The 62,844-nt window shown below is 45.5% G+C and overlaps 4 protein-coding genes across 4 annotated transcripts in view; 2 read left to right on the forward strand and 2 right to left on the reverse strand.

The window, feature by feature from the left end:
* LOC129340327 (uncharacterized) overlaps positions 1-3,238 on the reverse strand; it is a 5,907-nt gene extending 2,669 nt beyond the window's left edge. The window contains exons 1-3 of the mRNA XM_054995050.1: positions 3,181-3,238; positions 2,282-2,370; positions 1-336 (exon numbers count right to left, since the gene is read on the reverse strand). The exon at positions 1-336 is cut by the window's left edge and continues 645 nt beyond it. The gene's annotated coding sequence lies outside the window, so the exon portion shown is untranslated. The remainder of the gene's footprint in view (positions 337-2,281; positions 2,371-3,180) is intronic.
* Positions 3,239-14,280: 11,042 nt separating this feature from the next.
* LOC129340341 (uncharacterized) lies at positions 14,281-19,670 on the forward strand. Its single transcript, XM_054995069.1, has 5 exons — positions 14,281-14,314; positions 14,898-15,033; positions 16,574-16,815; positions 16,900-17,421; positions 18,396-19,670. Exons 1-5 carry the CDS (start codon positions 14,288-14,290, stop codon positions 18,858-18,860), a joined length of 1,392 nt encoding a protein of 463 aa, XP_054851044.1. The 5' UTR covers positions 14,281-14,287; the 3' UTR covers positions 18,861-19,670.
* RPL18 (ribosomal protein L18) lies at positions 19,669-26,025 on the reverse strand. The gene is made up of 7 exons (XM_054995070.1): positions 25,965-26,025; positions 24,061-24,147; positions 23,596-23,703; positions 22,961-23,059; positions 21,827-21,950; positions 21,665-21,734; positions 19,669-19,804 (listed from the first exon to the last, which is right to left on the reverse strand). Exons 1-7 carry the CDS (start codon positions 25,965-25,967, stop codon positions 19,729-19,731), a joined length of 567 nt encoding a protein of 188 aa, XP_054851045.1. The 5' UTR covers positions 25,968-26,025; the 3' UTR covers positions 19,669-19,728.
* Positions 26,026-28,770: 2,745 nt separating this feature from the next.
* SPHK2 (sphingosine kinase 2) lies at positions 28,771-57,044 on the forward strand. The gene is made up of 6 exons (XM_054995014.1): positions 28,771-28,898; positions 29,984-30,680; positions 47,448-47,597; positions 49,626-49,720; positions 50,710-50,825; positions 52,818-57,044. The coding sequence occupies exons 2-6, from the start codon at positions 30,257-30,259 to the stop codon at positions 53,836-53,838; spliced, it is 1,806 nt and encodes a 601-aa protein (XP_054850989.1). The 5' UTR covers positions 28,771-28,898; positions 29,984-30,256; the 3' UTR covers positions 53,839-57,044.
* The last annotated feature ends 5,800 nt before the right edge of the window (positions 57,045-62,844 follow it).

The raw sequence follows: 62,844 nt of genomic DNA on the forward strand, positions 1-62,844 counted from the left end.
TAACGGTCAAGAAATGGCATGCCGCATGTGCAAGTTTGGACAGCGAGGATTGAATTAATGCCATTTTGAGACGGTGCTTCAATGGTACAACAACGACAATGGTGTTAATATTAAAAGCATTCCAAGCACACATCAACGATGAACGCCAGTGAATTCACAGCCTCCTTCCTGGATGAAATCAGCATGGGATGGGTGATTGGTCACGATGACCGGCAGCATCATCCCAAGGCAGAGCTTGATTTTCTCTTTTGAAACTTGAATGCGGTGCCAAGTTCAGCGGCACAGTCCGTTTCAACCGTATCAAAAGCCATGAATGAAGTGTAAATGGACACAAATCTGACATTAGAAATGGAAATCTGACATTAGAAATGGAAACGTCCAGAAACCAGTGGGAGAACACTTCAATCTACCAGGACATTCCATCAAAGACTTAAAGGTCACTGTAGTTCAACAGAAACCTTTCAAAAACAAAATCCAACGGGAGGCTGCTGAACTGGAATTCATATGCAAATTTGACTCTGTCAAGCTGGGACTGAATAGGGACTATGAATGGTTATCACATTATCACAGGTAACAGATTTCCTTTACAGAGGTGGGGTCTGGGGGAGCTCAGTGGCACCTGGCGTGGGCTTTCGGGAACCACAGATCTCTTTGTCAGATGCATCTGGCAGGGAGAGCTGTGGTTATCGAAGGCCCATACTGCATTGGAATTGGATGGTCTAGCTGTTTGGCTTCTACAAACTAACAGGGCAAACTCCTTTGAAGCCAACTGATACACACACCAAAAGGAGATGTTTACATATACTAGCAAAGGAATGTTTTGATTGCTCCCTCCCCCTCCCCCCCTAATTGCCTCTTCCCTCTCCTGCTCTTCTGTATCAGGCATCTGACGAAGAGAACTTGATTCTCGAAAGCTTATGCTACAATAAAATTGGTTAGTCTTAAAGGTGCTACTGGACTCTTTTTGAGGATGACTACACAGTGTTGAATTTAATAAACATAGCACATTGTTCCTCTGATATCTGAGGTCTGTCGGTTAGATTGAAATGAGAATAATATGATGAGATGTCGACATATCGACACGGCATTTATTTATTTTTTAAAAAGGGGGTTGGAAAAAAGTCAGGGCAGGGAATTTGGAGGCGGATCAAGAGAGAGTGGGAAATGGGCCTGTTATGATCTTCACTTTCTTTAGGGTGGATTTTGCTTTAAATCTCCCCCTTACACCCTCTGGGTAGTTTGCTGCCACCAGGAATATATTATTCCAAAATGTTTTATTTAAATTTTCCCTTTTGTAACGTGTTTGAGCGTCAGGCTCCTTCGTGGTTCTATGTGGCCCTGAGGATAGGAATGGGAGATAACTCTGGGATATAACAAAACACAGTTTATTTTTTTAAGAAGCGTATTGGTTACATAAAAGTCGTTCTTAGTTCTTCTAGTTGCTTCATCCAAACTCATTCACACAGATCTCTTGTAAGGCTTCACGCACAGTTAGCCTCTTCAAATAGAGTGAATATATAGTCTCACAGACACACTCAGTTCAGGCTTCCATTCAGGTTGCCTTTCCCTCACAAATACATGAACACCCTCAGGCTGCACACAGCTCGCCTCTCTTGCCCTAACTGAACTTTTTTCTCTCTCTCTCAGTAACTGAAAACCGCCTTCACTCCGCCCACTCTGTCATCAACCAATCATATCACTCACTCATCTCTCTCTTTCACCCCCACTCTTCACCTATCTCACCAAACATTTAAAGACACATGCACCCATTTCTTGAAATCATTACAGGGCCGTTTATTCATAACAAGATAAACCGGAACGAAAGTGCAATGGGCTGTTGCGACGCGATGCCGAATTAATGACGTCATGGGAGATGACGCGTGTGAACCGATTAAATTATGGTGCTGGGGAAGCGAAAAACTACCGCAAGAACAAGGTAATGTGGAATCGGCCTATTATAGTCTGGAGTCAGACCATTAATCCACCTAGCTTAGAACTGCTGATTGGCAGAGACCCTTTCCAGCACAACGAGCAGAAATTCTTGCAACTGGAGATAATAGGGAAGAATGCCTAGGGTGCGAAGCAGGTCCTCAGCTGTATGGCCACAACCCTTCCTCTGTCACTCTGATTTAGGCAGCACAGGATGGACATACATAGATAAAGCATTGCTCGTCTCAACCATATGCTGCTCCAGGTTTTTTTTCCATTTCACTTTCAACTGTGGAGAAAGACAGCTGCCCTTAGGGAAGAGGGAAACTGTTTTTATGTTAGAAACACTCACCTTTGATGCTAACAAACAACTCACAACGTTGATTTCCATGAGACTGTGGACGTCTTGGGCACTCATATCATCTATTTTTTCGGGATAACCTGTTTGCAAGAAGATCAAGTGGATATAAAAGGGAAGTGGGTTTCCCAGAGGCAAGATCTACAAAGAGCAAGATAAGAGATTCCCCAGCTCTGCAGTTTGCTGATGGATTTCACATTTGTTTTATTTTTTCCAAGTAATACCCATTTGAGTAAAACCATCAGTCAAATATAATATTCAGCTCATATGGACATAAGAGTAGCCCTACTGGATCAGCAATTGGTTAGTCTTAAAGGTGCTACTGGACTCTTTTTGATTTTGCTACCACAGACTAACACGGCTAACTCCTCTGCATCTATGACCCTTTCACACAGCGGCAGATCAGATGCTCCAGAAGGCCGAAGCCTCTCCCTGTTACTGCCCCTAACACTGGTCCTTGGAGGGTTCCTGGCTCTGAATATGGAGGGTTGTTTTCCTCCTCGCTGCTAATTGGCACTAATGGGCCCATCTTCCATTAATCCATCTAATCCTCAAAACAAAACAAAAAACACCCAACAAGTGGACGTCACTACATCCTGGAAAATCAAAGTTCACTAGTTAGTTACTCTTTCAGTGAAGAAGTACTTCCTTTAGAAAGGGTTAGCGTGGGAGACACAATGCCTTAGGGAAATGAACTCCATATAAATACTCAGTATTATCAGGAAACTGTCATTTCTTTAGCTTCTTTGTAAACAGTCACCTACAAAGTTATCGTTCCTCAAACCTGTTGCTGAACAAATCCATTCTAGCTTTTGAACAATCAAGGAATACATCCATGCCCAACATGTACATCCCAATTCTTCCCACACCCCTGTAGTTTGGAATTGACTCACCTAATCCAGCATTGTTCACCAGGAAGTCTGGGCATCTGTAATGTACTATAGTTACCAAAATCAGCCTCTACATTAATAAAGTGAGACCTAAGAGAGGGCAAGGATGACAACAGAATTGAGAGTCTTGTGATTCCAGAGCTGCAAGCAACCCCCATTATATTATTTTATTTTATTTAAAATATTTATAAGCTACTGTTCTATCCAGATAAGGTGCCCCAAGGTAGAGAACAGCAGACATTACAACAGTACTTAAAATGTATATATTAATATTTAACATTAAATTAAAATACAGACAACCAGGAAGGAGGAACCATAAGAATTTACTGAGAGTACGCCAAATGAAACAGAAATGTCTTCACCTGCTGGTAGAAGACAATGGGACATATGAATCTCCTTGGGGAGGGAGTTCCAAAGTTTCGGCACCACAACCAAGTAGGCCCTTTCACTGGTTGCCACCCATCTATCCTCAGCGGGTGGGGCACCCAAAGCAAGCAGTGACAGAAGTGGATGGGCAGGTTCATAGGGGGGAAGGCGGACCTTAAGGAGTTCTGGATTACTCTAGTCAGGTCTGAGTCAGATACAGGCATGTACTTAAGAAGCCCTAAGCATCTAGTTAGCTTTTCTGTATCAGATCATTTAACTCATGTGAAGAAGTAACCTTAATAATGTTTTATGTTTGTTAGTGGGTATAGTGCACAAGTAAATACTATTAGAGAATCTTCACTTCCATTCTAAGGCTTTATTAAAACATCACTATTCAACATTCTTAACATTGGCTAAATCAACAAAAAGTCTTACCACCCAGCATTACTTCATAGATCATTAAAAGAGAGCAATCGCTTAAGTCCATACAAGTTTCTTGTTCCAGCAGGTCACAAGCAAGGAGCCCCTTCTAAAAACTCCCGCTCAATTCAACTTCTCATATTTATAGGTGTGTAGAATAATCTCTTAACAATAGCTAACTGTCCCACTTGAAAGGATGCACACTCTTGGCTTAACTCATTATCTTGTAACTTCAAACCATACAAGGTTATCTATACTTGAAATGTCTTCTTGTTCATTCTTGCTACTTTTTATCTTAACAAAGCCTATGTAAAAAGTAATGATTATAAGTTTGTCACACATATGCATATCTTTTTGGTTCTCAGCCAATACACCCATTCTTGAATCATACCTTTACTTCTGTGAAGTTAGACACTCTAGCCATTCTCAGATGCTCTCTTCACCTAGGCCTCAACACAGTATCTATTGATATGTGGTAGATGGATCTTCTGATCTACACAAGGCCATTCAATTCTGTTACTCCTTTATTTCATGATCCTCTCCAAAGCTATTCTGTTTTGGGTCTCTAGAATCTCATTCTGGCATACCTAGATGTGAGGCTAGGCTTACTCTGTTTCTGTGTACAAAGACATCCTCTAGGATCTTCTAGGTCAAATCCAGCAACTATTTCTGTATATTTCTGGGCATATCCATGACAAAGTTTGCTGGTCCCAAACCATATAGGGCTTTAAAAGTCAATACCAGTGTCTTCAATTGGGCCCTGAAGCAAATTGGGAGCCAGTGTAGATGGATCAAGACAGGAGTGATATGGTCTTTGTCACCCACTCCAGTCAACATTCTGGCCCCCACAGTCTATACCAACTGCTGTTTCCAAACAGTCTTCAAGGGCAGCCCCATGTAACGCACATTGCAGTAATCTAATCTAGATGTTACTAGAAATACCCTGGGTTGCACCTGTTTGAGGCATTGGTGAAAAGCCTGGGAGACAGAGAAGGGTGGGTAGCAAATGAGCCTGTGAGAAGAGAGGAGAGGAGGAACCAAAGAAGATGGTACCAGTATGGGGTGAGGGACAATGCCAGCTCCAGCTTAGAAAGTGGGTGCTTATCCGTTCAGTTATTGATGATCTCTGAACCGTGAGCTGCCTCCAACCTGAGTGGGCCCAAAGTCAAGGAGGTAATGCTTGTGCTCATCTCTCGAGCCCTGCCCATTGTCAGCTTCCAGAAACCTCATACACCAGCCAAGAGAAGGTTTGCTATGGCAGGGAGGAATAGAAGTTTAAAGTGGATGAAGTTGTCGCCTATGTGTTATGTCAGTCTGCGTTCTGGCTCAAATGACTCTGGGAGGAATGGCATCGACCACCAGGCTGGACTGGAGGTGGGCTGGGCGTTCCACCCCATCCTGGCTGACTCGCCTCCACTGCATCCTTCACAGTGGCGACAACCCAGCCAGCCGGTAAGTCAGCAAGCTTCTCTTATCAACTGGAGCCCCATGCAAGCACTTAAGCGGAGGAGAGATACATATCTCTGCAGGTGACTAACATATCCTGAATTTATGAAAGAGGAGCATAAATAAGGCCAAGAAGAGCAGTGTCATGACCTGTTCAAAGAACTGAAAATTTGAATAGGGAGAATGGTTTTAGTAAGGGGTTCAGAGATGAAGGAACATTTCCGGGAGATGCTGAAGAACCCTCAAAGAAGCACCACTATTTACCTAGGTTTAGCCTACCTTAATGCCTTACAGACATCACAGACTTGGAAATATGCTTCGTCTGGGCACCCTGGAGCCCCATGGTGCAGAGTGGTAAACTGTGGTACTGCAGCCCAAACTCTGCTCACGACCCGAGTTCGATCCTGGCAGAAGCTGGGTTCACATAGCCTGCTCAAGGTTGACTCAGCCTTCCATCCTTCTGAGGTTGGTAAAATGAGTACCTCATTTCCTGGGGGTAAAGTGTAGATGACTGGGGAAGGCAATGGCAAACCACCCCGTAACAAGTCTGTCAAAAAACCGTCATGATGCAACGTCCCCCCATGCGTCAGTAATTACTTGGTGCTTGCACAGGGGACTACCTTTACCTTGGCACTCAGAATCCTACAGCTCCCTCCGAATTGCTTGTCCGTTTTCTGCTGCAAGGGGATAGAACAGAACAGTTGCCAATGGAACAAACCTTCAAACCCTTCCTTCCTTTCCAAATATGCCCAAGCTCTAAGTAACCACAAGCACTTTTGCTAAATGCAGCAACTCTTCCTCCCCTCTCTGGATTGTTTCCTACATTTGGAGAAAGGCAGGCTAAAAGTGCTGCAAAATGAAACAAACACATTCTGTTCTAAACGAGGAAAGGCAGGTCGTGTCGCCTGTTGCCTCCTGGACACAGGGGAAGAGAATGAACTGGATGAGCAGATACAGATCATATACAGTCCAAAACAGTCTGATGCTCCTACTTTCCATCCTCTGCTTATTTCTCTTGGTGCATTTGCAACACTCTCTCTCTCTTGCAGAGCTTGAAGCAGAAGGTGGGAGATATCTTATCATTACAACTTGCTTTCATTCCTGACTCTGGTATCCTAAACCTCAGATTTTCTTTATATTTGCTAGCCTGATGTAGCAGAAGAGACTAAGAGGCTGGATACAGGGATCATGTCACTCCTGTGTCAAAAGTTCTACACTAGCTACTCATCTGCTCCTGGCCACAATCCGTTTAAGGTGCTGGTTCTTACCTTCAGGGCCATAAATGGCTTGGAGCCAGGGTCATTGAAGGGCCACTTCCTCTACCTCCCATATTGTCCAGCCCCCTGCTTAAGAACCTCTTCCAAAGCCCTGTTCTCTGTGCCTGGAAAGATGATGTAGGTGGCCACTAGAGGGTTAGTTCAGTGGTGGTATCCTGTTAGCAGTCATACCCCTCCCTCACCTAAAAGGGCAGTTTATGAATATGGAATATCATAAACTCCTTGCCAGAAGTCCTAGACACTGCCTGGTCCCAGGCTGAGAAGGTGCCAGCCAGCCTGGAGACCGAAAAGTTACCAAGTCATGAGTCATAGGGGAAATGACTGACTAGTGGCCCCCACACCCTGGAGATCAGCAGAAATAACAAGGATTCCTGAAGGACACCTCCCTACCTAATCTCATCAACACCTTCCTCCACCTTTCCTCTCCCTCTTTCCTCATAGAGCTATTCAGTGCATATGACAGCCTTCCTGTCCAATACTTACCAGGTCATCACGCAATATTTTTACCCATAGATCATCCCAGATAGTCATATCAAACCCTTCCCAACTTATCTTATCTCCAGACAAGCCATCAAGTAATTGTTTAGAGGAAAAGATGTCAGTTTTGCTCCAGGGTACATTTTGCACTATAACTGGGCTGCCCAAGCCATGTGTTCTGTGTGTGTATGCACCTCGGTATCCATCCATGCCCTCAAGTTCACTTGAGTCTCCTTCTCTCCGTGAAACTCTGGTCATTTTGCTGCTTTTCCACAGACTGTTTCCCTCTCTCCGAGACTGATAAGCATCACCCTACCCCAATTACTCTCTTCCATTTTCCTCCCTGTTTTCTTGGTCAACTCTGGTATGCTGTGTGAGTTTTCTGTGTGCTTGTCTTTTATCATTCTATTAATAAAGAAACCTTTTCTGTAGAACATCTGCCTGTTTATTTGAGAGTTCTCTAAGGGAATAATCCTGGTATACATAGGTAGAGAATCCCAGTTACCCCCTCTCGCTGCATCCTTAATGCTAATTCCCCTAACTAATTAAGCAGATCTCCTATTTGGGTAACCACTCAACCAATGGAATGTCTTTCCCCTTGTGCCTCACCCCGCCAAAATGTTTCTTTTTACCTACACTTTTAATCAAGGAGTTGTTCTTTTAAATTGTTTTTGCAGTCTGCTTCTAGCCTCAGGCCCCTTTTATGAAACCCATTTTAGACTACTAAATGTTTTGTGTTTTTGTAATGCTCTGGCTAGTTTTTTATTTAATACATTTAAACTTAATTTTAATCCTGTTTTATGATTTATTCCTTTGATTTTTCCTTTGTAAGCTGTCTCAAGAAGGTTCTCTTTAAGGGTGGCATATACATTTTTTAAACCAGTAAGGGAATCTTGCCATGGGGGGCAGGGGTGAGGAAAAGCTCTGCAAACTCGTGAACAGAAAACCACATTGGCACCTTGGTAAACTAAAGGGTGAGGGGGAGAAAGGAACATAAGACAAGACTCAGAAGCTTGGCAGACACAGAGAGACGTCCGTTAGTAGATCCATTTTTAAAAAACATATCCTGCTTTCTCCCCCATTTAATCTTCAAAAAACTCATAAACATGTTTTGGGGGGAAAGAGTTAACAACAATAACAACATTTGATTTATATACTGCCCTTCAGGACAACTTAACCCACACTCAGAGCAGTTTACAAAGTGTGTTATTATTATCCTCACGACAAATCACCTTGTAAGGTAGGTGGGGCTGAAAGAGCTCTGAGAAAGCTGTGACTGACCCAAGGTCACCCAGCTAGCTTCAAGTGGAGGAGTGGGGAATCAAACCCAGCTCTCCAGATTAGAGTCCTGCCACTACACCAAACTTTGTTTTCAGTCTCAGGAGTGGCAACCTTTCACAGGCACATCTTCTCACCAAGAACAGACCATCAGACTATCTCCAATGAAGAGAAGTCCTCCCCAAAGTCCTGCTGTGTGAGGGGTGCACTATTCTGTCACCTGTCTTCTTAAAATAATGCATACCATCAACACGCTCCATGGCTAAGTCTTGGGACCAGAAACAGAGAACAGCGGAGCTATACCTTGAAGCGGTCTGTAAAGCCTCCCCTCCCCTGCATTTATCAGAAAACATTAGGGCCATTTTCACACTGCTTACCTTCCCTCGCAACGACCCGGAACATCGTGCAAAAAAATGCGGAAGATTGCGTTTTCTTGCACGAGATTTGTGTGACATCACGCAAATCTCGCACGAGAAAACGTGATCTTCCGCATTTTTTGTGCAATGTTCCAGGTCGTTGCGTGGGAAGGTAAGCAGTGTGAAAACGGCCTAGGAGTACAAAGTAAACTTCATTATGGTGAAATAAAACACCACCGTGCAGAAAAATCAGTGCAAATATCCTTAATTTCTCTTACATACAAGTAAACAAGTTTATTCAGTGCTGAATTTTGATTTTTTTTTTTTTTTAAAATTGAGTGTATACAAATCTCTACTTTTGAAATTGCCTTTCATGTACGGTAGAATGAATTCTCTCCAATAGCTTCCTTTCCAGGTAAAACTTCTATCCTAGGAGAAAAAAAAGTCTCCCTTTCTTTGCCCAGATGACCACCCCAAAAACCATGTCAGAGAGCCAGTACCTTTTCTCAGGGCTCATCAAAAATGCCTCAGCAGAAGTGGGAGGACAAGCTGAGCATATGCACACATGTGCACACACACTGGGTCAGTCTGGAAACTGAGCATATAGAAATGTCTGGATTGTGGAAAAGAGGTGTCAGAGCTGGTCTAGTCACACTCTTCTTCAGCTGGTTTGACTTCTGTAGGCAATGACTTACAGTTTATTCACTGACTTCATATATACTTGGCCTTTCTCCCCGGTGGGGACCCAAAACAACTTCCATTGTTCTCCTTTTCTTCATTTTGTCTTCACAATAACAACTCTGTGAGGTAGAGTTGAGGCTGAGAGAGCATAACTGCCCCAAGAACATTCAGCAAACTTCCACGGCCGATTTGAACCTGGGTTTTCTGGATCCTCCAGGGATTTGAACCTAGGTTTTCTGGATCCTAGTGAAACACTCTAACCACTACCCCTCACTGGCTCTCGGTTGAATTTATGAACTGTCCACTGCAATGTATTGTGTCTTAAAGAACAGGAAGAGATGGGAAAATTTTGTCTTCCATGTCACATTTGTGATGGTTCATTCTTATGTTCAAACCAGATGTTTCAGTCAACAAAGAGTGTTTATGTAGCTTGGACTTAGTCCAATCCTTTGAAGAAGCTCTTTCCCACTCAAACTTGCTTGCTATTTACCCATGTTAAATAATGCTAGGTGAGACTAGTTCCACTGGAAAAAATACCCCCTGCTCTTGGGGATAGTCACGATCAATAGAAGGAAATTAAAATTCTCAAGTCAGGTCATAACCATGAATTGAGAAAGGTTGGCAGAAGAGTCACCAACTCTCTGAATCACAGCAATTCTCCTTTGTTCCTGGGGGGTGGGGTGGGGAATGATCTGTTTTCTCATCTGAGCAATGTTTCAAACATACGTACAGGTTAAGACTAAACATAGGCATGGACAGGGAAAAAGCCACAGACCATTGGTTCATGGTCTGTCATATTTCACGGACCACGAACCATTCACAGACCCGCCCCAGTTCGTGGACTGGTTCGTCGGTCCATGATCCGTCACTTCTGGGGGCCCTAGCACTGCTCCTTTCACACTCAGAGTTGCCAAACTCACAGCGTGTCTTCAGCAGGCTCTCCTCCAGCTACCCTCCAAGTTTGGCCAAGATTGTGTTTCGGACGTCCGAGTTACAGACCCCCAAAGTGGCTGCCCCCAGGAAACTTCCAGTACATAGAATAGAAGCTGCAAAGGGCAATTGACTTCCATTGGCTTGCAGCAATTGGCAGAGCCCTAGGCTAGCCCAACACCCCACAATCAAATAAGAATTGAAAGGGGGGGGGGAATGAGACAGAAGAGTGAGCCCTCAAGGAGACCAATAAGCTTGCACCCAGAGCCTGACTGCAGCTCTCAGACTGGGTTGGGGCACAGCCTTAGGCTAGCCCACCACCCCACAAGCAAATAAGAACTGAAAGGGGAAAAAAGTAGAAACAAGAATGAGCCCTCAGCCAAGGAAGCCCAATAAGCTTGCTCTCTCACCCAGAGCTTTGCTGCAACACAAGCCCCAAGCCTCCCTCTGGGGCAATCCGGAAAAAACTCCTGCAACAAGCAGTTCCTACGAGCCGGTAATCAGCTGGAAAGTGAAACTGTGGCACCGCACTGTGTCTTATATACTAAACGCTCACATAGAGAATAATGGGAGCTGTCTGGTTGGCAGCCAGAGCTGCCTATCAAGGTTTTCAGGGTAAGATTAGCGTGTTTCAAGGGCAGCAGAAGGTCTGCAAGTGGCTCCTACACTGCCTAGGGAATTGATTGCTCAGCGCAGGAATGTCTGGTTTCACGGACCAACAGACTGACGGACTGGACAAAGTTTGTCGCATCTTTGAAAAAAGGCATGTCCCATGACCCACTAACTTGCAAACGCTGAACCAGCCCGGTCCGTGTAAAATTTTGGTCTGTTTTCCAGTCCGTGCCCATGTCTAGTGAAGACACACATGTATAACCGTTGCTTTATTCTTCACTCCCATTTAAGGGTGGCAACTGGCCTGGAGAAGAAAATCCTGTCCTTTTAATAGGGGCTTAATATGAATGGGCAGCTGAAGATTTTCATGCCATGGAGGTAAATAACATCACCAGGTAAATCAGATTCATTAATGCCTCTATTAAATGGAATGGGGATTTTTTTCTCCAGGCATAGGGCTACAGCAATAGTAACCTGCCTGCTTTTCTTGCACTTTCTTCGTTCTTCACACATAAACAATGTCCTCCTATTGATTAATATGTATTCCGAGATGGGCCAAGGCTAAGTCGAGAGAAACATTTAACAGGAGTACAGGTATTGACATTTTTTGCACAATGTTATCTATTTAAAATATTTCTAGCCTGCTTTTCTCCGTCAATGGGACTTCAAGCTTGACTGAGCCCCACAGGATGTAAGCCAGCTTGGGGCAAGCGTTTCCCAACCAGGGTTCCACAGGATATTGTCAGGAGTTCCACAAGAAATTGTGGAATAAATAATTTTTTTTTTTTAAATACCATGAAAAAATTTCAAATATCCCTCAAAATAGTATGGTTATTAAGGTAATGTAAGCTTATAGCATTAGCAATCTTTTACGAATAAATTTTTTGACAAATAATTCAGCAGTAATTGAATTGTACTCCCTGCCATAAGCTTTTTTCTGGCATGTACTTTTTCATACGTAGGGGTTCCTTGGGATTTGAAAAGTTAATTTAGGGGGTCTTCCATAGAAAATAGGTTAGGGAAAGTGACAGACTAGGATCTGGGGGGACCCAGGTTCAAAATCCCACTCTGCCATGGAAGCTTGCTTGGTGACCTTTAGTCAGTCATGTACTACTGGCCTAGCCTACCTCACAGGGTTGTTGTTGTGATGGTAAAATGTAGAAGAGGAGGCTGTTGTTAGCCACTTTGGGTTCTAAAATTGCCATGTTAGACATTTGCTTCAGCTTCTCTTAATGACTAAACGTTGTCTGAGCTTTTGGTTAAAGAAAACAGCAAAACGTGTTGTATCCCACAGAAAGCACACCCATGGGCCCTGCAGCATGCTGGGAGATAGACTCTTTCATGTCTCCAGATATATATTGTAATAATGATACCCTTTCCCTGCAACAGGTGCCTTTTCCCTGCTCCTTTACACCTTTTATGCGATAACCATCTTTTATTTGCTCTCTTCATCTTGGCATAGTAACAATTGTGTCAATTGCTCTGGTCATTTCCTCATTCCATAAATTGATCAAGAGGACAAGACAGAAGCACCAACGATATTATCCGAAACTCTCTGAGGGTGGTCAGAACCATGTGGAGCCATCAGCCTACAGGGGTGGATTATCCTAATTACTTCCTCACCCTTGTAGAGGTTCTGAGTGCCTGTGACTTTAAACCTTATCAAGTAATGATAGGTCCATGATGACTAAGGAATTGCTGAGATTCCTCCATGTCCAAACCATATTTAGCTGGACCAATAAGGAAAACCATATTCAGCACATGTCCCATATTGTGTATGGGAACTATGTTCTGGGACAACCATGGGGCACCTTGGTCTTCCCACTTTTAAGGCATAACTACTCTGTGTTAAAATACACTTGCTCACAACAACATTCAATATACCATCCTTCAGGACAACTTAACACTCACTCAGAGCAATTTACAAAGTGTGTTATTATTCTCACAATCACCCTGTGAGGTGGATGGGACTGGGAGAGATCCAAGAAGCTGTGACTGAGCCAAGGTCACCCAGCTGGCTTCAGGCGGAAGAGTGGGGAATCAAACCTAGTTCTCCAGATTAGAGTCCTGCCACTCTTAACCAATACACCAAACTGGCTTAAAGGCATTGTGGTGCTGTAAAGAGCTGTAAAGCACTTATGGCAACCCTATAGTGTTTTCAGGGCAAGAGACATTCAGAGATGGTTTGCCATTGCCTGCCTTTTTGTAGTGACCCTGGACTTCCTCGGTGCAGTGGTCTTCCATCCAAGTATGAAGGGTTATTCATTTCATCTGGGCATAGTTCTGTTTATATAGCACTCTTCTAACCAGATTAGTGTCCCAGTCAGGGCAGTGAACAAGGTCAGCGTTATGATACCACTTACCATCATAATAACCCTGTGAGATAAGATGGGAGATAATGAACGCATTAAGATTACCAAGGGAACTTCATAGTGGCTCAGCAAGAATTTTAATCCAGGGCATTCCTGTCTTGCATCACTTTAGCTCTGTAAATATCCTCAGCAACCAGCCGGCAATTGATCACTTTAAAAAGTTGTAAACAGGCCTGCAAGATCCAGAAGAAGAAGCAAAATCCATTCAATATTTTTTATTAGGCTCAATCAAAATGACAACTTTTAAAAAAATGTATTTAAAACATTTATATGCCCCCTTTCTAGAGTCCACAAGTTGGCAAACATCAATACATCAGCACCTTAAAAAAGTTAAAACAGCACTTAAAATGTATACATAAATATTTAACAATACAGTACAAACACATAGACATACAGCACAGACAACTAGGGAGGGAGAGCCAGTGAGAGTTTTGTCTTTTGGTTAGCTCTTATAAAAATTATTACGATTTTCAGTGTAATCCAAAACAGTTACTTCAGTCAAAGACCATTGATTTCAATAGGCTTAGACTGGAGAAACTCTTCTTAAGACTGCACCTTTTTTTGTCCGTCAGAAATTAGCCAGCGCCCCACGAACTAACTTCTAGGCATCGCTGATGTAAAGGAAAAGTGCTTCTTTCTGCTTGGCTATGGGAACGCCTGTCAATTTTTGTAATACAGATATACCCACCGCACGAATATTACTGAGTGAAGCTCCTCTATGTAACAATCAGGACCCAAGTCCTGGCGAGGCATTGTCTGCTCGTCACGTTTTTCGAAGATAATACTGCCATCTTTGTTGAGGGAACCTGCCCGCCTCGAACGCCCCTTTCTAGCGATAGGGCAAGTTCACCGTGGCCGCCATTTTAAATCAGGAACGAGGCTGCCGAAGCGAGGGATGGAGATGAGCCGCGCTTTCTGCCAGGTAACGAGCAACAGAAGCGCCCGTCAGCTCCCGACTGTGGTTCTCCGGTGCAAGCCTGCACGTTTGCGTCTGCACCGCTCTTTAGCGATCACAGTTTAATGGGTGTGGCTTTACATTAAGGCTTTGTCTTCAGGATCAAGGAGCCCAACTTTTTGTGCGTCTGTGCATAAAATGAAATTGATGTTTTATATTTGATTTGTAGAAACCAATCTCTGTGTGTGTATGTACGTATATATGTGAGTGCATATATACAAACATATATATACATACACATATATACATAATGTATAATACATTTTATATATACATATATATATACACACACACACATATGTATGTCTATAAAATCATAAAAATGAAATTGATTTTCTGTATTTGATGCTTATTTCATACTTGCAACTAGAGTGGGTAACTTAATGATTTTCAAAAGTTGACTTTTTAAAAAGTTTTCAGATTTGTTTTTGAGAACCACCACTCAGGTCACAGAAAAGCCCATAACTGAATACCCTTTTCGGACAGGCCTCTTGGCTGTTTCCCTCGTCGCACAATAAGGCACTGCCACCTCTCCTTGTCTTCCTTCCAGACATGCCATGATGCAGAGCATGAGTCTGTAGCCCACTACGGGCCAGAGCTGGAGGTGCTGACCAGCCCTGCTCAGAGCAGCAGGAAGAAGAGGGAGCCAAGAAGACATGGCCTGCAGCCAGCCCAGGAAACCCCTGGTATCTCCTCTCAGATTGGCTTCTCTGGGAAGGAAGGGCCCAGCAACCAGAGTGGAGCTGTAGCCCTCTAGGAAGGGATGGATACTGGGAACATACAGCCTCCTTCCTTTCTCTGGATAGAACTCGGAGCCTTAATGTTGCGATCCTCAAACCACACACCCTGAAAAATAAGTAAAGTATTTAAGAATGGCTCATCCCACTATCAAGTCTAACCCATGTACTGTGTCATAAGCTTTCACAAGCCACAGCCTGCTTCATTAGGCACATCTGTTATTTTGGCTGCTGTGGAAATAATTAGGGCCCCCGGTGTACCCAACCACTGCAGAGCCCGCCATGGGATGTGTCTCCAGGATGTCTTCGACTTTGGCCTGATGCCCAACCAGGTGCACGTACCCTCTGCATCAAGTGTGGTTGGGTCATTCAGTCATGCTCACTTCAGAGAAATAGGATTGGGCGCCTTCAGAGGAGGTAGCCTACTGCAACTCTATACAAGTAATTGCTCTGGGTTGGCTTCCTTTCAATCAGGAGATAGGCCCAGATCAGTTACTCTTGTAGAGAGCATGGAGAGTGGATTCATCTAAGAACGAGTTACTCCTATTCACTCTCACTCTGGTGTAGCATGCGTTCAGTTTTAAATTTACAAAAAGGGGCCGTTCATCAGAATTATTTGGGAAACATGACACTAACTGAACAGAACCTAGTTAAGGCATACCTATATATGGAACAATAATGGGTTTTCATACTAGGTGCCCTCCCCAATACTGCAACCAGAGTTGATATGGCCTTGACCCTTGCTCCTTCAGAGGAGGGTTCTTAGAAGCTATACAGATTAAATTAATTCCATTTATGCACACAAAGCTACCTTATACTGACTCAGACCACTGGTCTATCAAAGCATTGTCTACTCAAACTGGCAGCAGCTCTGCAGGGCCTCAGGTATCTATACTTCATTTATACACTGCCTTTTCCCCAATGGGGATCCAAAGCAGCCTATGTCATTCTTCTCTCTTCCATCCTCACAACAACCTGATGAGGTTAGGCTGAGAGTGTAAGCTCCTGTGGCAGGGTGGGAATTTGAACCCAGGTCTCCCAGCTCAGAGTCTGACACTAACCACTACACCACGCTTGTCTTTCATATCACCAGGAACTTGTTTTAACTTGAGATGCTGGAGACTGAAGCTGCTGCAATGTAAAAACAGGTGCTCTACTGTTGAGCCACAGTCCTGCAGATAGCATCCCCGTATAGGGTACAGCATAGTGGTTAAGTGGCTGAGCTGCAAATCAGCCCTCTGCTGGTTCAAATCGGCCATGAGTTCAGGAGGCCTTGGGTAAGCCACTCCTCTCAGCTCCAGCTCCATTGTGGGGATAACAACAACACTGGCTTTGTTCACCACTCTGAGTGGAGCATTAATCTTTCTAGAAGAGTGGTGCATAAGTGCAGTTATTATTACACATTATAGAGGGAGCCAGACTGCTGGCTCATGAACTCAGGCTTTCAGTGTGGCTGCGAAGTGCTTCTAACATCTTTTCGTCCCAGCAGAAACCCACTTTGGCCTCAGTGACCTGGGCCTAGCAGCAGACAATTCCAGCCTGGCACCTTACGAGGACACCTCTCAGCTGGCAGCGTTACAGGACCATAACGCCTACTGCGTCCCTGAGGAAGCCGCTCCCTTGAAGAGCCTTGTAATCTCATCCAAAGAGGTGGTGCATCAGCAAAGCGAGCTCCTTCTCAGCCTGCAGGGGGCGCTAGAAGCCAGCCAGAAAGAATGCCGGGAACTACAGGTGAGGGAGGTAAGGGGAGAGAAAGGCCTGCGTGGAAGACGGCGAGATGCAGCGGACAGAATATTTTTTCCCTTTCCCACACAGGAGAAAGCAGCGGAAGCAAACTGGCCTCTTCATCCCAAGCTTGGAGAGAGCATCGCCCAGCTCGAAGCAGAGAACCGGAACTTGTGCTGTGAGAGGGACCAGTTGAAGTCCACAGCACAACGCTTGCGCCGGGAGCTGGACGCCAGCGGTGCCACTGTTCTCTCCCTGAGCAGGCAGCTAAGAGGCCAGCAGGAAGCTCAAGCCTACCACGGGGCCTTTTCCCTGGAGACTGTGAAGGAGAACCGTAAGTGGCTGAGGTTCTACACAGGCTTTGACGAATACCCACGCTTCACGGCCTTTCTGGACTTCCTCCTTGACAGCAGTGGGCAGAGGCAGGAGGAGAGTCCAGAGCGCTGGACCCACAGTGCCCTCAGCCCGCAGAACCAAGTTTTCTTGGTGCTTGTCCGCCTGCGGCTGGGGCTGCTCCTCCAAGATCTCGCCTTCCGTTTCCACATCTCAGAGTCCACAGCCTCCCGTTACTGGCTTAGCTGGACGGAAGTCATGGAGCAGAAGCTGAAGCAGGTGAGGACCCGATGACGCTCTTCCACTCACCAGACATATAGGTTGAGGTGTAAGGTACGGGTAGTCGCTGAGAGAAGGGAAGGAGGCTCACAAGCTGCCAAAAGATTTCCTTATCCACTAAAAAAACTTGGGAACAAGAAACAAGAAAGGGGGTAGGAAGCAACAATGAAGAGAAAGGCCCACTTCCAGAACAAGAAGGGATGGTGCTCACTTTATTTACACCCCCCTTTCCCCCACAATGGGGACCCAAAGTGGCTCACAAAGTTCTCCTCTGTTTAGTAGGGTAGGCTTAGAGTGGGACTGACCCAAGAACATCCCATGAGCTTCCATGGCAGAGCGGGGATCTGAAGGCGGGTCTCCCGGATCCAAGGGTAACTATGGCACCACAGCAGTTCTCACCCCTCCTGCTTCTGAACACCTGGTTAGCAAGTGTAGCTGCTGGCCAGGGATTTGGAGTTCTGCTCAAATGCTGCACTGCCTCCTGTTGGTCCAGGTGCAGAAGTGCACCGTTCTCCACATGTGAAACTTGCGTGCTTACACACTAGGCACAGTATCAGTCTGTTGTGGAATTCTTTGGGAAGGCTGACTTCGTTCCAAATTGTTGGGCTTTTGTGGATGAAATAGCCTTTGCCCCTACCATTCTCCTCTTCCATTTTATCCTCACAACAGCCCTGCGAGATAGGTTAGTCCGAGTATATGACTGGCCCAAGGTAACCCAGCAAGTTTACAAGGCTTGAACTGGGGTCTCCCAGATCATAGTCTGCTGGCTTTCTACACACATGCTTGTCTTTCCCCAAGTTCTATTTCAGGAGCTTGTTTTCTGTTGAAACGGAACTGAGATTAGACATCGTGCCCCTTTCACAATGCCCCTACTTCCAAGCCACTTCCTGCTGACCACCCAACTCCTCCCCATCAGAGCCATATAGGGAGAATGTGCTGGACTGTGGTAAATGAATGCTTTCCTCCACCTGCAGATTCCGGTCTCTTGCAGCCAGCGCTATGTAGACACCTTCAAGCCACAGAGGCTCATCCGCCATCATGATATGCCCCTGGTGGCTCTGGATTGTGCAGAACTTTTCTTTGAAGCCCAGGGAAGGACAAGGAGCAAAGAAGAGGTCCACTGGGGCCCCAGGGGCCGATACTCAATTCCTGGCTATGCTCTGGCTGCACCCAGCGGCTACCTGACCTTCGGCTCAGGAGCTGACAAGGAGCTGGCATCTTTGCCCACCTTTCTGCAGGTGGGTCCTGTGGTGCTGTCAGCCCAGCAGGAGGCAGCCAAAAGGCAGGTGCTGAGCTTCCGCAGCCTGACGGACAAAGCCCTCAGCTTCCGCTTCCTGCGTGTTGTTCACCCCCAGAACATGGAGGGCCAAGTGGGCAGAGCCTGGACCATTTCCTGCTACCTAGCTTGCCTGTTGCACGAACCCATGGGGCTCGCCTAAGGAAAGGAGCCCTGCCTCCCAGTGCAGTTTGCCTTCTATCACACGCTATCTTTTGGTCAATCACTGCTAGTGCTGCCCCTGCCATGGTGGAACCTCACTTTTGGGGCCTATGTGGTGAGTGCTACAGTACTGCATCTTCTTGTGCTGCCGCTTTCCTTGATGCAGGAATCTGACAACCCACCTGCAAACTGACACAATCTCCTTGCAGCCCCACAATTTGACTTTCTTCTCAGCTGCTTCTACAATTTTGCAGTTACTACGCAAGTGACTGGTTATGCACACCCAGGGTTGGGGATGCTGGCTCCCTTCCTAGGATTGGCTGTATCCACCATCCCTCTTCCTCTACAGCAAGCTCTTTTTTCAGCCAGGCGATGACACAGGATTCATCGTGCACACCCTCTGTTCCCTGCACTCTCTAAAGTCTCAAGTTGACAATCACTTCTCTCAGAAGATAGGAGGACTTCAGGGCGGTGGGACGTATACCAGCTTTAACTTTTGCATGCCCATGTAGGTGCCAGCATCTTTCCATGTTTTCACTCAGACTCCTTCAGGTTTACCTCGCTTCCAAGCTCCCACACTGAAAACCAGCTCCCAGGTTTCTCACTCACCTTACATATCCCTTACTTGTTGGCCAGAGCCCAATCAACAACAGCTATTTGGCCAAGGTAAAGACTGTGGGAGGATATTACAGATTTGGGGAATCTTCTCAGCAACTACCAAGTTCACACAAACCGCTCACAGTAACATCTCTGTTGGGACACACGGGACCTTTGGTATATCCTTTCTACCAAACAATATGACAACAGGGCATTAATATGTGGCCTTTAATGTGATACATCTGCACAATCAAACTCCTCCTGAAAGAATGCTAGTTTTTGTAGCCTCGACTGGCCCGACGACCACGAGCCCGTTCGAACTTTCGGCCCTTGGACTGAATGTATGGTCTGGAAAGACAAAAAAAAGTGGGAAGAGGAGTCAGTGACATGGAAAGGGAACTACACTGGAACGTAAGGGGAGAGAAGGAGAAATCTACAACAGCTCTTTGGTCTGAGCTGCCCACTTTCTTCCACGTTCAATTCAAAGTGCTGGCTGTGCCTCCTTGAAAGCCCTTCACAACCTGGAAGCCCAGCCTGATCATGTGGGTGAACTAGGCAACTGACAAATGAGACCAAAGTAAATTTATTTTCTCGGTTTTAAAAAGCAGACTTATATTTTTCCCTGTGTTGAACGAGGGGCACCAAAACCCCTCTTTCCCCATATACTCTCAGCCAGCCACTGGCCATTTTCTCAGGCTTTTTAACCGTGCCTTCCAGTGGGCTCTGCTTAACTTGGGCTGTGGCCTTTTCTGCTCCAGATCTTTGGAATAGTTTGCTAGACTCCTTAGCTCTTACAGCTCCCTAATCTGCCCCCTAATTCTAAGAGAATCCAGGGGAACCTGTTCCCTGTCATTCTAACCCTGTTAAAATCTTAGTAATTCTAAGAGCTAAGTGTTCAGATTTTGCTCCTCCTGCTTTCCAAATTCCCAGTAATGCAACATCTGTTACGTTTCGCAAGATCCCCAGCAGCTGTAATCCAAGCCAAAACCCAGTTCACAAGTCTAGGCAACAGATACAGATGGTGGCCATGGCTACGATAATTTTAGACCACCCCATCAAGCTGCTTCATGTCGTGGGATGTGTGAGAAGTTCTGTTCCACAAAATGTGGCTAAATCAAGCACCAAATTTAACTTCTAAGCTTTCCTATTTACATTTAGTATCTGTCTTTCTAAAATAAAATGATATAGAAACAGAGGTGCAGAAGCAATATATAGTTAATTTCAAGCTTTGCACAAGAACTGAGAACTCAAATGTTTTTGTGTTAAATCAATTTAGCTACAGCCTCTTCCAAATGGTAGCTCTGAGCATCCCTTACTGACCCAGAAAGGCAGGATATAAATATTTTAATAAATGGAAAAAAGTAAACATCCCTCCAAGACCAAGGCTGAAAGAACAGTAAATACATGTCCCAAGATTCAGAACAACTACTTCCTATATTCCTTAGCAGAAAGAGCTGCCGTGTTTTTTTCATATGTGCTGTATGCCTTCCCAGCTTAAATAGGTAATGCTATTTAAATCCAACTCCAAGTTTAAAAGAAAAATTGTTTTTAACTAACTTTGCAACTTTTTAGCATTTTGTATATTCTCTGGTACCTTTTTCATCTTATTTTTGCTGCTAACAACCTTAGGCACTGTTCAAGTGGAACAGAAATATTTTAATAGACTGGAGATATGAGATCATGATTTGGTTAAGGATGAGGTGAATGCTTGGCAATGGTGGGTAGGATCCAACCAACTCTTCCTCTCTTGAAAGTGGAGTCCCCTTTGAGCACCCAAAAGGGCTATCACGGGACATGCATGTACAAAAGACATATGGGGGACGGGGAGAAGTGAATGAGAATGAGTCAAAAAGCTGGCTGGATCCAACCCAGTGAGTGCAGTGCTGTGCCAGGTGTGCTTAGTGTAGACAAGGGAACTCCTTGGGCTGAGCTAGCTGATAACCTAATCTGACTGCCCTGGAACGCTGCGAGACTTGACTCCTTGGAGGAAGGGGATGAAGGAATGATAACTGAAGTCAAGACCCAGAAAGAAAAGAGTTTGACCCTGGGAAAGGCAGAAAACTGAGGCAGGAGATTAGGAAGTGAGGTGTGTACATGCAACACAGCTTAAGACAAGTCAAAACCTTTTTTTAAAAGCATACTGTCATTTTGAAGTTTTACAAGGCTTTAAGCAAGCGCAAGCAGCTGAAGAGATCAAGGAATACTCACTTGGTGTGGCTATGTGGGGTGCCAGGGGCCTTGCCAAAATGCCGATAAACTTGACGGGCCTTTCTAGGTCCTGCAAGGGGAAGGGAGATACTTCTGTCAATATTGGTAGTGGACTGCAGCCAATGAGATCCTCACAGAGATTTCAGCTCCCTCCCAACTCACCAGACAGCAAGACAGTTCCTTGTCCCTTAGGAGCAGCCATGGCTAACTGGTCAAAAGTCATTATCTGTCCCCCGGCTTTCAGGATACGTGTCCGAGCTCCCTGGGTAACTCTGAGGGCACAGATCTTGGAGGTGAGGGGGAAAAATGGTAAAATGAGCATCTCCAAATCTGACAGTAGCAGTCAATTTTTGAAATTTTTAAAAAACTTATTAACCGTCTACACATGAACATCAAAAGATCCATGTTACTAACACTATTAGCGTATATCGAAACAGCTGATTTTACTCCTGTATTTGTACGAGTTGAAAAAATAAAATTAAACTTCTAAAAAAAAACCCTGCCACTAAATAGATACAACGTGCAACCAGCCACTCCACAATCACATGCACATTATGTGCTTTGATACCTATCCCAGCATTAGTTTTTTAAATTTTAAAACATTTATTGAAATTGATTTTAATTTCTTATAAACAATAACATCAAAGATAAACAACACTAACATTAAAGATAACAATAAAACCAGCTGCTGCAAGGTACAATACTGACATTCCTATGTTATATGTCTGTTGAGTCAATAACTTAGGTTAGCTGCTTGGATTCTTTCGATGCTACACGAGATTGAAACCTTTATTTTGTTGTTGATTGTTCAGGAGAATAAGATGTATTATGATGAACCAAATGATTGAATAAGTTGTCATTTGGTGTTATGCAAGGTCTGACTAAGGATGTATAGCCATGAGTGTTCATAGATTTGAAATTTGCATTACATCATGGTTTGGCACACTGGATTTTTGTAAGTTATATGTTCAATGAAGGGGATCCATTTTTCTGTAAACACCATTGTTCTGGAGTTTATTTCAGCTTGAAGGAGGCCACCTGTGATTTTCTGTATAATGTAGTGGTCCCATAACTTAATTTGCTAGCGTCGGAGGTTTCTGTGATTTCCACTCTGAAGCTATTGCAGTTTTCACTGCCACCAAGAAGATCCTTATGAGATCGTGCCTGATATGTGCTATAGCTCTGAGTTCTGCCATTGGCCCAGCATTAGTTTATGAAGCCTAAGATGGCATGCCCCCTCCCTCTAAGTCAACACTCCTCTCTCACATGTCAACTGTTCCCCAATGCTCAGATTACCTTCAATTTGGGGATTTCCTGGATGCGAACATCATCTGTCACTGTACCCACCACCACAGCAGTTTTGTTATCCCGACCTGGGAGTTTCATCTTTCGGATCTGGAGAGGGAGGCATAAGAACAATCAGTCAGGACACCTGTACTGCTCAGCAGATACGCTGCTGCACTTATGAGAAGTGAGTGCCGTCACACGCACTTACAACCACCCACCCAGAAATTGCGCTTATACTGATGGGCCCAATAGGAGAGACAGGGAGTCCTCCCACCCAAATCCATGTGCTGTGACCAACTGCATGTCTACCTAGTTGTACAGTTGTGGCCTGGTGAACGTCTTATCATCCCAGCAGAATCTGGAGTCAGGAGAGAGGTGTGCTACTATTTCTTTGACCTTCTCATGGTCTGTCTTCCCTTTCTGCCTTGCTTCATTGTTAAAGCCTGTTTATGGTCTCAACCATCTCAGTTACACCTGGAGGGGGTCTCTGATTATTCTTCAACTTGCGAGGGTCAATTACAGATTTCTGAGAATAATTCCTGGAGCCCAAGGCTTCCAAGGATCAGAAACAATGAGCACCTTTGAAACTGAGGGAGAGAGATGAAGAAACGGACGGGAGTGTGAAGAGCAGCACTTGCACTCACCAAGCGGGATATGGACAGTGGAGGCCGATTGGTGCGGCTCATAAAGAGACGTTTGAGGATCACTTTGTTGAATTTTGCATTTGTCCGTCGAGCAAGAAATCTGTAAAGCTGAGTCAGCAACACAGGACCTTTAGTTTCCTTGTGAGTCCCACTAGACAGCCCCTTTTCTCAATTAAAACCATTTAGATTGCCTTCATTTCCCCGGTAAGTCCACAAACCAGCTTCCAGCAGACCACAACCTCCCAAATACAACCTACTAGATATTCTGTCTCCCACTCTTTCCCCTCCAAATTCTATAAAATTTAGGTTTCTTTCAAGAGCTCCTAAGGATCGTAGCTTGTCCTCCTCCAAAAATAAGTATAGCTGAAAGCAGGATGGGGGACAGGGAGGCAAAAAGGCTTCTTGGTATGTTAGTCAGAAATTCTGGCCAATTCTGAACCCTCATAGCTTTGCCCTGGTTCTCACCTTGACCAGGAGACGAAGGTAAATATCTTGACTCTTGGGCTCTTTGCGCCGAACCTTTCGGTCCTTATTGTGGCGAATGTCGACTCCCTGGTACCGCAAAAAGAGAAATATTTGTCAGAGAGAAAGTGCCAGTCACTTCTGGACCTGGTATTTTATTGTTTATTGCTCTAAACTGTCCTGAGCTTTAGACAGTATCACTATTTTAATTGAAGAAATATGCCATTTTTCAGATATTTCATATATTACACACATTGTTCTTGAAGGATACGGAAAGGGGTCTGCTTGTTTACACCTGATTAATATCACACTATACTAGCATAAGAATGCCTTATATAAATAGGTGAAATCAGGAGGTAAAAATTACAGGCTTCTCCAATCAGATCCTCAGCGGATTCCACTTATGTGCCAGCAACAGGACTCTCTGAATCAGCAAGTAAATAGACAGCACCAGGTACCTACTTCAAAAGGATCACCAAAACCCCCAAACAGCCCACATACCCTACCACATTCCAGCGATGCAGCCACTGAAATCTACTTCTCAGACCTATCATCTCACCCACAGAAAAAGACAAATGGTTCCCCCTTACAGAGGGATCATGGGGGAAGCTACAGAGCACTAAATATCCTGAGAGTTCCATACATGTCATTACCAAAAAGCACACCAAGATATCCTACACTGTCCTTCGTCAAAAGCTCAGGCAAAAGAGGAAAGAAAACAATTCTGTAATTACAAGGAACAGCAAAGCAAAAAGCAAAGTGGACAGGCCCTCAACAAAATATATAAAAGAAGAACAGCCAATTCAAACTATCACAAAACCTAGAGCTAAAACCATGTTAAGAAAATTATCATCAGCAAACAAAAGGGTGCTTTAATATTAAAAACAACAAATGCTAAAGCATACTGTTTACTGAGGGGTTCCCCATTTTCCTTTATCTTGATTAAAAGCCCCCCAATATAAACACTAACATGTCAAACTTCACCCCCCCCCCCATACACACACACTCTTGGTGTAGTGTTCAGTGTCACACAAAGCTCTGGAAAGCTCTGGTTTGAATCCCCACCTGGCCTACCTCACAGGGCTGCTGAGGATAAGACGAAGGGGAGAACAATACAAGCTGCTTTAGGAAAAATGGTGAAATGTAAATGAACTAAATAAGCATGTACCTGTCAACCACTATCCTGTGCTCATCGCCCTACGTAGCTCGTACACAAGACTTACAGACACTTTTCTCATTCCCAATGGTGTGTTTAGGGCATGCTCCTCTCTCATATTTACAGAGGATACATGTAAACCTACCCTCCTTCCCTCCGTTTTTTTCTTTTCACCAATACTGTATATTTTCAGCCACAGTGCCACTCTCCATAAAGACATCCCACCTCCTGCTTTTAAACGCCTTTCTCCAGAGACTCTTATGCAGGGAAGTCTTATTACACAAAGTAACTTTACAGTCCAACCCTACTTATTTAAAGAGGCTTAGACTGCAGTCACTTTGCAAAGCATTAAGCTGTTGCATCTCTCTTTCTCTCTCCATAGTTACACCTACTGCTACGAGATACTGAATACTTCTCATTTATTAGCAGCTTGTGGAGTCTCTATTATGTGTCTAACAGGAGGGGGTTATAACCTTTCCTCTGGCCTGCCTTTAAGCAGCTCCTTCTCCAAACCAGAGCCCACCCCTAGTCCAGCCTTGCAAGGCGGCTAGGCCCAAACTCCAGCCTACCCGAAACAGGCCCTTTTCTCCAGGCCCTCCGGACCTCCCCAACTCCAGGACACATCCGCCAATTTCGGGGTCCCTCGGTTCGCCAGACCCTTCTCTGCCCCATCGCGGCACCACGCCCGACCCGCGCCGCCTCCCCGTAGAGGATTGCGACCGATTCCCATCCCACCACTCTCCAAACTCACCATGGCGGCGTCAGCGGCGCCTGGAAGGAAGAAAAGGAAGAGACAGAAAACGCGCGCGGAATTGTGGGAAAGAAAGCGGAAAGAGCGGGGCTTTTGCTCTCTATGGTAATCACAAGGGCGGAGGTGGATTTCGAACTTTACAGACAAATCCTAGAGTGTCGGTGACTTTGCGGACGGCATCGTTGTATTTTTAGGCTGTTTAGGCTATTTTAGGTTAGACTAATAAATCTTCTTATTAGACATGTGAGATATCTACACATCAGTCTTTCAGATGAGCCTGATCTCGTCAAATCTTAGGGGCTAAGCAGGGTTAGCCTTAGTTAGTAATTGGATAGGAATCCTCCAAAGAAGACCAGGGTTGCAGAGGCAGGCAATGCTAAAGCACCTCTGTTAGTTTCTTGCCTTGAAAATCCCTCTAGGGGTCGCCCTAAGTCAGCTATGCCTTAAGGGCACTCTCCACCACCAGTAAAAGGATATATATGTCTCTTTGTGGATAAAAATAAAAAAGAGTCCAGTAGCACCTTTAAGACTAACCAACTTTACTGTAGCATAAGCTTTCGAGAACCATGCATCTGACGAAGAGAACTGTGTTTCTTGAAAGCGTATGCTACAGTAGTTGGTTAGTCTTAAAGGTGCTACTGGACTCTTTTCTATTTTGCTACTGCAGACTAACACGGCTAACTCCTCTGGATCTTCGTGGATAGTTTCAGGTGGGGTAGCCCCTGTTGGTCTGCAGTAAAAGAGCGAGTCCAGTAGCACCTGAGAGATCAACTAGATGTCCAGGTTATGAGCTTTCGAGAGTCGAAACTCCCTTTATCATAACTTGTTAGAAAATAAAGCTAGAAACTTCAAAACTGGCTGACAGCTTTACCATATAATCCTACGAAAAAATTACTCTAGTCCAAATCCATTGAAATCAATTTATGCTGCATTGTGAATATTATGCAGCATGTGACAGGTGGTTCTCAAGATGAAAACAGGCCATACCCATAAACAAATGGAGTTATAGGAGATATAGATCTTTCAGGAAAATGAACTGTGAGAACTTTTCCCATGTGTCAAGATTGCCTTAAATCATTCTGTCATCATCTTGAAAACAGAGTATGGCAAGAGAACCCATGTTTCCAGTGGCAGCAAATGTGGTAACCCCACGCAAAGTTTGCTCAAAAGCAATTCCCGTTGTATTCACCAGTAGGTGTGCAGAGGATAGCAGCATGAGGCTTGTTATACTGAAGCCATAAGCAGCTCAGAGCTAAAGCTAGGATTCATCTGAATGTAGACGTGTCCTGCTTCGAGATAAAGGATTTATGGTGGCATCCTAAACAGAGTTACACCCTTTGAAGTATATTGGAAGTCACTGGTTTTAGGAGGATGTGTCCCTGTTTAGGATAGCACTGTTAGTAAACTGAACAATGCTATAGACATTTCAAAACCAAACAGATTAAAGAACAGCAGAGTATAGGTTGCTAGTTTTGTAAGCAGACCTAGAGGTACGGTGTGTTGCTATTTTATTTGCAGCCCACCTTTCTCACTGAGATCCAAGGTGGACTACACAGTGCAAGTGAAATACAACATTATCAACAACTATGACATTAACTGAGCAAAGTACAGTAATGAACCACAAGTTGGACATTCAGTAAACAGATACAATAGGGTAGAGTAGCATAAAATTTGAAAACAAGCATAAAGTCAAGTATACAGATGAATCTTTCTGAAACAATGCATAACTAATTTCCATATAGCCCTATAATCTGGGTAAAAGCCCTCCTGAATAATTCAGTTTTGCATAGTATGCAGAAAGCGAGGAGCTTTCCTGACCTCCTCAGACAGGCCATTCCATAAGGTGGGGGCTCCCACAGAGGAAGCGCATGTGCTCTAAAATACTAAGTGTATTGTTTTTGGATTATACACAGCAAACACTAACCAGTCTACCCATATCTAAAACTGTTTGCCACATCATTTGCTCACGGCAGTTACTGTGGAAAGAAGCAGCCAATCAACCAATGAAAGCCTGTCTGACCATAACAAAAATGTCTGCTGCAGTCTTTTACTCTGATGAGGGCTTTTCAAGTTCCACATAGCTACCATATCCAAAATGGCCGCACGAGGACCTTGTGAGAGTCCACTTCCCTATTTTCCCTTACTTAAGATGGAGACCTCATTCATTCCACTGAAAGGGAAACTCTCGCCCGAGTTCAACATGGCTACCACGCCTTCATTTCACATTGATTTCTGGGACGTACCTGACCTTCTTTTCCCCTACTAAAGATGGCCGCTGTTTGCTTTCGAGGGAGAAATGGTCTCTTTCTGCTTTGACCTTGCCTACAGCCAGCAATCCCTGACCACTATGAGGGGAAAAGCCCCTTCCTCTTAATAAAAACCATCTCCTTAAATGAAGTATGTCTTGTCTGGATACGCATCCTTCCATATACTACATAGCTGTTTACTAGAGGTCGGCTTTCCTACCCTCTCCCTTAGCTAACATGGCCGCTGTTTTGCTTCCCTGCAAATTTGCCCGCGCCAAAGATGGCGGCCTCCAATATCCAAGGTCTGCCTTTAAGTCTGGAAAGTGGCTAGGGATAAGATTTCCGATTGGGTTAGCGTAGGACCTGGCCGCTTTGGGGATAGGCTGGTCGGAACCCTGCCTCGCCCCCTTTTGTCCTCCCCATTCCTCCCCCTCCAGGTAGAAAATAGAACACTTCCCGGTTTAGAATTAGAAAGACGGTGGAGCGAGCGGAGCTGAAAGGAAGGGAGGGGGAAAGAGGCAGGAGTGAGGGAGGAGGCTGCAGGGAGGGAGGGGAGAAGCGCTAAGGAGAGAGCTCATAAGGTAGCAGGTGTGAGGAGGTATTAGCAAGTCAGTAGGAGGCTGTTTTCTTCTTTCCCCATCCCCATTCCTTCTCTTGTATGCTTTGGACAAAAGGTGCCTGGTGAGGGGTGAGTTGGGTATTTTTTTTAAAAAAAATCTTTTTAACCTCTCCCTCTCCTCATCCCTAGCTCTATTATTTTTCCAGAAAGGATAAGCCTCTTTCCCCTTTAATGTATGAAAGTGGGGTGTGGAATTATTTAAGAGGATCCCCTCCCCTCATAATCACTGCTGTGTTAGATGGACTAGGGTTGCCAGCTCTGGGTTGGGGAAATCCTGGAGTTTGTGGGGTTTGAAGCCAGGGGAGGGCAAATTTTGGGGAGGGGAGGAACCAGGAGGTCAGCTATAGATTTCACTCTTCAAAACTGTCATTTTCTCTGGGGAAACTGATCTCTGTAGTCTGGAGGTGTGTTGTAATTCCAAGAGATCCCCAGTCCCCACCTGGATGCTGGCAACCCTGTGAACTTGAGATAAAGTCTAAGCTGTTTTTAAGCCTTGGAGGTGTTGTAGCAGAAGCAAATATATATATATATATATATATATATATATATATATATTCTTGATGCAAGTGTGGGACCTATGACTGAAACACCAGCCTTTGCTCCGGTTTTCTTCTTCTCTTTCCACTGCTGCATCACCTGAATGGATGAGTCCTCAGCATACTTTGTTCTATTTTGAGCTCAGGTTTCCTCTCCCCTTTTTTGACCCCTAGGCTAGGGGAAAGCGTTTCTGTCCGATCTTGTAAAGCAGATGGGGGGTTGTGGGGTAGGTTCTGTGAGTCACTCGAGTTTGATGAGTGTCTTGTACTCTGGAAGGGTTCTTGGGTAAATGTTTAAACTCTTTGCCTGAGGGTGAAATTGCTTTGCTGAAAACAAGATCTTCTGGCTCTAGATCTGAAGGGACACCTGTTTTATGAAGGAGTTTGGAATCTGATCTATGAAAGCTTTTATCTCATTCTTCTGCTCTCTATTGGCTAACAGCTTACTCCTTTCTTGCTTATTGTTCCAAATCTCTAGACGGTCAGGCAGGTTGGTTTTCATTCTTGTGGGCTTTAAATCTCAACCAGCCAAATATTTTTCCATAGTGAAAAGTGAGGTGAAAGAAGAAGTCAGAGTTTTGTTTCTCTTCTTGAAACCTGTTTGGTTTTCTGATACAGGGGCCTTAATGAATGAAGAAAACGAGAAGACTGGGGAATGCCTGTGATGTTTCTGCTGCGGAGGAAACTTCTTGGTTAAACCATTGTACCAGTCATTTAGTGGCTTAAGGGAAATATGTGGAAATGAAAAGATTTTAAATCCTGCTCTTCAAATCTAGAGCCCTAGGAGAGACGTGAAGAGAGAGGACAAGTTGTGCTGTGTTGGAACGTGCTGTTCAAGGGACACTTTAGAAAGCAGACTACTAAACCGCAAAGCTGGGTCTCCTTGGCGAGATGAGTTTGGCACTGGAGGTGTGTCAGGAAGGCTCCGAAACTCTGCTGCACGGGGAATTTGGGGCCTATCCCTCCAAAGGGACCCGGTATGCCCTCAGCCTCACATGGACAGAATTGCACATCCAGCGTCTGGTGCCCAAGCCGGACTCAGATCACCGGATGGTGGTGCGCCTGGTAGATGTGGTCGGGTGTCATACACTGCGCAGTCATACGCTTGCTGACCAGTCAGCTTACTTCTGCATCTATACCTACCCGCTGAAAAAACGGAAAGTGGCAGTGGGCTCTGGCCGGGTACGGCAACGAGCTGCGAGGACCTTTCAGGTTGATGACATGGAATGTTATGCAGATAACCAAGAGATAGCAGAGAAATGGGCAGCTGCCATCAAATGCCTGGTACTGGGGATTCCCATCTCGAGCAAGACAGGTAAACATGCTCTATCTATGCCTTATCTAATCCTTGGTTTATTGGGCTCCTTGATCAGCGGAACTATGAGTGCAGGCTGCTTGAAAATTGTAGAGTCCTTCCTAGACTGTATTGCTTCAGTCTGATGGTGGATTATTTCATTTTGGACTGGTTCAGTACTTAAAACCCTCCTTGCATGTGGTAAACTAGCACATCAGGGAGAAAAGGTTCTAGGCTAGGTTGTTTCCCCCTAGTCTGCTAGATTTCTACATGTAAAAGCCTTTTTAATAGGAGAATCCAGTGGCACTTTGGAGACCAACAAAATTTTTAGGGTGTAAGCTTTCGAGAGCCAAAACTCCCATCTTCAGACACTTGGGATGGAGATCCTTGAGCCTTTATATCCCTGCCAAAGAGGGAAGGCATAAGGAACACAGTTTAAAGGTACACTGATTGATTAGATGGGAGGGGTGTAACAAAGGAAGCTATCACGATGTAAAGGTGTAATGGCACAATGCAGCTTGATTAGAGCAGAAATTAGCATCTGTAGTAAGAATCCTAAACCCAGGGCAGAATTGGGGAAGGGGGTTCCGTTGTTCTGAATTTTGAAGGAACTCCATTTCAGCAATCTCCCCCTGAAGTTTCTCTGAGAACAGCCACTATTAGGTCAGCAATGGAATATCCTGGAAGATTAAAATGTTCTCCCACTGTTTTTTTGAGCGTTGTGATTTCTAATGTCAGATTTATGTATATTTATTCTTTTGCATAGGGACTGACTTGAGATTGCTGAAATGGAGTTCATTCACAAATTCAGAACAATGAACTCCCCTGGATCTGAACAGAAATTTTTAAGATTCTCATCTCACTACAGATGCTAATTCCTGCTTTAATCTAGCTACATTGTACCTTTATATCCTTCCTTTGCTACACCCCTCCCATCTAACCAAGCTGCATTGTACCTTTGCACCCTGATTTCTCCTTTGTAACACCTCATCCAACTTGGGATATAAAGGCTCAGAGATCTCCATTCCTATTTGTGTCTGAAGAAGGGAGCTCTGACTCTTGAAAGCTTTCACCCTGAAAATCTTGTTGGTCTCTTAAGGTGCCACTGGTCTCAAATCCTGCTGTTCCAAAACTGTAATTTCCTTCCCCTTGCCCCACTTGCTCTCTACAATGGTATGGTCCCCAGCAGACTCTACCATGTGATTTAGCCAAATGTGTAGATCTGCCCTAACACTCTCCTTCCTATAAGCCAAGAAACAATGGCTCCCATTTCTGCCTCTTCTGTAATGAACTAGCTCCTAGTCTTGATTTATGGAGCCTTGGCTCTCGGAGCCTGGTAAGTGGTGCAATGCTGTTGCCCAAAGGAGCGAAGGGTCACTGGACAGCCTGTGCCCCGTTCTTTGTTTTAGCTAGCAATGTGTAATGCAAACTGAGCTACCTGCCTATGAGATAAAGATTTAGATCAGGGTGTGGAGGGAGCCATCACTGCTTCTGTCTTACCTCTGTCTAGACTGTCATGAAACTCCCTTCCTCTCTGCACCTGCCTCCCGTCTTGGGGCTTACAGGAGCCCTGCGTCCCTTTTCTTAACTACCAAGCCCACACGGTAGAGCTCCTGAAGTCTTGACTTTCCCTACTTTCTGAACTCACTACGTGAATTACACATTTAAAATACATTTTCACCTGTTTTGCAGTTCAGTAGTGGAATTGCACATGAGCGACTGGCACCAATGGTTTCGCAGCATTTTGCCTTAGTTGCAGCTTTTGCTTTTGGGAAAAGCTGTTTAGGGTGTGAACTTGTATTACCAGCATGGCAAGGTCTCTCTCTGGAAGCACACTTGGCAGAATCAGTTCAAAGAAACCAGTATGTCTCTCAGGTCAGGCTCACGGAAAACCAGTTCTACCAATTTGTGGCAGAAACTTCTGTACTGTTAATTCCTACCGCAGGTAACTTCTCAAACCCACCTCTCCCTTTCTGCCATCCCCAGAACAATTAATTATGTGCTTTAAAAAAAGGAGTTGGAGGGAATGAAGAATGACCATTTGAATGAATAAACATACATGGTGCTTTTTATTATTTATAAAAAGAGGTGGACGCCTTTCTGGAAGCATGGGAAGGAGGGCATGATTAATTATTGAGCCCCTCTTTGGTTCCTTGGTATGGATGCCCGGGAATTATGGAAGTGGGAGGAAGCCAGACTCAGCCCATGGGAGAAAGATCCATTGTGGATCCTGTTTTAATATTATGTCTACACATCTTAGATAGTCACTGTCTGGTGGTAGGGCTGGCTTTCCTTGTCTGGGAGCTGGAGCTGCCACATCTTCCACCCTTGAATCCTAGTATCTTGGCTTTTGCCTCTGGTTTAAAGGAACAAGAATCTATTTCTGTTCTTTCCCTCCTCCTTTTACAAGAATGTGTCATCTATGGGAGATTGCAAGATGATCATGGGCCTTCCAGGTGCCTCTGTTGGTCGAGTGCTTCCTTCATTCTGTTATGGTCTTGTATAACCAAGGAACTAAAGTTACCACTCACCTGGTCGAAGCGGGAGATCCTCCGCTCCCAGTCTCTGTCTCCTGCTACCATTCACCTGGCTGGTGGGAGGGGGGGGGAGTGCAGGGAATGGGCCTAGGAGCACCAGAGTGCTGGGGCCCGATTTTGATCAAATGAGCCTCCCACAGGTGCCTTCTTGGTGCAACAAGGAAGAGCTCCGGAGCACATGAGCACCAGGTAAGCCCCCCGCCCCGTGTGCCCCCCTCACCCCTTCATGACCACCACCCCCATCCCCAGGGTTGGACTCCAGGTGACCTGGCAATCTTACAAGGATCAGAATCCCAGGGCAGTATTAAGCAGATACAAGGTAGTTCTCAATCACTCCCTTTGAGTTGTGGATCAGGTGACAAGTGGAGATAGATTAAACAGGAGGCAAAATATGTTTCCCTCTCTGGGCACCAGGATCAACAGGGACAGTGAGGTAGGTTTAGGCCTCATGGCCTGTTATGCCATCACTTTTTCCACTAGCAATGACTGGCTGGCTTGCATCCTTGAGTGGGAAAAATAAAATGCTTCAACCTGCAGGGTGGGGAACAGCAGAAGAGAAATAAAGGAATGGAGCAGAGAGACGGAAGGGCTGCCACTTTGCTTGCCTCGCTCCCCAACCTGCCAAACACGACAGGCCTTGTGGTGGTATAGCAGCAGGCTCCTCTTAACCACAGTTCATTTCCCTGCTGTGTGTGCAGGTTGTAGCAGATTTGTGTTTAGGATATTTGTCTCCAATTCAGGTCACTGTCTGGCTTGTACCAGCGGAACCGCAAAAGGGCAACTGGTGGTAACAGGGAGATTCATCATACAAATCTACTTTTCAAGTTGGTTGGAAAGAACACGGAGCGTTTATTTTTATTAAAATATATATTAATATAATTAATATAGATACTGAAATTTTTATGAATCGCCTGGGCCATTTACCAGTTAAAAGAAAATCACATCTCAGAGCTACAAAAATGACACCACTAAACTATAATTAGGCCTGCTCAAACAAAATGGTCATTGGTTATTTAATTAATATTTATATTCTGAATCTTCGTCAGAAGAGGCCAAGACAGTTCCTGCATTGTGACTCAGTGTTGTATGGTGGTTACAGCATCGTTCTAGGATCTGGGAGCTATGGGCCCAAATCCCCACCGATATGAAGCTCACTGGGTGAGCTTGAGCCAGTCATGTGCTGACAGCCTAACCTACCTCACAGGGTTGTTGAGAGAGAAAAAATGGAAAGGGGAGAGCCATGAATGCCCCTCTCCCTGAGCTCCTTGGTGAAAAGGCAGAATCAGCCTGCACTAGATAGATTATTCTCTGTTTTAGCTGTTTTTAATTCTGGAAGAAAAATCCATCCAGACCAACCAGGAGACCAGTCTTTCATCTGCTTCCTGGACACTGACACAAGGGAGCCACACAAACCTCCCTCAATGGGGTGGGCATTCCATGTCCTGGGAGCTGTCACTAAAAAGGCCCTGTCTTATGTTGCCGACCACCACACATCAGAAGATGCAGGCCTTTGAGGCTAGGCCTCTGAAGACAACCTGTGTGCACGTGAGGGCTCATATTGGAAAAGGTAAGCTTTAAGGTGTTCCGGCCCCAAGCTCTTAGATGCTTGAAAGGTCAAAACCAGCACCTAGAACTGGACCTGGAAATCTACTAGCAGCCAATATGGTAGATGTTGCAGCACCAGAGTTCCAAGTTCCCTGCTGGACAGCCACATTTTAGATCAGTCCCATCATGTAGAGCACATTGCAGTTGTCCAAAATGAAGCTAACCTGAGCTTGAGTGATTTTAGCCAGATGTTCCTATCGAGGGAGTTGGTAAACTGCCAGCAGCAGCTCACAAAAGGTACCCCCTGGCCACTCACTGCCACCACCGGGTGTAGCTTATGATCTGGGAGCATTATTCATCTTGTCCAAGCCTGGGAGGAACACCTAAACCCCAATCAGGCACCTCTATAACCAGCAGACCTCAAGTCTGGATACATTGTATTGGAATTCATCCAGTCCATCCCTGACCCAAGGTACTGGTCCAGAACTTCAGTTGCTCCTCCAGATTAAGATGGAGGAAGGTGGGGCGGGAAGAGAGGGGGAGATACCATCAGCATATTGATGAACTCTTGTGACAAATCTCTAGAGATTTTGCCCAGCTGCTTTTTGCACATGGGGAAACCAGATGGAGCCTTGCAGCAGCCCGTGACCTAATTGTCCAGTCCCACCTTCTTGGCTCTGCCCTTTAATCCATTCCAAGCAAGGTGGTCTAGAAAGAAACCATGTATGTGGGGTGCCCTGTGTAAATGCTGCTGCTACAGATTCTACTTTTATCTAAATTCAGCAAGCAGGCGCAATTGTTCTCTGACTCCCTTCTGGCTCTGTGATTCTGTTCGGCTGGCTCAGCGCACATTCATCTCATTCATGAGCTGGTTGTTGTAACTATTGGAGAACGAGTGCTGAACTTGATGTTCGGAACATGTTAGACTATCAAACAAAAATGTACTGTGATAACCAGTGCAGATTTATAATGTTTTTAGCGAGCAGATGAATTTTCCAGTTTGTAGGGGAAACAGCTTGGTTAGGCTTGTTTCCACAGCTTGTCCCTGAAGAACCTCGGTTTAGTCGTATGACAGTTTTGTGGAGTTAGTTAGGTGGAGACAGAGTGACTAGTCCCAGACAACTAGGTGAGCTTTCTGCACCGAAGCAGTGTTGTAAAATTTCTTTAAATTTTAAAGCAGGGAGGTGGTGGGGTTTTTTTCTGTCCCCCTCCCCTGGAAAGAAAATGGAAACTTGGGCAGGGGGTGGGGCTGAAACCACGCAGTAGTTTCCTATCAAAGCTGAACTTGTTTTGCTGGATTGGCAACCTATATGCATAAGTTGCACTTTAGTTAGCATGTATAATGTTGTAGTAATCGGCATGTTTATGGAATTAAAAAATGTGAATGCTTTCATTTTTCAGAAGCAAAACTAATATGCCCAGTGATCGAGACAGAAGTGCAGTTTGCACTTTAGCTGGAGTGAAACAGTCTTATACAGTCACAAGAGACAGGATTAGTAGCATATTTGGACATTAAGTTAAATTTTGTAACATTGAACTATTTATTATCATCCACCTTATTACATAAATGTTGCCAGAATTATGCACATTTAAACAACACAGCCTTGAAAATCTTGTTATTTATGGTATGCATAGGAATTGCTATTGTTTAATGATATAGATTATTTTACATAAAGATGATTGTGCTCTACCCTTACCTTGCCTTAAAAAGCATTTCAAAAAATATATATATTTCATAAAAGTTATTTTTTCCAGTGCTTCCCAGAATTTTCTAATGGAAAATGAAGAAAAGTCCAGGGAGGGGGGATGTTTTTCCCAAATGTTTCTGGCATTTCTTTTCAGGCCTTAGCAGTTGTACATCCAAGCAAGGCCCAGCACCGGAGGAAGGCTAAGCCAGGCATCTGTCAGAACCCCAAGAGCAGCGAAGGATAATAACATAATAATGTTCAATTTATATACTGCCCTTCAGGGCAACTTAGTGCTCACTCTGTTTACAAAGTGTGTTATTATTATCCTTGTGACAATCACCCCATGAGGTAGGTGGGGTTGAGAGAACTCTGGAAGACCTGTGACCGACCCAAGGTCATCCGGCTGTCTTCAAGCAGAGAAGCGGGGAATCAAACTCAGTTCTCCAGATTAGAGTCTTGCCGCTCTTAACCACTACACCAAACTGGCTCTACTGCTCCAGCAACGCCACCAGTTCTTCTTTGTGTAGAACATGAGACAATCGTTTGGTGCATCTAGGTTAAGTGGGCCTGCTGGTGGTGACACGCCTGGTACTGACCCAAGCCCAACAACTCCAGCTGCTGGCCCTTTCGATTTTAATTATTGCTATTGCCTTCCAAGGAGCTTGGGGCAGTTTCAAGGGGGAGGGGGGCTTATCCTGTTCTTTTTTTTTTTAAATAAAATTTTATTAAAACTGTAAAACACAACTGTAAACTGTTAAACAATAAGCACACAAATTTAAAAACACAAAGTCAAAGCAAGTAATAAGTAACAAATATACAAAGATTTATAACTCACAAGAAGTCTATGTTAATAATGAGTAGTAATTATACCAAGTAATGCTTATTACAGTATAAGGAATTATAATTGATCTAGTAAAGAGAGGGAATTCTTACAAAGTACACCAGATACTCTATGAAACGAAGAGATATTTTATATATTTGCATATGTATGAAAATTTTTTAGGCCGGGTACAGAGCTGTTATATTCCAGATATTCAAAAAATGGAAACCATTTCTCCATAAAATTAGTTGTTCTTGGGAAGTGTTCTGCTTGATAGATTTTATCATACAACTTTTCCGATATATAAGGGTCCCGATTTTTTTGTTGCCAGTGGTCAACTGAGGGGGTAGCCTTAGATTTCCAAAGTGTGGCTATTGCACTCTTTGCAGCCACCAGTAAGGTGGTTATTAGGTTTCTCCTTAATATGGGAATATGGGTCTGCCAGTTATCCCATTGATCTAACAGGATAATTTCTGGTGCCCGAGGAATTTCATATCCTGTTATGCGCTAGCATTTTCAACATTTTAGGTGAGTTGAACCAAAATCTTTGTTTGGTGTATAACGTATTCTTTTGAACTGTATTAATTTCTAGAGAATCTGGTATTTTACATTGTATTGTTAGTTTATGATAGATTTTTTTTTACTTCCTGTTTTTTGGTGCCGTTCTTCAAGAGATTTGATAGTTTTAAGTAGTTCCAGTTTTTGAGCGTTTCTTTGTTTGTTAATCTGGGCCGATGGAGCAATAGCATGTCCTCTAATTACAACCTTAATGGTGTCCCATAAAATATGGGCTTCGACATCATCAGTTGAATTGTCAGCTATTGTAGTCTCTAATGCTTTTTCAGTTTCTTTAGAAGCCGATTGTGTGGTGAGTAATGTTTTTGGTAAGCACCACATTTTCAGAACTTGCTTTGCATTACCAAGATTAATAGTAATATTAATAGGTGCATGGTCTGAGATTGAGATTGGTTCAATATCTGAATCAACAACTTCCCCAACAAGTGAATCTGAGATTAAAATGTAGTCTATTCTAGTATAGACTCTGAAGCGTGCCGAAAAATACAGTTTTTTTTTCATTTTGATGCAAGTGTCTCCATATATCTACTAATTGATTGTTCTCAATGATAGAGTCTAGGGCTTATCCTGTTCTGATGCTTACAACAAACCTGTGATGTAGGGTAGGTTGAACAGCTGCAACTCTGAATCACAGGAACCGCTCCTAAATCGGACAATATTGCTGGTGTTGTCAAAGATGGAACAAACGCCTTCCAGTCTCCCTTGGCTGCCCAGACAGGATTGTCAAAGGGAAGGAAGCTGAAAATGGGACAATAGTGTGCTGGTTGGTTCTCAGTTGCGAAGGTGCTGTTGTTACGCTCCTTAGCGTGTCCCTAGAGTAAAGGGTAAGGAGAGCAAAACTTAGATTCGCAGGACGGAAGTCATTTTGGGCCGTCCCTGAGTGAGAAGGAATTTGCAGCTTGACCTGTATCAAGATAGCACAAGCGAATCTCAAGTTTAGACGTGAACCTGGTTCATTGCCCAGCTTCTTTGCTCCCTGCCTAACTCATTCTAGTTAGTCACGAGGTCCAGTTCTGGGTGCCTGGACAAACTAGGGGTTCATTTCCTTCCTGGTAACCGGCAGAGTGATGCCCTTCTAAGCCTCTGCTTGGGGTGGCACTGTGAGGTTGTTTGCAATGGCTGAGCGCAGGTTGAGAACCTCTTTATCTGGGAAGGAAGCGGTCCCTAATGAGTCCAGGCAGCCAGCATTCGGATTGGATACTAATGGCAGTTAGTTGAAAAAGGTTTCCACCTTCTGCCTCTGAGCCAGGGGGTGGGAGGGAAGGGAGGAAGTTCCCCAGCATGGCAATTGTTCATGCCTGCCCTGAAGCAATGGAGATTTGTTTGTGACATCTGAATGCAGCCTTGGTGTCCTCCAGTCAAAGTCCAATGTGCTCTCTGTTCCTCCCCCTTAGAACAAGTTTCAAAGCTTTATTTTATTTACTTAAATTCATTATTTGTATCCTGGTTTTCTTCTGCAAAGCAGAATCTGCAAAAAGTGTACTGCCTCCCGCCCCCCCCCCAACAAAAGATCAACAACCCAAAATTATGATACAGTAAGACAAACAAAGAGTTCTGCTGCCTATTGTGTATGCATCTCCCGGCCAGATACTGAAAATTCGACCTCCTAGACTGTCCAAACGCTCCCATACAGTTTTTGCAGGCACAAATTCCAAATTCCAGTTCCTGATGCTTCAGGGAAAGATGCACAGCATGAGGTAGTAGGGCCTTTTCAGGCAGGGGGATGGGCTGTGCAGAGGGTGGAAAGTAGCTTTCGGGGGAACTTTCTTGCCTGGTGGCGGCAGCGGCTTCCTTAGTAGGACTCACTTGCATAGATCTAGTAGCAGCTCACTTGTTTTGAGGTCTGGCTGCCCAGCCATGACCAATGGTCTGTTTCTATTGCAGAAAAGTCGCCTATGAAACATTTTAATATAAGTCGTTCAGTGCCTGTCCTTCCCCTACCACTCGTGATTTGTCCAATTGCTCTCCTCCTTAATGGGAGGGTGAAGGAGAAGCTTTCAGATGCCCACGACAAGAGGGTGGCCTCTCAGCTGCCCCTTATCTGGTGCTTCTCAGCTTAATCTTAACCCCTGGCAGCTCTTGGCGCCTGAAAATAAATCCCCAAAGCCCTTTGAACTTCATGAGGCTTCTGGCTTCCGCGTTGCTGTTTGGAGGCTGGCAATTCCCAGCTGCTTGGTTGTCCAGGGTGAAAGGTGTTCCTGCGGTGTAAGCTGAGATCCCTGGGATCGTGTTATGTGGACTCTTGACTCTCCTGGCCAGCAGAGAGGAGCTCAACAAATTGTAGTTGTATTAGCCTGCCTAAAGGAGTGGCAACACCATGCACTTGACAATGTATCACAATGTTCCTACTCCATGCAGAAGCAATTCAAATGGGAGGGCAGGTCTCCCTGCGGGGACACCCAGTGCTCGTTGCAGAGTATGGGCTGAGCCTGGGGTATCAAGGAAAGGAGTCCTGGAAATTGTGTTTGAGGAGGCACTAGTCATTGGGTGCAAAGCAGCTCCAATGCACAACTGCACAAGCAGTTTTCTTGTTCTAACGTTACGCTAATTTGTTTGCTTTATAATTGGGGAAGGGGGGGGGGAGTGGATCCATGGCAGAGCATCTTCCCTTATGTGCCGAAGGTCGTTTTTATTCCTGGCATCTCCCGCTAAAACAAAGGTAGGTTGTGAGTGTAGGGGAAAGATGTTTCTCTGCCCTGGACAACAGATGTTAGTCAAGAGGGGACATCTTCTCTTGACCTACTTCGATCCACCTTCAGACCTGTTTTTTGTACTGAGAACTGTGCTTATTGCCGCGGTGGACAATATCTGGCTGCAAATTGACAAGGGGAACTACTCCTTGTTGATTTTTATTGTGCCTGTTGGCAGCTTTTGATACTGTCAACCATACTATCTTAACAGAGCATCTGGAAGGCCTAGGAATAAAAGGCTTGGCGTTAAAATGGTTCCCCTCATATCAGACTGACAGAACTCAAAGGGTGGCTGCTGGTGATGGGCCATCATATCAGTGAAACATGACCTGCGGTATCCCTCAGGGATTCATCCTTTCATGGATACTCCTTAATATCCAAGCACATCCTTTGGAGAAGATCATCTGGAGGACTAGGGTTGGCTGTCACCAATATGCATGTGATACCCAACTAGTCATCTCTTTATCCAAATCACCAGAAGTATTGGTCTTGGTGCTAAGTTGGTGCTTGGAAGTGGTGGTCAGGTGGTTGAATCCTAAAACTGAATCCAGGAATGGCAGAGGTGATGCAGGTAGGGAAGGCCAATTGTACAAACCGATCTAAATCGATTGGGTGACAGCCCGCTTCTCTGACTGAGAGCCAAACTACAAGTGACGCCTGACACAGTTGGACACTTGTCAGCTGCCCTCAAGTTTTGATGGGAAATGTAGGCAGCTTGGCGGAATGTTGGACAAGTGACTGTTTAAAAGTCCATTGGACAGCAGTCGGAGAGCCAAGCTGCTAGACCAGGACACCTACATTTCCCATCAAAACTTGAGGGAAGCTGACAAGTGTCCAACTAGTGTCAGGCGTCACTTGTAGTTTTGCTCTTAGTGAAGAGCCTGGGAGTAATACCAGACTCAGCCTCTCTTTAGAAAAGTAAATTGGGGAAGTGGTTAGCAGTGTTGTTTCCAGGACTGCTCTTTTATGGGAAAATTAGCATGCAGTCTGGGTTTAATTAATGCGGATCTTAACCAACTATACCAGAGTCCATCTTCCAGATTACTCATGCAATAAAGAGGCAATGACTAATAAGTATATAAAATGTGTTTACTAGCAGTGTTGCGTATGCCTACAATAATACACACAATCCAAGTACATACAAGAGCTAGGAAATAAAGAGTAGGAAAATAGAGCCGTTTGCATTAGCAGGGAGCCCACTTGAGATCGAAGAAGCGGGGTGATACGTACCTGGTCATGGCGAGAAGCAAAGACGTAGCAGCGAAGCGTGGCGATATCTAATGCCTGCACTAGACACGCAGAGTGACGGTCGGGGTTCAAGAGAGGAATGGCGCGCACCTCGTGGCAGGGAAAGCCTGCTTAAGTACCCGTGGGCCTGTGATCGAGTGAGGTATAAGGCAGTTTCCTATGTTGGTTATAAGGAAACTCTCTGCTTGAGGTTGTGCACTTTCTGTGCTGGGAAAAACTGTGCCCTGTATGAAATGTTTAAAGTTGAGTTGGCCCTAATCATTTATATACTTGCTTCATCAAATCCCACCTTTCTCCCCAAAGTGGCTTACAATCAGTCTTTCTTCATTTTATCCTCGCAACCACCCTGTGAGGAAGGTTAGGCTGAGGGTGTGTCTGGTCCTACTAAAGTTGGGGTGCATGTGAGTGGGTTGGGGAAATAGCTAAAAATACAGGGGGGGGGGGGTTATGTAAATATACTCATCGAAGAGAGACTCAGCTGAGACTTCAGGAAAGCATCTGCAAATCAGAATATGCAGCGCTGGTCTGGATCCTCCAGTGGTGTAAGGTGCTTTCCTGACATTTGCCAATCTTTTGTCAATTCTTGGACTTCCTTTGCCATTTCTTTATTATTGTTTTTAGATCTCACTATAAAGCATACACATGTTTTCAGCACCCATTATCTACGGCATTGTTTTTCCTCCCCCCCCCCCCCCCTGCATGATGTCAGCGTTAGTAAGATGGCATCAACAAGACCCAAAGATTCATGGAACCATCAGAATTACCTTCTTGGATGGTTTGCCCAGAGTTGTGGTTTGCAATAAAAACCATCCTTCTCTGTGGCCTGGCAATTATGGCAGGAAGATGAAACTTGGGCTGTGCCATAAGGGTGGCAACAAAACCCCACCTTTCTCAAGATGACCCACATAAATTCAACAGGCAGATTGAGGAACTTTTACATCTGAAAAAGGAGTTGGGGGTGGCTCAAAAGTACCAAGGAGGTTGTCGTATGTAGCAGGGTTGGGTTTTCAGCTGATCCATATTGTGTTAGTTAATCAGGTGTTGGGCTGGTGGGTACCTGGAATTGTATCGCAGCAGGGAAGCTTGAACTAGATGCCCACTGCATCCTCCTTAGTAGGGTTGCCAGCTCTGGGATGGACAATGGGAAGGAAGGGAGCTCAGCAGGGCTGTGGTGCCATGGAGCCCCACTGTCCAAAGCTACCATTTTCTCCAGGGGAACTGACCGCATATGTCTGGAGATCACGGTAACCCCCGGGGAATTTCAGGTCCGGAGACCAGCAACGCTTCCTCCTAGAGTTGCTCCTTTCCCCAAATGGATACCTTTGTCTGAACTGAAACCATATTTCAAATTCAGGTTGCAAGCCAATGCGTTTAAGATGTCGTCAGTCAAGTCTCTGTAAGACGGCATACAAAAGAAGTGGCATGTATACACATGCTTTACAGAGGATGCTTCATATGAACATTTTGAAGGGGGTCTCCCACCCTTTGGAAGCTGAACGTATGAAGAGGCCTTATGTGGAGCCAGGCTTTGGTTCCATTTTGCTCAAGGGTGTCTCCTGCTGCAGGCAGATCCTCAGGCAGCAAGTGGCCTTTTCTCAGCGCCACCCACTTGAGACTCGTTAACTGGAGGTGTCTCAGGTTGAACCTGGGACCTTCTCCACAAGAAGGATGCCGATCCATGCCCCGCTCCCCAGATAAACTGGTTATAAAGCAGGCAGGTTCTTGCCACTTCCCCTCCAGGAAGCAGGGAAGTAGAATGAGAAGTGAGGGCTAGTGTGGTGTAGTGGTAAGTGTGTTGGACTAGGATCTGGGAGAAACAGGTATGAATCTCCACAGTCACTCTCTCACTGCCTAACTTATCCCACAAGGCTGTTGTGAGGATAAATGGAGGATGGAGAACGATGTTGTAAGCAGCTTTGGGGCTTGTTAGGGAGGAAAGCTGCACATTTATTAACTTCATTTATACCCAACTTTTCTCCCCAGTATGTTGATGTCCTGTTAGCAGACCCCAACGCCTCCTCAATGCTGCCAAAAAACTTCCTAGGTTTCCTTTCAGGGAAGCCATGACAAGTTGACACTGTGATCTTAAAACTGTTTATGCCCCCCTTCCTGGGAATAATGGGGAGCTCTGGAACCAGTCAAGAAATACTCATGGTGCAGGCTATGCTTCACTCTGTCCCATCCAACCTCAGGCCCTGTTTTATTTATGTCATATATAGTCCGCCTTTCTTACTGAGATTCAAGGCAGATTACATAGTGTGAGATTAGTACAATCAGTATCAAGGACATTTCCATAAACAATGCCACGGGGGTAAATAAACACAAGTTTACAAAGATATAGCATTAGCAAGAATCCAATACAGAGTTGAAGGAATGCTGAAACAGAGCATAAGCAATTCTAGGGCTGACATTAGATGACACACAACTACCTAGCAGGATCATGCTTGAAGCACAGGTAGCACATAGGAGCACATACTTAATGCAACAGATAGTACGTAAGGCAACATAGTGGTGAAGTCTATGGTCTCTAAGTCATTAGTGAAGCATCTGAGATCCCCTCCCTACAATATAGCCCTCCTAGCTGAGTAAAAAGCCTTTTTGAGTAATTCAGTTTTGCATCATTTGCCAAAAACCAGGAGAGTGGGGGCTCTCCTGACCTCCTCAGGCAGGCCGTTCCACAGAATAGGGGCCACCACAGAGGATGCATGTTGATAAGCAGCTGTTGATTTTGCTCACGTGCAGGGTGGCACCTGCATGAGACCCTATTCAGATGAGTGACGCTGCCATGGAGGAACATAGGGGGAGAGGTGGTCCTGTAGGTATGTTGTGCCAAGGCCAAGAAGAGCCTTGTATGTGATAGCCGATACCTTGAACTGAACATGATAACTGATAACCAATGGAGTGACTGCAGGATGGGAGTGATAGTCATGCTCCTGTTTGCTCCTGATAAAAGCCAAGCCGCAGCATTTTGCACCGACTGGAGTCTCCTAGTTAACTTAGATGGGAGACCTATGTATAATGCATTACGATAGTCAAGTCTTGATGTTACCATAGCATGGATCCAGGTGGCCAGATTGGCCATGTCAAGGTAGGAAGCCATCTTCCAGGCTAGAGTAAGGTTGTAGAAAGCATTTTTTGTGGCAGCCTTGACTTGTTTTTCTAGTAATAGCACTGGATCCAGTATAACCCCTAGGCTCTTAACCAATTCTACAAGGGTCAGACAAACTCTGTTGGAAGTGGAGAGTACAATGTCCTTCAAGATCTCTGCCTTCCCAACGAGCATCACTTCCATCTTGTCTGGGTTCAATTTAGGGGGAAACTTCAGTCTATCTCAGTTTCACCCTAGAAGGCAGCTTGTATATTCTGTCTAAAGTTGAGAAATATATATAAAACTCCATATGTAAATATCTGCTAAGTGAGGGTCCATGTTATGTATCCGATGAAATGAGTTCTGCTCTCTAAATGCTTATATTGGAATAAAAGCTTATTAGCCTGTAAGCTTCCACTGGGTCCCCGTCTTTTTACTTTTGCTGGAGCATATTAATATGCCCAAGTCTCTTTTTTGTTTGCTTGTTTAAAAAGCATTATTTAGTGCTAAAGCCATGCTAGATGCTTTAGGGAGAGGGCAGGCAGGCACTGCCCAGGCTGCTTTCAGCGTCCATGGCATGGCCTAAACCAATTAAGCTCTCTGGCAATTAGAAGAAGCGGATTAGCTGCTGTTGGCAGTGACAAGAGGGCACAGCTATTTGGAGCCTCAGGCTAAACTTCCTTTCCCTTGGTGCCAGCTCTTCCTTCCTGCTTGCCTGTGTGGTGGTTGCTCAGCTGTTTTTATCTTTTGCCTGTTGCACATGGAATGCCAACAGGAAGCCCGCAGTGGAGAGGACTCCAGTATCCAGGCCACAAGCTCATGTCACAAGCTGCCAGCTTTTCCCAAGGACTTGGCTCAAAGGAAGACATTTTGCAGCAAGGTCCCAAGCTCTGGCAAGATAGCCAGAGAGCCACATGGTCACTCCAGTGCCTGTATACAGGTGCCGAGAGACCCTAGTTTGTTTGTTTTTTTGTTTGCCTCCCGAAAGTTGAAAATGGTGTGACCTATAATTGATTATGGTGTGTGTGCATCTTGTTTCTGTCCCAGTAACATTTTGTCAGGACTAACGGGGCTTGCCACTTTTGCAAGCTGAAAGCCCGACATTTGTTGCAAAGACGTGCCAGACTTCTTGGGCTGCAAATTAGTAACTTACTGCTCCTGTAAAAAGGGTCCTTCAAATAATCAGACAACACACCTGAAAGCATTTTACCTGGGCATGTTTTAAAAACATCAAGGTATGCAAACTGCAGGTGGCAGATGCCACCTTGGAAGAGGCATCTCCTTTCCCACTCTCGCACAAGAAGGAATGCCTCTTCTGCTGCTGTGACAGCAGTATGTGTCACCTGAAAAAGGAAGGATGCGCGTTTCTTCCAAATTAGGATTTTACCCATGTGCAGATTTGACAACATGGTTATTCCTCCATCGTAGAGTTGGTGTAGAATGGTAGCTCAGAGAGTGAGCTTTACACTCGGTGGCCTCACACACACACACACCCCTGTTACCATATGGGGACAGGGATGCAAGGGGCATGGAAAAATTACAGCATGATAAAGTTCATAAAGCGATTTTAATGCTTGAAAGCACCGTCTAAATGCTAAATGCCCTTCGTCAGGATTATTAACTGGGTGACAGTCCTGGTTTTCAGACACCCACAAAAATCTTTGGGGCCTGTCAGTTTTCACATGTTAAATATAGACAATGCATAGGTTATGGTGCATGTCATGGCTCCACCACACACACATCTCCATGATTCCTGCAACTGAAAAACGCCTGTGTTCTGGGGGTGCTTGGGAAATATTTTGTGTGCAGGTAATTTGTAGGGTGGCCCTCTGCAGCAGCTCAGAGTCTCTCTACATGAGACATCTGACGCATGAAGAACACATTTCGGGAGATGCAATGGTAGCTGGGAAGGGTAGTTTAAAAAGATAGAGCTGGCAGCAGGGCAAAAGCTTTGTGATACACTGGAGCTGTGTGAAGGGGCTGTTAAATGCCAGACGGGAAACCTCAGCCCATTGTAACCTCTCCAGGTTCAAGCCCAGCTCTGGAAGGCAGCTCCAGCCCATTTCCATTCCTTGCTGCCCTCTGGTTGTGATCCTACACAGTTTTAGACTGGAGAGGTGAAATTGACAGAGCCTTTGGGGAGGTGAAGATGAAATTAACAAACCCTCTGAGTGATCTCGCCTGCTCTGTCTTTTAAAGACACTTCCCTGCTAACATTGTGTCTCCCTACATTTGTCGAACATGTGCCAAGGCATCTCGTGTAGAGAGACTATCAGACCCTTGAGTAAAAAGCAACACTTACTTCAGAGGCTGGAGGGGGAACATGGCTTAGGTTAGGGTGTGCGCTTTGGGAGCATATTGTCTCCGGTGAAGTTCCCAGCATCTACCGTGAGCAGGTTCTGGGGAAGAGTTTTCTTCGCATGAGGTCCTGGAGAGCTGTTGTTGATCGCTGTGCACTGTATTGAACTGGCTGGACTAATGGGCACAAGGCAGCTTTGTGTGTGTGGAGACAGCTGGATTTTGTATTAGGTGGGAATTTCAAGTATATTTCATCTCTGGCAGCAGCCACCTATCCGTTCTCTTCTGCTCCCCCCAGAGATCACTCGCAGTCTCCTGCCGCGACCCCGCCGCCTACTGCTTTTGCTAAACCCTTTTGGAGGAAAGGGAAACGCCCTGCAATGGTGTCAGACCCACATCTTACCCATGATCACTGAGGCCGACGTCAGCTTCAACTTGATCCAGACAGGTAAGCTCCTGTTGGTAGAAACTGGCCCTAGGGGAAGAGTGCCTGTTTCTTCCTTCTGCACAAAAGAAAGCGCTTAGCTTGCTTTCCAATGAATTGTGTTGAATTCCAAGGCAGTAAATCTCTCTCAGCAGTCATTCGCCGTGATGACTAAACGAAACTTCCATGTTCAAAGGCAGCATACCTCTGTGGCAGACGTGGGGAGACAAACTGCAGGCGAGGGCTGTGGCTTTCATGCTCAGCTCCCTGGAGGCATCTGGCTGGCAACCACTGGCAACAGGCGGCTGCACTCGATGGTCCTCCTTTTGATCAGCCAGGCTCTTCTTTCTTAAGTGAAACCTTGGATTGAAAATGGAGAATGAATGACATTCAGAAATTGGAGCTTCCACCAAAAAACAAAAGTTGATGACCCAAGAGCTGGAGCAGTATGGTGTTCATGACGATGGGTCAGGAAGTCACCGGTTTAAATCTCGCCTCAGTTACCCCGATAGCCTTGGCCAAATAGGTAGTCCTCTCAGCCTCCAGCCCCCCTGCAGTATGGAGGGGGAGTTAATAGCGCTGCCCATTTTGGGAAGCACGGTGATAGTGGGCATAAAACCTTTGTGAGGCTTGAAATGCTCTGTGTAAGGGCAAAAGGACTGTTATAGCTGCACATGGTGGGGAGTTATAACTGCCTTGTTTATAGACTCAGTAGTTTCAGTAACTATACCTACTAGTGAAGTGGCCCTCCACCCCATGCCAGTCCCCAAAACTGTACAATATTGCCACCCACGACCAAAATGAAGGAGTTGGCACATATTCCAGAAACTCCTCAGCTGTACAGAAGAATGACTTTGTAAATCGACTAAAAGAAAAAACAAAACCCAAAAGAAGTTTGATGAGTACTAAAAATGCTCCAGAAAGAACAGAATGCTGAAAGCAGATGAGGGTCAAAAGGGGGGGGGGGATGGGCGGAGGGAAATTAGCCCCCTGAAACTTCTGAACTCTTATAACATCCTGGAGAGGCAGAATTTGGCGGGAGGGGGCAGAAGTTGTTCCTCCAGCCCACATTTCCTCATGAATCCATAGTAATCATATTTATGTGAGTGGGTGTATAATATTTTACTAATGGGTTCACTGCTATTAATAATCATATCTAATTAACAATGGTGCCATCAAATGTGGATCATAACATAGAGAGCTGCTGAAGCGCAGTGGTTAAGTGGATTGGCTGCAAACCACGCTCCACTGGTTCGAATCTCTCTACTGCCATGAGCTCAGCAGGTGGCCTCGGGTAAGCCACTCCTCTCAGCCCTGGCTCCCCAGCTGTATTGCGGGGATAATAATAACACTAGCTTGTTTACTGCTCTTGGTGAGGCACTAGTCTGTCTAGAAGAGCAGTATATAAGCACACTTATTATTATTATTCATACAGTGGAACCAGGGAGAGACAGGGGGATCATGCTACAGGACTGAAGGAAGCCTCCTGTTTGCAGAAAAATATGAAATGTAAAAATAAGTACATTGGCATTAAAAATCCTCCAACTTGTAGAAGCAGCATCCATTTCTTTAAAAAAAAAATATGCCACTGATACTACATGGAGAGATCTTAGCAGCCATTATGAGAGCTGCTGGCAACCCCCAGCCGGCACTGCTGAGGCTTCCAGAATGTAAAAGATAAAAGAGAAGGGCAGGGAGGTAAAACTGGAGAGGGAGGAGCAAAAAAGGGGGAAATGGAAATATGAAGATGGAGGAGAGGGCAGAAAAATGGGATGGGGGAAGAGAGAGAGAGGCGGCCAGAGGGAGAAATAGAACAAGGTGAGTAGGTGTTTGGGAGAGAAGGAAAGGGGGCAGGCTACTGGAGAAGGGAACGATGGAGATGCAAGGGAGAGACAAAAGGTAGGCAGGGGTGAAAGGGGAAACAAGTGGGAGAGGAAATTAAATTCTCCCCGAAGTCCTCACTGGTCCCCCACGTGTATATGGAGTAGTGGAGATGTACATTGGAGCTACAATATTCAATGGCTTTTCCCTTTCTTTTTTCCTCTCCTCCAGAGAGACAGAACCATGCCCGGGAGTTGGTGCAGAGCATCAACTTAGCAGAGTGGGATGGCATCGTGGCCATTTCGGGAGATGGGCTTCTTTACGAGGTATCGTTCCCAAGATGCCAATTGCAAAATAGCAGTCCCTGCCCCCGAGAACCTTCCCTCTTAGGATCCACTTCCCAGCTACCTTGTATCTGGGCCAAGTAACATGCACTTCCCCAGGACTGCTTTGCTGTGAGGAGCACAATCCTGTGGGAGTCATCTTTTTACAAGAAGGAAAGCATCTAGACCTCATGGGTTCAGAGACTTGCTTGAAATTTGATGGCAAAATATAGAAGACTGGCGGTGGTATGGGGGAGAGGCTAGTTGAGGGAAGCCTAAATTTATCATATTTTCAGATGTTGCGTAATTTTCTAAGTAATTTCCCAGTGTTTGGCTCAGATTTTTATGAACAAGATAAAATGAAGTAGAGAAACATGTGTACCGATAGCCATGGCTTTATGTCCACTTAGTGGTTTTCAGAGTTTTTTCCCCCCTCAAGTTCAGGGAACTTTTCCCACATCAGCTATTCTTCCTGGGACCCCTTCCCATCTGCCATAGAAATATTTGGGAATGGAGATGCACACGGATTTTCCGTGCCACCGAGATAGATCAAGATGGGTAGCCGTGTTAGTCTGTCTGTAGCCATAGAAAAGAGCAAGAGTCCAAAATATGTGTCAGGGTATGAGTTTTCATGAGTCATAGCTCACTGTGTGACTCACAAAAGCTCATACCCTAACACAAATTTTGTTAGTCTTACAGGTGCCACTGGACTCACTCTTTCCATACCATCGTTCTACATCAAATGAGAATGAACCTGGTTCGCTATATGGCACTTCCGTGTGTTCATGACCCCCCGTGCTCCCTGGTGGCTGCTTATGGCTGGGGGAGATCAATTTTGGGAGTCCAGGAAGCTTCTCTGCCATTTTTGATCCTGTTCCTAGGAACAGAGAGAGAGAGATCCTGTGCTAGGTACCTTCTAGCCTTGGCTCCCCCTACTGTTTAAAATGAGGTTCTGAATACTTGTCCTTCCTTCCTTCCTTCCTTCCTTCCAGGTTATTAATGGTTTGATGGAACGGCCAGACTGGGAGGAAGCTATTAAAATGCCCATTGGGATTCTCCCCTGTGGGTCTGGAAATGCACTGGCTGGATCCATTAATTGCTGTGCTGGGTAAGTGGAAGGCTGGATTAAATGCTTTGGCTTTTTATTTAGGAAGCGGAGGGGGGGTGCAGTGTCTTAGCCTGTGTTAATTTTAGCTCGGCTTCAGTCAGACCCAATCCAGAACCTGTTTTCTGCTGACAAGACAGAGGGTGATTTTAAGCAGATCACCCTTCTGGTGGGGGGCAGAGGGTAACTTGCAATACCTTTCTGGCCACCAGAGGATGAACCGCTAAAACTCATACTCTGCCCTTCTAGTCCTTTGAGCACTCCCCCCATATACCCTCTTGTCATAAGCCTATGGCAGCAGAACCCCCAGACTCGTAGGGTTGCCATCTCTGCGTAGGGAAATTCCTGGAGATTTGGGAGAGGAGCCTTGGGATGGTGGAGTTTGTGGAGGGAGGGACTTCAGCAGAGTATAATACCAGAAAGTCCACTCTGTGAAGCAACCATTTCTCAAGAACTGATCTCTGTAGTCTGGAAATCAGTTAACTCTGGGAGATATTCAGGCTATACCTGGAGGTAGGCACCCCTACATATATGTAATGTAGCGTGGATGTGCGTGTTGAGTATGCACACAGTCAGGGGTCATTTCCTAGAAAAAGAGCTGCAGGAACTCATTAGCATGACTCATTAGCATATGCCACACCCCTTGACCAGGCCGAAATGGCCTGGATTCGGCTGCTACCGGAGGAGGGAGTATTCCCCCACCTGGCAGTGACCTGATCAGGGCCATTTTGGCCCCAATCCAGGCCGAAAGGGGTCCAAAACGGCTCAAAGGGGCCATTTGGGGCACATTTTGGCCTGGATCAGGCCCCAAACGGCTCAGATCGGGTTGGTGCCAGGCAGGGGAGGGGATCCCCGACAGGCACTGACCCAATCCTGGTGGTTTTGGCGCTGATCCCGGCTGAAACAGGCCCCAAATGGCCAAAAATGGCCATTTTCGGCCCATTTGGACCTGGATCAGTTTCAGCCTGGATCAAGTCAGTGCCGCACAGAGAAGGGTTCCCCCGCTCAGCACCAACCTGATCCCAGCCGTTCTAGCCCTGATCCCAGTGGAAAAGGGGGCCAAAATGGCCATTTGGGGCCTGGTTCAGGGCTGAAATGGACAGAACTGGGTCGGTGCCAGGCGGGGGAGGCTTCCCCCGCCTGGCATTGACCCGATCAGGACGGTTTTGCCCTGATTTGGGCCAAAATGGGCCCGAAATGGCCAAAAATGGCCCTTTGGGGCCTGTTTCAGCCAGGATCAAGGCCTAAACGGCTGGGACGGGGTTGGTGCCGGGTGGGGAAGGCTTCCCCCACCCAGCACTGACCTGATCCGGATGGTTTTGGCCCTGATCTGGGCCATTTCAGCCCCGATCCGGGCTGTTTCAGCCCCAGTGGAGGCCTAAACGGCCCCAAATTTTTCAAAGTCAGGTGTGTGGGGCTACCTGACTGTTGGGGGAACTACCGGAACAGTGTTCTGGTGCATTCCCCCTCCAAATGAGCCCTGCACACAGTGTGTATTTCCTCCTGACTAAGTAAAAACAACTAGTTATCTTACCTTTGGAATTAATGGGTGGGGCTTCCAAGTTGGAAGGTGCCCTTCATAGCAAGTTGTATCATCGCCGTCTGTCACACTAGCAGTTCTTTTACAATTTTCTTTGAATGGTGGGGAAAGGACATCAGTTCAGTAGTTTTTTATCCAGTTCTGTGTTGGTCAAGCTAGCCTGTGTCCGCAGAGATGTGCCCAGCTTGACTGTCTACTCCTTGTAGGACCCAAAGTTCTCTTTGCTATTCATAAGCAAGGCACACACACACATATGTATCCAGATGTTTGTTTCTGCCCAGATATAATTAGTATTACCCCATGCTCACCATCTTTGCAGACAATGTCCCCTGTTTCTTGTACAGTGCACCATTGATACCTTGTTGTATTCTCTTATGCACGCCCCTTCCTGTTTGCTGGGTGAGTGTGGAGATCAGCACGTGCCATTCTGATGCCTTTCTTAACCCATTGGTCAGGTTTGAGCAAGTCATGGGTCAGGAGCTGCTTACCAACTGCACTCTTCTGCTCTGCCATGGGGCAGTCACCCCCTTGGACTTGGTGTCCGTCACAACCTCTTCGGGCTCCCGTTCCTTCTCCTTCTTAAGCGTGGCCTGGGGCTTCATCTCTGACGTGGACATCGAGAGCGAGAAGTATCGGCACATGGGCTCAGCCCGTTTCACCATGGGAACAATGATACGCCTAGCATCCCTCAGCACGTACCGAGGCAGGCTCTCCTACCTGCCTGCTCCAGATGCTGTGGCTCACCGGCCCATCTTGCGTAGTATCACCATGACAGCCAATGGGAGCCTCCCCTTCCAACGCATGCCCCTCCACCGCACAGTCTCTGACATGGGACTCTGTGAGAAACGTCATGCCTTCCCCTTCCAGGGGGTGGAGCCCACTGATGAGTCCGCCCCCTCGCCCAACTCCCCACCACCTTCTTCTGGCTTCCAGCCTTCCAGCTTCAACTTCGAGACCTTGCCCGAGGACTTGGTAGCCGATGGCCAGGGACCAAGGCTGGCAAATCCAACAGTAGCTGCGCCCCGTGTATCTTCTGCCCGGCGTGTGCATGGTCCCCCGGATAACTTCCTGACCCCACTGGACCAGCCGGTGCCCAAGTCGTGGGTGACATTGGAGGACGATTTTGTGTTGATGTTGGCAATCTACCAGACTCACTTGGGTGCCGATTTGTTCACTGCACCCTTTGCCTGCTTTAACGACGGCCTCATCCACCTCTGCTACGTCAAAGCAGGCATCTCCCGGGCTGCTCTGATTCGCCTCTTCTTGGCCATGGAGAAAGGCACTCACTTTGAACAGGAATGCCCCTACCTCGTCCACGTACCTGTCCGCGCCTTCCGCCTGGAACCCCTCACCCGCAAGGGCATCCTCACCATTGATGGTGAGAGGGTGGAATATGGCCCCATTCAGGGACAAATCCATCATAGTATGGCCAACCTAATCACTGGTATCCACCAGGTTAAAATTACTACTTTTTGATGCAGGTTCCCGCCATCTCATTTCCATGGGCACATAACAGATCTGGTCTGACTTGTATTCTTATCTTCTGCCACATTGCTGCAAGAGGGAAGGAGTGTGGTGGGAGAGGTGGTGTTGGAGAGAAGAGCCTCCTAATGTGCAATATACCTTTCAGGCACCAGAGGGAGAACTTCAGGGCCACTCTCTACCTTTCTGGGCCTTTGAGTATGCATGGCAGATACCTCCTTACTGAGCCTATGATAACAGTTCTTGATCCATCCGCCCCCTTTTTCTCTCTCCTACAATCTTCTACTGCTGTCTAAGGTGTGATGTGACCCAGTGGCCTACGGCAGGCAAGTGAGAGCCTCTTCTTCCAGTGCATGCCCTTTCACTGACCTTACCTGCATTGCATAAGCCTAATTTTGCAAGCCTGGCCTGCATTTTCCCTGAAAAGGACTCAGTTTAACTACAGGGAAGGTTTGTGTGAGTTGGGTGGATTGGAGATGTGAAGTCCTTCCCTACCTTTCCCCCCTGCTCACCCCAACCTCCGTGCTGCTTCTCTGCACATTCCTTCTGGTAGTACACAATTCCCACTTTTCAACCTATTGTAATGTTTTTTTGCACCTCTGCATTAGCCCTTCTCACCAGTGATGGGCAGCAGGCTTAAAACACTTCTCTCCCCTGACCAGCTGTGGTTCAATACCATTCCTTTGCCCCTAAGAAACATGAACGTATGGGCCAGTAACAGTACAGGAGCTCAAGCCTCTGGAATCTGTAATCTTTCCGCTACTTCTACAACATTCCTGTTCTGCTCCCCGTGCTTGGAGGGTCACCCCCTGCTACGCTGCATGCCCTTCTTGCCCAAGAGGCTGCCCTCAAATCCTGCCTTGGTTCCCATTTGACAAGGATGGGAACAGAAAGCAAAGCGACATAATGTCTTGGTTAATCCATCATTTGCAAGGAAGGAAACCCCCCCCCACCTCTAAATGAAAGGACCAAGACCTGAAGTGGACATACAAGGTCATCCCTGCCCCCTCCCCCATCATCTGAAACTACTCATTTGCCTCCCTTTTCTGCTGTTAACATATGAGATCCCAGTTGTTTCACCATGGAGATCCACCTTCTTTCTGGAGTTGTGTTGGGTTCTACTGCCCTTCTTTCTAAAGGGGGTCGTCGCCAAGGGTATTTGGAGGAAAGAGGAGGGCTAACTTCTCTGCAACCTGCTAAGGCCGTCTTGAGGTGTTGCTATAGGGGGTGAGGTTCACTCCACCCACGCCCGGAAGCTGATCTTTGCTTTTTTCTTTCTTTCTGGGAATACACTGGATGAATGTAACTAGATATTGCTTGTGCGATAGGGTATGAAGGGTTTAATTTTAACAGGCTGGTTATTTTCTTTCCCCCCCACCATGTGGGGATTAACAAGCAATTAAAATGATCTAATATTGTAATAGATGTGTGCGCGTGACTAAGAAATGTTGCTTTCTGTACACGTTATTTGTTCAACATGAAGATCGGCTTGGCAAGCTGTCTCATCTCTAGTGTGAAAGTGGTAGAACCCGTCTGCCAGCAGTTGGCAAGTAGATAGACCGGCCAATTCACATCAGAGCATAACAGCCCATGGCTAAAACATTCCCCCTCTTTATTCACTAGCTGCCACCAATTTGGTGAAACATGGAGAGAGAGAGAGAGAGAGAGAGAGAGAGAGAGAGAGTGAGTGAGAGAGAGAGAGAGAGAGAGAGTAAGAGTTAAGAACTGGACCGCTGTCTCTGACCAAAGGCCAGAATTTTGCAGCAGTGACCAGCCAGCAGTTGACTTACTGTGTCCTGGGGACAGAGAGACTACTTCTGAAGCTGGGGGTTCCATTTTTAATTATCATGACAAGTATTTATATGAATAGCCAGTAATAAGATTTGTCATTTATGAATGTCTGTAGTTTGTCTTTTTTTTTCCTTAAAAAAAAAAGTCACTGGGTAATTGAGGCCAGGACAGCTAATCTCTAATTGCCAGGGAATCAGTTAGGGTCCAAAGTCTACATTTTTTATCCCAGAAAATGATAGAAGAGTCATGTCTGTAAGGACAATGTCATTTGACCAGTGAACTATGGTTTGCTACTACTTGACCTCACAAGGTCTTAATGATTCCTGCTAGAAATTTAACAAATCCTTGGCGTTCTTGATTGCTATTTCAAGGTCCCCCCCCACTGTGAATGCAGCTACTGCAGAGCAAAATTTATGTACTACGATGCAAAGTAAAGCAGTCCTGTGAGACTGACATATTGCAATAAAGTTCAAAGACCAGGACATTGTTTGATAAGCACAGTTATGACATGAATGATGTGACTGGAACACCCTTCCTAGCCCTTCCCATGGTGCTTCCCTCCACTACAGAATGGAGGATTGCTTTCCTGTCTAGGAAAGAATTCCCTATGGCTGTTGCAACAGAGTATCATCTGGAAGGGCCTGAAAGGAATTATGGAAATAAACAGCAGATTTCTGGGATTTGTTCCAGTTAATGTGAGGTGAAAGTATTGCTGTGCAAAGCAGTAGGTATGACACCAATATTCTCTTTTTGTTTGTCGGCACTTGGTCAAGCAAACTAGTTATGTCCTCTTCGTTCCCCCATCTCATGCTGTTTGCTTTGGGCATGATCGAATCCACATGTAAGAAGAGCTGGTTCCCCCCCAGCCAAGGTATGGTGCCCCCCTGGCACTTTATAGATCTGTTTAGGCAGGCAGAAATAGGGGTGGGGACTGTTCAGCGCCCTGTAGGTCACAACCCACGGCTGGCACATGACTTCATACAAACACCAGTTTGGGATTCTCACTTCCCACACTGTGTGGCAAAGATTCCAGATGGGTAGTCGTGTTACGTGTGGCAGCAAAATAAAACAAGCTTGTACAGTGGCACCTTAAAAACTGGTAAGCTTTCCAGCTGAAGCTTCCGCAGGTCAGCGCTCACTTCACCAGATGCAAGACAAAGTGAGCACTGATCTGTGAAGCTTACGCTGAAATTATTGTTGCTAGTCTTTAAGGTGTGACAGGACACTCCCGTTTTATTTTCCTGTTATCTCTCTGCTCTCGCCTTTAGATTTACATATTTGTGGTAAACATCACAGGCTGTGTTCTAGGAAGTGTCCTTGTTCTGCATTTGTTGTTTGTTGCAGTTTTTCAAAAGGCATTTTTGTAGCACTATTTCAGATTTGTACAGTCTAACTTCTATGACTGTAGCTTTAAGCAAGAACCTTAGTTTCAGAACTGTATTTAAAATTCAGCTAACTCTAGCTAAAGACCGATCCAGAGTCATGAGGGCATGTGGCTGCTGTCCACTTTTGCTACAGGGAATGTGTGTGTTTATTGCAGATTTTTAATTGGGAAGGGGCCGTGGCTCAGCAGTAGAACACCCGGTCTGCATGCCAAAGGTCTCAGGTTCAATCCCCAAAAGCTCCAGTTAAAAGTAGCATGTGATGCGAAAAGGCCTCTTCCTGAAACCTTCGAGAGCCACTGCCAATCACAGTAGGCAATACTGACCTGGCTAGACCGAGGACCTGACTTGGTACCTGCTAGCTAGAATATATACTGTGGAATATTTGCATTTCCAGTGCTGGGTTCAGAATTTGCTGTGTTCCTCCACTGATCCCCTCCAAGCATACTTTGTTTGCATTGGTGGGAGGCTAGAACAACAAACAAAATCCTGGCTTTGTCACTGAATCAGTACACATGATCAGAATTCTTAGAATGGGTGAGACATATTTAAAACATTGCCCTCGCTCATTTAGCGATAATCAGATATCATCAAATAATACCATCAGAGGAACACTGAATATCCATTCTTAAACTGTAATGCATATAAGCTTTATATGCATATAAGCTTTATGTTTATATATGAAGGAAAAGGAAAATAATAACATACATTATACATACCAAGCAACAGAGCTGCTTATTGCTCTTAATTTATGCTGGAGCCCGCAGAATTGCTGCTTTAAAAACAATTTATTTTTAAAAATAAATTATTCCCGAGAGACTCTCGTCTCTCTGCTGCTTGTCCTTTTCACCTTTCTGGTTGTTGTAGGAGGGGTAAGAAAGGTTGGTGGTGGAAAGTTGCTATCAAGCTATAGCTGACTTGTGGCAATCCCTGCTGGGGTTTTCAAGGCAAGAGACCATCAGAGGTGGTTTGCCATTGCCTGCCTCTGCATAGCAACTCTGGTTGTCTCTGGAGGTCTCACATCCAATTACTAACCAAGGTTGACCCTGCTTAGGTTCTGAGATTTGACGAGATCACGCTTGCCTGGACTATCCAGATCAGGTAGAATAAGAGAGACCCCCCCAGACAAAGCTGTGTGTTAAAAGAGATCTCCTCCTCCCCACCCTCCTTGTTTGGGCTTCCTGGGAATTCCTGCTTTAGATTTGATTAAATAACAAGTTTCTAGCTCTGGTGGTTACCCAGAATTTTTTTTGAAAATTTCCATTTGGTGCCAAAGAGGTAAAGCAAGTCTCTTTTTTAAAAAAGCCAGGAGTCACTCAGTGTTGAACAAGGAATATGCAGGTGTCTGAAGGTGGACTTGGCTGATGAAACTACCTGTGTTTCTCAGCGGTTTGGCCCTCATGACTGATTGATTGGATTTATAATCCACCCTCCCAGTAAAGAGGCTCAGGGCAGATTACAATATCATAATATCTATATACACATAAATATAAAACAAAAATAAAATACTATACAGTATAAAACAATAAAACACAAGTCCACAAAGGACCTCCAGGATGCAGCTTCCAAAACAGAGTTACATTCACATAGTCCTCTGGGGCAGATAAGCAGACCCAACCAGAGCAGCAGAAGTGGAGCGGACCAGGCAAGGGGCCAGCAGGATAGTTCGCCAGCTCCTCAACTACAACCAGAGGCCTGGCGGAACGTCACCATTTTACTGACTCGGTGGAACTGCAATAAGCCCCATGGAGCCCGAGTCTCACCTGAGAGAGCGTGCCACCAGGCTGGTGCCAGAGCCTGACCTGGCCAGGCGAACATCCTGGACCAGAGATCACCAGTAGCTGATGTTCAGCTGTGTGTAACACCCTCCAGGGAATATATAGGGAGAGACGGTCCCTCAGGTATGAAGATGTCGGCTAAGGACTTTAAAGGTTAAAACTTTGAAATTGACCCGGAATTCAACTGGCACCAGGTGCAGCACAGGTTATATATGTGCCCTAAATGGGGTCCCCATGAGGACATGTGCCACCACATTCTGAACCAGGTGCAGTTTCCGGGTTAGTCTCAAGGGTAGCCATGTGTAGAGTGAATTAATGTAGTCCAGTCTGGAGGTAACCATTGCATGGATTACTGTAGCTAGGTCATGGGCAGAGAGAGAGAGGGCGCGAGCTGCCTGGCCTGCCAGAGAGAGAAAAACGCAGATCTGGCAACCAATACAACCTGGGCCTCCATTGTTAAGGAGGCATCCAGAATCAAACCCAGTCTCCTCACTGCTGACGCAGGCATCAAAGGTGCTCCTGTCAAGGGCAGGGAGCCGAATTCCCTAACCCAACCCAGATACAGGACCTCTGTCTTCATGGGATTCAGTCTCAATGGACTCTGCTTCATCCACGCAGTCACAGCATCCGAAGCTCTGACCAGAACTTCCGGGGCGGCATCCAGCTGGCCGTCCATCAACAGATATAACTGGGTGTCATCAATGTACTGATGGCAACCCAGTCCAAAGCTCCAGGCCAACTGGGCAAGGGGGTGCATACAGATATTAAGTAACATTGAGGAGAGAATTGCCCGAGGAACACTAGATACCCACGGGTATCAAGGCAACATCTGCTCCCTTAGTGACTCCCAGGTCACCTGGGGCCACTGCAGTTCCATGAAAGATTTGCGAGCTTACCAAACACTTCTGTACCATCTCAAAACTACCATTTGTTTTTTTCATTAAGACTGTTTTGGGGAAGCCACAATTACAGCAATGCGTTCAGATGGACGAGTTTGCTTCATCAGGTCAACTGTTTTGCCCCCAACATTGATATATATTTTTTTGCCTCTCAGTCTTCTCCCTTCCCACCCCCATGGGATCCCCCCCCCTTCCAGAGACAGTACAAACTATTCATAGATGATGTCTAGTTAATCGTGCCATTACTGTGCTGGCATTGGCAACATTTGGAGAAATAGAAATGGTTGCAGAAGCTATTGAACCAACAAGCCAGGGGAGGGGAGGGGCTACAGGAACTGCACTGATCTTGGAGCCAAGAATATGATGGGAATTGTACTTTATGTGGCATGAGAAGGGTGTGTGTGTCAGCCATGGACTTTTAGAGGAGAATCCGTACACTATCTTCAAATTGTATCTCTACCTTTAAAAAACCCTGAAATCTGACAATTAAAATTTCTGCTCACAAAAGTTAAAAAAAAAAAAGTTGGGTTCTCCTTCAGCTTGATACGGAGTTCTGTGTGATCCAAAACTTTGCATATTGTTTTTACAAACAGTACTCCAAATGGTGTTTGCTCTTGCCTTTGTTTTGCTGCTAGGAAAATGCAGTGTGATTGGGGCACACTACTCAGCTTCCTATGCCCTGCTGCCCCTCCCATCCATCCTCAGTAACAAAATGCTCAGCATCACCCCAAACGATGCAATAAAGGGTCACATTACTGATACAAATTCCTGGTTTCTAGTCTAGTCTAGTCCCTGAAATTCTGCCTTCTTTCAGACCTCTTGCGTATCAAACCCAGGAGCCTGTCCCTTGCTGCTCGTTCTGCTTTTCCCTTCTCTAACATGTAAGGTCTTCAGGATCTACCCTGAAACCCACCTCTCTCCTTCTGTAGCAGGGGAGTGATGCAGGCAGGCAAACACCATTTGGGATGCTGTAACATTTTAACATTTTGTCAGCCAATGAGTTGTTTCAAAGATTGTTTTTTCTAAAAAACCTTCCAAAACCTATGCAATAAAAGCGATGGCATGGAATCCTGTTGGCGTCTTTCCCCCACGTCCTGCACTGGGGCTGGGGTGGGGGGGACATTATGGCAAGCGAAGAGAGAACCATCTTTAGCCTTTGCACAGCTAACTTAAGCCATTTTGTCAACTGGGTCCTGAAGCTGGCTTTAAATTAGCATTAACGGCCCATAGTGGCTAGCAAGCGGGGACTACTTTTTACCATTGGTCAAACCCTTCAGGGACTTTTAATGTAAAAGGTTCACTTATGGAAATCATCAGCCACCTACAACCTTCTGAAGGCAATGCATTTTTGGAAGAATATCATCAGTGGGCCCAAGAACTGATCACAACTTGGGTCAAAATGGTTTTAAAAAGAGCCTAGGCCCAGCAGCCGTATCAGGTGATTTTAGAAATGGCTGCTGAGGAATGAATTTTGCAGTCTGGGCTTGGAGCACAAGGTGGCAGCATCGGAATATTTATCACCCCAAGATCAACAGCATAATCTGCTATTAATCAAGATTTTTGATTCTAGCACAAGGTTTTTGATTCTGAAGCTGTCATGAACTTCTAATACAAAAAGTTTATGCTAGAATTAAAAAAATGCTAGTTTCAGAGAACACCTGGGGATTTATTTACATTATTTATAGTCCGCTTTTCTTGCTGAGACTCCAGGAAGATTACAGTGTAAAAAATACAATTAATGGCTGGGATATTCAATGGAAAATGCAACAGGCTATGGTTTGCAGATATTTGAAAACAAGTATAATTAAAGGCTTGTGTTTTTTTCCTTACAGCCCACAGGCAGAAAGAGACTAACAATTTTGCCTTCCTCCTAGTCCTCTGGCAGCCAGCAGTCTACTTGATACTTCTCAGCAAAGGAGCCAGTTGTTAATTTTTTTAAAAAAAAGAAGCCAAGACCACCTTCATTCATTCATTAAGCGTCCCAGCCGTTGATTGATTCACACTGTATCATCCGCCTACTCTCTCAGTGAGAAAGGCAGATTATAAATAATGTAAATACATTGCACCAAAAGAGCAGATGCAAAGCTCCACTTGAGTCTGATTCTGGAAACTGCTGTACCCTTCGCTGAACTATCCTTGAACTGTCCTTTCATTTTTAAGACAACGAAACTACTGGGGAAGTTTTGGGCTCCTGCCCCCCCCCCCCCCGTGTGATTTGCACTCTAATAACCCTCGCGTGCACTCACACACACCAGCTTTACTGCTCTAATTCAATTATGGCACAATCGCCACCTCCCTTCTGGCTCGTGATATTTGTAAAGGCAAATATTGTTCATTTTTTGAGATCCTCAAGCCATAGTGTGCCTCATGCTCCTGTGGCTTCAGGCATCCAAAATGGATTCCATGGCTCTGTGCAGAAATCTGAAGTGATTTTTAAAGATCGTCCAAAGGACTCAGAAATCTAGGCTTGAAAACGTGTGATCACTGCCTGCCAAAAAAATTCTTTACTGGGGGGTGCGGGGAGGTTGACCAGAATTTTCAGGGAATCTGCTACACCTAGCAAGAACAGAGTAACTTCTTTAAAATCACACATTATACGCTTCAGAATTTAAATTTAACAGAAATCCAATGTCTCCCTTTCTTCCCAGAATCGATGAAGTCATGTCTCGCAAATATCACCTTTTAATCAGCTATCGAATACCAGAGAAGCCCAAGACAAGCCATCCAGAGTGTCCCATCCTCACCCTGCCACGAAATATAGGAGACAAAGTGGTACATGGCGCTGTCTATGCATGTAGCAGTAGGAGAGGCAGTGTGGTATAGCAGTTAGACTGTCAAATCCTCAGTCTGCCCTGGGATCTTACAGGGGGGGCTTGGGCTAGTTGCTCTTATCCTAATTTACCTCATAGGGGCAGGGGTCATTTCGTAGAAAAAGAGCTGCAGGAACTCATTAGCATAACCTATTTGCATATGCCACACCCCTTGACAGCACCAGAAGTGTCATTAGCATAACTGATTTGCATGTGTCACACCCCCTGACATCACCTATCCTGGCTGTTTTGGACCCAATCCTGGCCATTCAGGGCCAAAATTGGGCCCAAAATGGCAAAAAGGGGCTGAAAATGGCCGGAAAGGGGCCTAAAATGGTCA

The sequence above is a fragment of the Eublepharis macularius genome, chromosome 12, assembly GCF_028583425.1.
Source record: "Eublepharis macularius isolate TG4126 chromosome 12, MPM_Emac_v1.0, whole genome shotgun sequence".
Taxonomy (NCBI): domain Eukaryota; kingdom Metazoa; phylum Chordata; class Lepidosauria; order Squamata; family Eublepharidae; genus Eublepharis; species Eublepharis macularius.

What these genes read in the sequence shown, in the direction of transcription:
- SPHK2 (XM_054995014.1), top strand. Translation starts at nt 30,257, where the DNA reads ATGAGTTTGGCACTGGAGGTGTGTCAGGAAGGCTCCGAAACTCTGCTG. An exon ending in GAGATGGGCTTCTTTACGAG is followed by an intron (nt 49,721 to 50,709) that starts GTATCGTTCCCA and finishes CCTTCCTTCCAG; the next exon opens with GTTATTAATGGTTTGATGGA. An exon ending in TCCATTAATTGCTGTGCTGG is followed by an intron (nt 50,826 to 52,817) that starts GTAAGTGGAAGG and finishes CCCATTGGTCAG; the next exon opens with GTTTGAGCAAGTCATGGGTC.
- LOC129340341 (XM_054995069.1), top strand. Translation starts at nt 14,288, where the DNA reads ATGGAGATGAGCCGCGCTTTCTGCCAG. An exon ending in AAGAATGCCGGGAACTACAG is followed by an intron (nt 16,816 to 16,899) that starts GTGAGGGAGGTA and finishes TTTCCCACACAG; the next exon opens with GAGAAAGCAGCGGAAGCAAA. An exon ending in TGGAGCAGAAGCTGAAGCAG is followed by an intron (nt 17,422 to 18,395) that starts GTGAGGACCCGA and finishes CTCCACCTGCAG; the next exon opens with ATTCCGGTCTCTTGCAGCCA.
- RPL18 (XM_054995070.1), bottom strand. An exon ending in CACTGTCCATATCCCGCTTG is followed by an intron (nt 23,060 to 23,595) that starts GTGAGTGCAAGT and finishes CTCCCTCTCCAG; the next exon opens with ATCCGAAAGATGAAACTCCC. An exon ending in ACCCCACATAGCCACACCAA is followed by an intron (nt 19,805 to 21,664) that starts GTGAGTATTCCT and finishes TTGTCTTTCCAG; the next exon opens with ACCATACATTCAGTCCAAGG.